We start from the raw sequence: 72089 nt of genomic DNA, 5'->3' as shown, positions 1-72089 counted from the left end.
TGTAATAGTCAGTTCTTACATTGCCATAAGAAAATACCGGAGACTGGGTAATTTATAAAGAAAAAAGGTTGGGGCAGAGCAAGATGGCCGAATAGGAACAGCTCCAGTCTCCAACTCCCAGCGCGAGCGACACAGAAGACCGGTGATTTCTGCATTTTCAACTGAGGTACTGGGTTCATCTCACTAGGGAGTGCCGGACAGTCGGTGCTGGTCAGCTGCTGCAGCCCGACCAGCGAGAGCTGAAGCAGGGCGAGGCATCGCCTCACCTGGGAAGCGCAAGGGGGAAGGGAATCCCTTTTCCTAGCCAGGGGAACTGAGACACACAACACCTGGAAAATCGGGTAACTCCCACCCCAATACTGCGCTTTAAGGAAACAGGCACACCAGGAGATTATATCCCACACCTGGCCGGGAGGGTCCCACACCCACGGAGCCTCCCTCATTGCTAGCACAGCAGTCTGTGATCTACCGGCAAGGCAGCAGCGAGGCTGGGGGAGGGGCGCCCGCCATTGCTGAGGCTTAAGTAGGTAAACAAAGTCGCTAGGAAGCTTGAACTGGGTGGAGCTCACAGCAGCTCAAGGAAACCTGCCAGTCTCTGTAGACTCCACCTCTGGGGAGAGGGCACAGTAAACAATAACAAACTCAGCAGAAACCTCTGCAGATGCAAACGACTCTGTCTGACAGCTTTGAAGAGAGCAGTGGATCTCCCAACACGGAGGTTGAGATCTGAAAAGGGACAGACTGACTGCTCAAGTGTGTCCCTGACCCCTGAGTAGCCTAACTGGGAGACATCTCCCACTAGGGGCAGTCTGACACCCCACACCTCACAGGGTGGAGTACCCCCCTGAGAGGAAGCTTCCAAAGCAAGAATCAGACAGATACACTCGCTGTTCAGCAATATTCTATCTACTGCAGCCTCTGCTGCTGATACCCAGGCAAACAGGGTCAAGCAATCTCCAACAGACCTACAGCTGAGGGTCCTGACTGTTAGAAGGAAAGCTATCAAACAGGAAGGACACCTACACCAAATCCCCATCAGTACGTTACCATCATCAAAGACCAGAGACAGATAAAACCACAAAGATGGGGAAAAAGCAGGGCAGAAAAGCGGGAAATTCAAAAAATAAGGGCACATCTCCCCCAGCAAAGGAGCGCAGCTCATCGCCAGCAACAGATCAAAGCTGGACGGAGAATAACTTTGACGAGATGAGAGAAGAAGGCTTTAGTCCATCAAACTTCTCAGAGCTAAAGGAGGAATTACGTACCCAGCGCAAAGAAACTAAAAATCTTGAAAAAAAAGTGGAAGAATTGATGGCTAGAGTAATTAATGCAGAGAAGGTCATAAAGGAAATGAAAGAGATGAAAACCATGACACGAGAAATACGCGACAAATGCACAAGTTTCAGTAACCGACTTGATCAACTGGAAGAAAGAGTATCAGCGATTGAGGATCAAATGAATGAAATGAAGCGAGAAGAGAAACCAAAAGAAAAAAGAAGAAAAAGAAATGAACAAAGCCTGCAAGAAGTATGGGATTATGTAAAAAGACCAAATCTACGTCTGATTGGAGTGCCTGAAAGTGAGGGGGAAAATGGAACCAAGTTCAAAAACACTCTTCAGGATGTCATCCAGGAGAACTTCCCCAACCTAGTAGGGCAGGCCAACATTCAAATCCAGGAAATACGAAGAATGCCACAAAGATACTCCTCGAGAAGAGCAACTCCAAGACACATAATTGCCAGATTCACCAAAGTTGAAATGAAGGAAAAAATCTTAAGGGCAGCCAGAGAGAAAGGTCGGGTTACCCACAAAGGGAAGCCCATCAGACTAACAGCAGATCTCTCGGCAGAAACTCTACAAGCCAGAAGAGAGTGGGGGCCAATATTCAACATTCTTAAAGAAAATAATTTTAAACCCAGAATTTCATATCCAGCCAAACTAAGTTTCATAAGTGAAGGAGAAATAAAATCCTTTACAGATAAGCAAATGCTTAGAGATTTTGTCACCACTAGGCCTGCCTTACAAGAGACCCTGAAGGAAGCACTAAACATGGAAAGGAACAACCGGTACCAGCCATTGCAAAACCATGCCAAAATGTAAAGACCATCAAGGCTTGGAAGAAACTGCATCAACTAACGAGCAAAATAACCAGTTAATATCATCATGGCAGGATCAAGTTCACACATAACACTATTAACCTTAAATGTAAATGGACTAAATGCTCCAATTAAAAGACACAGACTGGCAAACTGGATAAAGAGTCAAGACCCATCAGTCTGCTGTATTCAGGAGACCCATCTCACATGCAGAGACATACATAGGCTCAAAATAAAGGGATGGAGGAAGATTTACCAAGCAAATGGAGAACAAAAAAAAGCAGGGGTTGCAATACTAGTCTCTGATAAAACAGACTTTAAACCATCAAAGATCAAAAGAGACAAAGAAGGCCATTACATAATGGTGAAGGGATCAATTCAACAGGAAGAGCTAACTATCCTAAATATATATGCACCCAATACAGGAGCACCCAGATTCATAAAGCAAGTCCTTAGAGACTTACAAAGAGACTTAGACTCCCATACAATAATAATGGGAGACTTCAACACTCCATTGTCAACATTAGACAGATCAACGAGACAGAAAGTAAACAAGGATATCCAGGAATTAAACTAATCTCTGCAGCAAGCAGACCTAATAGACATCTATAGAACTCTCCACCCCAAATCAACAGAATATACATTCTTCTCAGCACCACATCACACTTACTCCAAAATTGACCACATAATTGGAAGTAAAGCACTCCTCAGCGAATGTACAAGAACAGAAATTATAACAAACTGTCTCTCAGACCACAGTGCAATCAAACTAGAGCTCAGGACTAAGAAACTCAATCAAAACTGCTCAACTACATGGAAACTGAACAACCTGCTCCTGAATGACTACTGGGTATATAACGAAATGAAGGCAGAAATAAAGATGTTCTTTGAAACCAATGAGAACAAAGATACAACATACCAGAATCTCTGGGACACATTTAAAGCAGTGTGTAGAGGGAAATGTATACCACTAAATGCTCACAAGAGAAAGCTGGAAAGATCTAAAATTGACACTCTAACATCACAATTAAAAGAACTAGAGAAGCAAGAGCAAACACATTCGAAAGCTAGCAGAAGGCAAGAAATAACTAAGATCAGAGCAGAACTGAAGGAGATAGAAACACAAAAAACCCTCCAAAAAATCAATGAATCCAGGAGTTGGTTTTTTGAAAAGATCAACAAAATTGACAGACCACTAGCAAGACTAATAAAGAAGAAAAGAGAGAAGAATCAAATTGACGCAATAAAAAATGATAAAGGGGATATCACCACCGACCCCACAGAAATAGAAACTACCATCAGAGAATACTATAAACACCTCTATGCAAATAAACTGGAAAATCTAGAAGAAATGGATAATTTCCTGGACACTTACACTCTTCCAAGACTAAACCAGGAATAAGTTGAATCCCTGAATAGACCAATAGCAGGCTCTGAAATTGAGGCAATAATTAATAGCCTACCAACCAAAAAAAGTCCAGGACCAGATGGATTCACAGCCGAATTCTACCAGAGGTACAAGGAGGAGCTGGTACCATTCCTTCTGAAACTATTTCAATCAATAGAAAAAGAGGGAATCCTCCCTAACTCATTTTATGAGGCCAACATCATCCTGATACCAAAGCCTGGCAGAGACACAACAAAAAAAGAGAATTTTAGACCAATATCCCTGATGAACATCGATGCAAAAATCCTCAATAAAATACTGGCAAACCGGATTCAGCAACACATCAAAAAGCTTATCCACCATGATCAAGTGGGCTTCATCCCTGGGATGCAAGGCTGGTTCAACATTCGCAAATCAATTAACATAATCCAGCATATAAACAGAACCAAAGACAAGAACCACATCATTATCTCAATAGATGCAGAAAAGGCTTTTGACAAAATTCAACAGCCCTTCATACTAAAAACGCTCAGTAAATTCGGTATTGATGGAACGTACCTCAAAATAATAAGAGCTATTTATGACAAACCCACAGCCAATATCATACTGAATGGGCAAAAACTGGAAAAATTCCCTTTGAAAACTGGCACAAGACAGGGATGCCCTCTCTCACCACTCCTATTCAACATAGTGTTGGAAGTTCTGGCTAGGGCAATCAGGCAAGAGAAAGAAATCAAGGGGATTCAGTTAGGAAAAGAAGAAGTCAAATTGTCCCTGTTTGCAGATGACATGATTGTATATTTAGAAAACCCCATTGTCTCAGCCCAAAATCTCCTTAAGCTGATAAGCAACTTCAGCAAAGTCTCAGGATACAAAATTAATGTGCAAAAATCACAAGCATTCTTATACACCAGTAACAGACAAACAGAGAGCCAAATCAGGAATGAACTTCCATTCACAATTGCTTCAAAGAGAATAAAATACCTAGGAATCCAACTTACAAGGGATGTAAAGGACCTCTTCAAGGAGAACTACAAACCACTGCTCAGTGAAATAAAAGAGGACACAAACAAATGGAAGAACATACTATGCTCATGGATAGGAAGAATTGATATCGTGAAAATGGCCATATTGCCCAAGGTAATTTATAGATTCAATGCCATCCCCATCAAGCTACCAATGACTTTCTCCACAGAATTGGAAAAAACTGCTTTAAAGTTCATATGGAACCAAAAAAGAGCCCGCATCTCCAAGACAATCCTAAGTCAAAAGAACAAAGCTGGAGGCATCACGCTACCTGACTTCAAACTATACTACAAGGCTACAGTAACCAAAACAGCATGGTACTGGTACCAAAACAGAGATATAGACCAATGGAACAAAACAGAGTCCTCAGAAATAATACCACACATCTACAGCCATCTGATCTTTGACAAGCCTGAGAGAAACAAGAAATGGGGAAAGGATTCCCTATTTAATAAATGGTGCTGGGAAAATTGACTAGCCATAAGTAGAAAGCTGAAACTGGATCCTTTCCTTACTCCTTATACGAAAATTAATTCAAGATGGATTAGAGACTTAAATGTTAGACCTAATACCATAAAAATCCTAGAGGAAAACCTAGGTAGTACCATTCAGGACATAGGCATGGGCAAAGACTTCATGTCTAAAACACCAAAAGCAACGGCAGCAAAGCCAAAATTGACAAATGGGATCTCATTAAACTAAAGAGCTTCTGCACAGCAAAAGAAACTACCATCAGAGTGAACAGGCAACCTACAGAATGGGAGAAAATTTTTGCAATCTACTCATCTGACAAAGGGCTAATATCCAGAACCTACAAAGAACTCAAACAAATTTACAAGAAAAAAACAATCAACCCCATCAAAAAGTGGGCAAAGGATATGAACAGACATTTCTCAAAAGAAGACATTCATACAGCCAACAGACACATGAAAAAATGCTCATCATCACTGGCCATCAGAGAAATGCAAATCAAAACCACAATGAGATACCATCTCACACCAGTTAGAATGGCGATCATTAAAAAGTCAGGAAACAACAGGTGCTGGAGAGGATGTGGAGAAATAGGAACACTTTTACACTGTTGGTGGGATTGTAAACTAGTTCAACCATTATGGAAAACAGTATGGCGATTCCTCAAGGATCTAGAACTAGATGTACCATATGACCCAGCCATCCCATTACTGGGTATATATCCAAAGGATTATAAATCATGCTGCTATAAAGACACATGCACACGTATGTTTATTGCGGCACTATTCACAATAGCAAAGACTTGGAATCAACCCAAATGTCCATCAGTGACAGACTGGATTAAGAAAATGTGGCACATATACACCATGGAATACTATGCAGCCATAAAAAAGGATGAGTTTGTGTCCTTTGTAGGGACATGGATGCAGCTGGAAACCATCATTCTTAGCAAACTATCGCAAGAACAGAAAACCAAACACCGCATGTTCTCACTCATAGGTGGGAACTGAACAATGAGATCACCTGGACTCGGGAAGGGGAACATCACACACCGGGGCCTACCGTGGGAAGGAGGGAGGGAGGAGGGATTGCATTGGGAGATATACCTGATGTAAATGACGAGTTGATGGGTGCTGATGAGTTGATGGTTGCAGCACACCAACATGGCACAAGTATACATATGTAACAAACCTGCACGTTATGCACATGTACCCTAGAACTCAAAGTATAATAATAAAAAAAAAAAAGAAAAAAGAAAAAAGGTTTAATTGACTCACAGTCGTGTATGGATGGGATGGCAACTTACAATCATGGCAGAAGGGGAAGAGGCCCATGTTATACAGCAGCAGGCGAGAGAGAATGCACCCGTAGGAGGAACTGTCACTTATAAAACCATCAGATCTCGTGAGAACTCACTCACTATCACAAGAACAGCATGGGGGAAACGGCCCCCAGATCAAATAACCTCCAACCACGTGCCACCCTGGAAACGTGGAGATTATGGGGATTGTAATTCAAGATGAGATTTGGGTGGGGAAACAGAGCCAGCCTAACCATGTCACTGTTACAGGATCATTTGAGGTGTTGGTTTTCTTGCCAGAATCCTGTGGCTGGTAATGCCTTTGCCTGAGTTTTACTTGGGCCAGCTGAGCTCATTCCACCCACTTCGTCTGGCAGGCTGTACTCGGCTCACTCTACTGGCCTGGATCCCACACCTGCCAAGGGTGAGTCAGGGGCGAGGGATGTGTGAACAAGTGAGCGTGGGATCCGGACACTGTGCACAGCCAGGAATGTTGGCGGTGCAGAGTGGGCAGCTCTAGGCGCCAGCATGGATGCCAGCTGCCTGTGAGGCTGCAGCTGGACCAGGCGCACCACAAGCAGCTTCCACAGCTGGCACTGGGGAGCATGGTGGCACCCGGAAGATTGGGGACTCCAGGATCAACAGGCCCCAAAAAGGGAGTCACATCCATGGCTTGGTGAGCTCCCAGGTTTGGGCTCCCTGAAGAGCCACAGCTCTTCTCTCCTTTTTGCTCATGACATGGCGAGCAAGGGGCATGTTTCAGCCGTGTTTGTGTTACAGCTTTTTTAGCCTCACCATTCAGTAGATGCCGGGTTCTTGCCCTGAGTCCAGGAAGAATGAGGTATGCAGACAAGTGGAGGGTGGGCAGGACCAAGAGGAGCTTTATTAAGCAATGTGAAGAGCTCAGAGATCCTCAGTTGGCAGCTGCTCTCCACAGCGAGGTTGTCCTGACACCTGTTTAGCTCTCAGCAAAGAGAGTAGCTCCACTCTGCAGCTGATTGTCCTGTCCTCTCCTCAGTTTTCAGCAGAGAGGAGACCCTGGGAGGGCAGCTCCACTCTGCCACTGAGAGGATACCCTGGGGAGAGCAACTCCTGTCTGCAGCAGGTCATCCCTCATCTCCCCGTCCTCTGTCTCCTCCATCCTCTGCTCATGTCTGCCTGAGCTCAGGACTTTAACATGCCTCAGAGGGGAGGAAGTGTGCACCACGGACCGCCATGGCACAGGTCCAGAAAAGGCACAAGTTCCCAACCCTGTCAGCAGGACTGGCAACCCAGCCAGCAGCTTTCAAGCCCTCCCTGGGCTGCAGGAAAGGCCTGATGAGGGACCTGCCACCTTCTGCCCAGGAGGCTGTCTGCCTCCCACCGCCATCCATGGCACTCAGGCTGCTCATGCCAAGGAGCACCTGCAGGCCAGCAGCAGTTGCCTTCCGCCCATTTTTCCTCGGCTTCCCTGTGGCTGAGGTAGCAAGAGGCTGGTCTGTCAATGCTGCCCTGAGCATGCACACACTGGGCCAGGATGTGACAGCACCGGGGCTTGGCACCAACTGCACTCTGAGATCACAGTGGGCGCCTGAGAGCTGGGAGAGGCCAGGCAGTGGAAGCGGACACCCCCGAACAGGGACAGGAGGCCCTTCTTGGCATTGAAAGCCTGGAGTGCAGAGGCCTGGATCCTCCTGGGAGAAAGGCGGTGCTCACACCCAGTCCGTGGAGCTGGCAGGTGGCCCGTTACACACCTTCTGGCAGCCTAGAGTAGGCAGCTCCCCTCGCTTGGCCCAGGCTGGCATCTGGTGCAAAAGTGATGTCTGCAAGTTCTTCGCCTAGCGCTCAGAGGTGCCCATGTGTCCGAAATTCGTTCCTTCTGGTGGGTTTTTGGTCTCACTGACTTCAAGAATGAAGCCACAGACCCTCGCGGTGAGTGTTACAGTTCTTAAAGATGGTATGTTCAGAGCTTATTCCTTCCGGTGGGTTCGTGGTCTCACTGACTTCAGGAGTGAAGCCACAGACCTTCACAGTGATTGCTACAGCTCTTAAAGGTGGCACATCCGGGGTTGTTTGTTCCTCCTAGTGGGTTCGTGGTCTTGCTGACTTCAGGAATGAAGTCACAGACCCTTGCGGTGAGTGTTACAACTCGTAAAAGTAGTGCAGACCCAAAGAGTGAACAGCTTCAAGATTTATGGTGAAGAATGAAAGAACAAAGATGACACAGTGTGGAAGGAAACCCCAGCAGGTTGCTGCTGCTAGCTCAGGTGGCCAGCTTTTATTTCCTTACTTGGCACCACCCACGTCCTGCTGATTGGTCTGTTTTTACAGAGTGGGTCTTGGTGCGTTTGCAAACCTTTAGCTAGCCACAGAGTGCTGATTCGTGCATTTACAAACCTTTAGCTCGACACAGAAAAGTTCTGCAAGTCCCCACCCTACCCAGAAGCCCAGCCGGCTTCACCTCTCACCCAGGGCTCCCCCTTGCCTGGATGGGGTGGGGGAGGCAAGTTGGGGAGCAGATTGCGACCTGGGCCTGGCCATAGAGAGTATCAGGTTCACTGACCACCCTTGGGGAAACAATCCTGGGCAGACTCAGGCAGAGCCTCCTCCTGAGGTGTAGGAACTGGGCACCCTCACAGGATGGGACAGTGGACTTGCCGCTGGCCGGGTCCCCAAAGCGGGGCCACTCCCACTTCCCATTCTGGGCCCCTGAAGCTTGGTCCCAGCTCCATGCGCTGCCCACAGCTGCAGGGTGAAGTAGCAAGCCAGGAGTGGTGGAGGCTCCGGGCCTGGGGGCGAGTCCCGTCGGCTGCTCAAGGGTTGGGACATGGGACACAGGGGTCCCACTTCTGCCGCCACTGCTTGCAACTTCCCGCTGCAGTGGGACACTCTGGACAGCTTGTCACTGCCGCCATCACCACCCTTTTATCCTAAAATACTAAGGTGAACCTTAGCCGGCTTTCCTAGATTACCATTATCACGATTAGTTACTTTTATTCACAATTTATTTCTTCTTTTATTTTTCTTTTCTGTTTTTTGTTTAGTTTAGTTTTGTTTTTTGAGAGAGTCTCACTCTTGTCACGCAGGCTGGAGTGCAGTGGCGCAATCTCCTCTCACTGCAACCTCCACCTCCCGGGTTCAAGTGATTCTCCTGCCTCAGACTCCAGAGTAGCTGGGATTACAGGCGCCTGCCACCATGCCTGGCTAATTTTTGTACTTTACTGGGTTTTGCTATGTTGGCCAGGCTGGTCTTGAACACCTGACCTCAGGTGATCCACCTTCCTTGGCCTCCCAAAATGCTGGGATACAGGCGAGAGCCACTACGTCCGGCCTTTTTTTTTTTTTTTTTTTTTTTTTTTTTTTGTCAGGATCTCCCTCTGTCACCCAGGCTGGAATGCAGTGGCATGATCTGGGTCACTGCAGCGTGGACCTTCCAGGTTCAAGCAATCCTCCCACCTCCTGAGTACTGGGACTAAATTGTTTCTAAGTAAATTATTATTTTCTGTTGACCAAATTAAATGTGATCTGCTGGTTGCAATTGACAACTTCCAATAGTATTGAATTATTATTGGGGTATAGAGACATAGTTATTCTCAAATCCAGGGACAAGAGTCATTTTTACCCAAGAAATTTGGAACTTTCTGTAGGAATAGAGCTGTGTTTCTCCAAAGTAAATAAACACTTTTTTCTTTTATTTTGAGATGGTCAAATTTACTACTTTCTGATGAGAAATATGAAATGACAATTCTGAGCAATAGTTTCTATTTAGGAATTTTGAGGCCACTGTTACCTTTAATAAAAAGGAGACTTCTCAGGAGCTATGGGTCTCATCACATAGGACAAATGCAAATCTTGTCATTTCCAGAGGAGGGTAATGATGATGAGGGGAATCTTTTGAAGGAACTAGAATTGCTACACAATACCTTCCTCAAATTGTATAATGCTGCCGTTCATTAAAAGAAGTAGTCTTACTGCTGTGCACATCCATAAATTATAGGGATATAAATAGTTTTAATACAAAGGACATTATTCTCAGAAATGGAATGTGAAGGAATATGATATAGTGACTGAGCCTGAGGGGTATGTAATTTGGTTTAACTATAGTGTACCATTTACTAGCTTTGTATCTCTGCACAAGTTGTTTTATCTCCATCGTTTTATTCTCTCCACCTGTAAGCATGACAAGGGTGTTTATTTTACTGAGCTGACATGAGAATTAAATAAAAACATGAAGTATAGAAAGCCCTTAGTACAATTCTGAGTACAAACTAAAATGCTCATATTTATTTATTTCTGAGACGGAGTCACTGTGTCTCCCAGGCTGGAGTGCAGTGGTGTGATCTCGGCTCACTGCAAGCTCTGCCTCCCGGGTTCACGCCATTCTCCTGCCTCAGCCTCCCGAGTAACTGGGACTACAGGCGCCCACGACCACGCCTGGCTAATTTTTTGTATTTTTAGTAGAGACGCGGTTTCACCATGTTAGCCAGGATGGTCTTGATCTCCTGACCTTGTGTTCCTCCCACCTCAGCCTCCCAAAGTGCTGGGATTACAGGTGTGAGCCACCGTGCCTGGCCCTACTCTGCCCCTTTATCTATCCACATTGCTTTAAATCATATTTTTCTCTCAAGGTGTACAAGGATGATAAGTAGGTGCCAAGTGGAGCATGCAAGTGTGATGAGCCCTCTCACAGTGCAATGGAGTGAGAAGCTTTCTGAACTCATAAAAAGAATACTATCTTAAGTCATTGTTTTATATATTGTACGTGCATTAATCCTCACGTAATCTCAAGAGGTAAATTAGTATAATTATCCTCCATTATAGGTGAGAAAGTTGAGACACAGAAGAATTGAAAAACTCTTCCAGGATCAACGAGTAACAAGGCAGACCTTGGATGTGAACCCGGCAACCTGGCTCAGAAATCAGTTTCAATTAAGACACTGTGTACTTTCAAAGATTTGTAAACACCATGACAATGCATGCCATTTCAAGCTATGAAGAAACAAACATAATTTATCACAACATCTCTCAAATCTAATGGGTCCCCACTGTAAAGATTAAATTCCAGGCTGATGACACTGTGAGGCCATGTGGCCAGCTGTGCTGGAGGCCTGGTCAAGGCCAGAGCCTGGGTTTACAGAGAAGCAGACAAACAAAACAGTCAAACAAGGAGATTTACTCTGTCTTCCTGACTCATTCCCTCTACATTTTTTCTCCTAGTCCATCCTAAGGTGACTGTGTATCCTGCAAAAACCCAGCCCCTGCAGCACCACACCCTCCTGGTCTGCTCTGTGAACGGTTTCTATCCAGGCAGCATTGAAGTCAGGTGGTTCCGGAACGGCCAGGAAGAGAAGGCTGGGGTGGTGTCCACAGGCCTGATCCAGAATGGAGACTGGACCTTCCAGACCCTGGTGATGCTGGAAACAGTTCCTCGGAATGGAGAGGTTTACACCTGCCAAGTGGAGCACCCAAGTGTGACGAGCCCTCTCACAGTGGAATGGAGTGAGCAGCTTTCTGACTTCATACATTTCTCACCCAGTAAGTAGAGGACTTTGCTAATCCCTGAGTGTCAGGTTTCTCCTCTCCCACATCGTCTCCGTATTCTCATCTCCATCAGCACATATCACTGGGGATAGCCCTGTAATCGTTTCTAAAAACACCTGTACCCCCGGGAAAGCAGTCATGCCTGCCAGGCAGGAGAGGTTGTCCCTCTTTTAAACCCCCATAATGGCACAGGTCAGGGTCACCCACTCTCCCTGGGCTCCAGGCCCTGCCTCTGGGTCTGAGACTATATTTCTGTGCTGTTGCTGGAGTTGTTTGTTGTGATCTCAGAAGAGGAGACGTGTAGTGACCTTCCTGGCATGAGGGGAGTCCAATCCCAGCTCTGCCTTTTACTAGCTCTGTCACTCTAGACAAACTACTTAACCTCTTTGAGTCTCAGGATTTCTGTTGATCAGATGTTGAAGTCATGCCTTACCTCAAGTTGTAATATTTGAATGAGTTTGATGCCTGGACCTTGTAACTGTTCAGTGTGATTAGAAAACCATTTTTTCCCCAGGAATAGCTAGTTATTTCAGTTCTTGCAGCACAGCCTTCTTCCCCTTTTCAAAGCTCTGAATCTCAGGATCTCAATTAAAGAGTTTCAATTTGGGATAAGAATCACTAATCCTGGCTTCCTCTCTCAGGAGCACGGTCTGAATCTGCACAGAGCAAGATGCTGAGTGGAGTCGGGGGCTTTGTGCTGGGCCTGCTCTTCCTTGGGGCCGGGCTGTTCATTTACTTCAGGAATCAGAAAGGTGAGGAGCCTTTGGTAGCTGGCTCTCTCCACAGACTTTTCTGGAGGAGGAAATATGGCTTTGCTGAGGTTAGTTCTCAGTATATGAGTGGCCCTGGATAAAGCCTTTTTTTCCCCAAATGACCTCCAGTGTCTCATTAATCCGGAAATCATCAGTGCATGGTTACTATGTCAAAGTTTAATAGCTTGTGGCCTGCAGAGATTTAAAAAAAAAAAAAAGAGCGGTGGGCTAACAAGCAGGGATCCCTTCGTTGGAGATTCTGGAGCAAATTAAGGCAGAGTCACTAAGGCTCATGCGATTACACTGGATCCTGTGGCAGACACTTCACACTTCATGGGTCATGTGGTGAGTTTCTTCTCCTCTCTGCCCTGGTTCATGTAGGTTGTGGTGTTAGAGAAATCTCAGGTGAGAGATCTGGGGCTGGGATATTATGTTGCAGGACAGATTTGCTTCCATACCTTTTTTTTTTTTTTTTTTTTTTTTTTTGAGATGGAGTCTCATTCTGTCACCAGGCTGGAGTGAAGTGGCACAATCTCGGCTCACTGCAACCTCCTCCTCCCGTGTTCAAGTGATTCTCCTGCCTCAGCCTCCGGGGTAGCTGGGACTACAGGCACCTGCCACCACGCCTAGCTAGTTTTTGTATTTTTAATAGAGATGGGGTTTCACCATGTTGGCCAGGATGGTCTCAATCTCTTGACTTCGTGATCCACCTGACTCGGCCTCTCAAAGTGCTGGGATTACAGGCGTGAGCCACCGCACCTGGCCTGCTTCCATATCTTTTAAGCGTATGTCTTTTCCCCTTTATCCCAGGACACTCTGGACTTCAGCCAACAGGTAATACCTTTTCATTCTCTTTTAGAAACAGATTCGCTTTCCTAGAATGATGGTAGAGGTGATAAGGCATGAGACAGAAATAACAGGAAAGACTTTGGCTCCAAATTTCTGATTGGGCAATTTACACCAAAACTCCTCCTCTCCACTTAGAAAAGGCCTGTGGTTGGCCAGGCACAGTGACTTACGCCTATAATCCCACCACTTTGGGAGGTCGAGTTGGGTTGATCACCTGAGTCAGGAGTTTGAGACCAGCCTGACCAATAAGGAGAAACCTCGTCTCTACTAAAAACACAAAAAAATTAGCTGTGCTTGGTGGTGCATGCTTGTAATTCCAGCTAGTCTGGAGGCTGAGATAGGAGAATGGTTTGAAGCTGGGAGGCAGAGGTTGTGGTAAGCACGACACTGCACTCCAGCCTGGGCAACAAGAGTGAAAGTCCCTCTAATAAAATGAATAAATAAAAAATAAAAAGCCAGTGCTCTGCAGTAGTATTGGCTCAGGGAGACTTAGCAACTTGTTTTTCTTCTCCCTGTAGAAGCTACAGAGCTTCTGAATAGCAAAAGAAAGTATCATCAGAGTGAACAGGCAACCTACAGAATGGGAGAAAATTTTTGCAATCTGTCCATTTGACACAGGGCTAATACCAGAATCTACAAATAAACACATTTACAAGAAAAAAACAACCTCATCAAAAAGTGGGTAAATGATATGAACAGACACTTCTCAAAAAAAGACATTTATGCAGCCAACAAACATATGAAAAAAAGCTCATCATCACTGGTCATTAAAGAAACGCAAACCAAAACCACAATGAGATACCATCTCACACCAGTTAGAATGGTGATCATTAAAAAGTCAGGAAACAACACATTCTAGAGAGGATGTGGAGAAATAGGAAAGTTTTTATACTGTTAGTGGGAATGTAAATTAGTTTAACCATTGTGGAAGACAGTGTGGCAATTCCTCAAGGATCTAGAGCTAGAAATACCATTTGACCCAGTGGTCCCATTATTGGGTATATACCCAAAGGATTACAAATCATTCTACTATAAATACACATGCACACGTATGTTTATTGTGGCACTAGTCACAATAGCAAAGGCTTGGAACCAACCCAAATCCCCATCAATAATAGACTGGATAAGGAAAATGTGGCACATATACACCATGGAATACTATGCAGCATAAAAAAGGATGAGTTCATGTCCTTTTTAGGGACATGGAAGAAGCTGGAAACCATCTTCTCAGCAAACTAACACAAGGTCAGAAAATCACACACTGCATGTTCTCACTCATAACTGGGAGTTGAACAAGGAGAACACATGGACACAGGGAGGGGAACATCACACACTGGGGCTTGTCTGTGGGTGGGGGGCAAGGGGAAGGATTGCATTAGTAGAAATACCTAATGTAGATTATTGGGTGATGGGTGCAGCAAATCACCGTGGCACATGTATACCTATGTAACAAACCTGCACATTCTGCACATGTAGCCCAGAACTTAAGGTATAATAATAATAATAATAAAGAAGGTGGAAAAAAATCATCTGGTCCATTTGACTCCAAGGACAAAAAAGAAAAAGAAAAGAAAAAGGGAAGATTATTTCCCAATACAATAATGGTTTTCATGTATATGTCATGAGTATGTGACGTAATGCATATGTTTAATAGCTTGATTTAGACTTTCCACGCTATAGGCATATATCAAAACTTTGACTCTACAACATAAATACACTATAAAATTTGTACTTGTCAGTTAAAAAAGTAAACCTAACGTTTACAAAGGCAATGCATAAAAACTGAGAAGAGACTGTAACAACTGAAAGAAACTTGGCCAACATGAGATAAGAAACCAGTTAGCAAGTACATCGGAACTCTTTCTTTCTCTCTTTTTTTTTTTTTCTGAGACTGAGTCGCACTCTGTCGCCCACACTGGAGTGCAGTGGTGCCATCTCGGCTCACTGCAAGCTCCGCCTCCCAGGTTCACACCATTCTGCCTCAGCGTCTCCAGTAGCTGGGACTGCAGGCGCCCACCACCATACCCGGCTAATTTTTTTTGATTTTTAGTAAAGACGGAGTTTCACCGTGTTAGCCAGGATGGTCTTGGTCTCCTGACCTCATAATCCACCCGCCTTGGCCTCCCAAAGTGCTGGGATTACAGGCATGAGCCACTGCGCCCGGCCCAGAGCTCTTTCTTAATCCCGTCTACCATATTGTGTATCTATTACTGTAAATTAGTATATAGTTTTTCATTCCAGAGACTTCAGTAATATAGTATTACCAAAGGACTTGTACAGATTTCAGAGAATGACAAATTTAGAAGATAGAGGGTTCTCCATTGTGTTCTGAGAGTATCAAATATGTCAAATCTAAAAAGTACACACTCAATGCAAAAGTCTATTTCAAAGTAATAATCATTTGAGCATAATTTCTCTACTGTCAGAGGCAACTTGTTTTCAATCAAATTCAATGTTTATTTTATGCCTATTTTATTTTTAGTTATATGTTACTTGTACATACACATCAGTACAAGTACATATAAATCCTATAAGAACATAAATCCTATAGGATTATATTAAGTTGATAATTATGTCTGTTCTGTTTGATCCCAGCGTTGCAACAAACAGGCCTTGTTCCCTAAGTGGAGGAAATGATTTGTCTCATTTTATATGAGACTTGTGGTGTGGAACTAAAATATGTGGGATGAATATTTGAATGAAGATGCTTCTGCTGTGAATAGCAGAAAATCCCACCTAGTGGGCTGTATTTTTCCTTGACCCATGATCTCACATAGGTGATAGATACGAGGCTGGGCATCTCCAGGGTTGCTCAACTCAGCAGGCCAGTGGCATCAGCGACCTGGCACTTCATAGCTCATCTGTCACACACAGCACGTCAGCTTTCCTGCGATGGTAGGAGGACCCCTGCAGCAGCTTTAGGTTTCTTACTCTTTCACAACAGCTCCCAGAGAAAGGAAAAGAATAGTACTTTTTCCTGTGTGCCCTTATAAGGAGCAACTACACTGTTTCCAGAGTATTCCCAGTACCCACTTTCTCATTGGAATGATCATGGGTTCACACTGGCTCAGACAGGCCAGGATTCAACCTTTGCAGAGTGGGCCTGATGCACATGGGGAGAAAAGGAGCAAAATCATACATTTTTAAAAGTAAAGAAATGGTGGCTAGAGTAGGAGAGGTTGATTTCAGGGTACGGAAATGATAGGTTGTGGTACTCTTAGGTTGTTAGTATTTGTAGTTAAATTAAACATGAAGGCCTAGAGATTCCTGATAGGTATCCTCCATTCAGCGTTTTGGATCTTTTTTAATACATATGTATTGAGCATTAAATGTCTGCCATGAACTCAATTAGAATAAAACAGAAAAGCAAGGAAAAAGGATTGATATGAGAACTCAATTCAGTATGCTGACATGTTGTTTTTATGGGGAAATTTTTGAGAAAAAGTAGAATAGGAATGACTAGCTCTATAAGGTGCTAAAACATACTATACATTTATTTCAAAAAATACATTTGTTGGCTGGGTGTGGTGGCTCATGCCTGTGATCCCAGCACTTTGGGAGGCTGAGGCGGGCGGACCATGAGGTCAGGAGATCAAGACCATCCTGGCTAACATGGTGAAACCACGTCTCTACTAAAAATACAAAAAACAAAATTAGCCAGGCGTGGTGGCAGGCACCTGTAGTCCCAGCTACTCCAGAGGCTGAGGTGGGAGAATGGCATGAACTCAGGAGTTGGAGCTTGTGGTGAGCCAAGATCACGCCACTGCACCCCAGCCTGGGTGACAGAGAGAGACTCCGTCTCAAAAAATAAAACAAAAACAAACAAAAAAAATTTGTTACTGATTCTTTATTTTTTGTTAAATATACCAGTAAAACAGAGTCTAGAATTAGAACCAGAAAGAGTTGAGATTTAGTTTCAGTTGGTGGTAAGTTGTATTTCAAAGTCATTTCTTTCACCAAATGGATCCTGGATGAATAAAAATTGAAATATAAAGAGAAAATATAAAATTCACAAGACAGAGGTTATTTCTAATACTATCATTATTATAATTATGTTTGAAGACAAACAGACTTTCTAAACCCTTATGTGTTGCTGGTGGGAGTGTATGATTTTACAAATACCTGGAAATTTGGCAATTTCTTAAAAAGTTTAACATATGTTTGCCATATGACCCAGCAATTTCACTCCTTGGAATCTACCTAAGAGACATAAAAACGTATGTCCTCATGAAGATACATGTTTAAGAGTTCAGAACAGCATTAGCCATAGTAGGCCCAAACTGAAAACAATCCAGATATCCTTCAACTAGTAAATGGATTAACAAAATGGATAAACTACATCCATGCAAGGTAATATCATTCAACAATAAAAGGGAACAAAATCAGACTTATCTGGCAGGGGAGATACCATGAACATGAGGGTAGTTTTCCCAAGGCAAGTTTCAACCTTTGCCCTCCGGGTGATGAGAGATGACTTAATCGGTACAATGCATGTGATTGGGGTGATGGATACTGTGGAACACTGACTTCACCACTATGCAATCTACACAGGTAACAAAACTACACCTGGACCTTATAAATTTACACAAATGAAAAAAGAGAAAATAAATAAAAATAAATGAAAAGGGACAAAATGATGATACATACTACAAAACTGATGAACTTCAATAATGTTAACTAAGTGAAGGAAACTGGACACAAAAGGTTACATAATGTATGATTTCATTTACTTGAAATATGTAGAAGAGGTAAATTGATTGACACAAAAAGCAGATCATTGGGTGCCTAGGGCTTGGAGTATTGGTGGGAATTAACTGTAAATAGAGAAATTTTGGACATGACAGAAATGTTAAAAAAAACTGGATTGTTGTGATAATTGCACAAATGTACTGATTTACTAAAATTATTACATTTTACATATAGAATGAAAGAATAATCGTGTTAAAATAATTCTTTTTTAAAAAATAAGGCTTTGTAAACAAGACAAAATCCAGAAGACACAAATGAAAAAATATTTGAAGAAAATTATTGACTTCTTTGCATGAAGAAAATAACAAAATTAAAAGAAGTATACGACGCTCAGAAAAAAATTTGATCACATAAGACAGATAATGGGTTAATTTCCTTACAAAAATTGCTAACTAATCAATAAATTAATTAATGGAAATGCCATGGAACACTGGGCAAAAGATATAGACTGACTATAGAAGAGAATATTCCAATAGTCAAATATTTGCTCAAACTCACCAACAAATGGAAAAATCCAAATTCAAACAGCAATTTCTCCCCCAAAAAACTGGAAAATACAATAGCTTGTTTTAAAATCAAGGATTTAGAAGATTCTATGGGACTAGATTCTCCTATATTATTAGGATTGTGAGTGGATGGCAGTGTGCTATTAAAACTCAAAATGCAATTGTTACATGCTTGATGAAAACAACAAAAATCCCATTCTAAACATCTGTCTTCAGGAAACAATCCTACATGAGCCCAAAGAAATCTAAAATTGGTCGTTTTGAGCCATGGTTTGCAATAACAAAAACACTTTGAAATTCTCAAAGAAAAACTGATTAATTTGTCTTGATTATAAAAATTTCGTACATCCTAAAAACTATGCAGCATGTGGAGTGACAGCACACTGCAGGATGATGTTTGGTGTCCTGTGGGGCACTGTGAGCATAGATTGGTGTAACCCTGAGTTGTGTGGATAATACAGTATTTCCACTCTAAGTTTTTACAGTCTCAGTACATTTTTCCCTGTACGTCCATGATGACATGTAAAAAATATAACAGGAGAGAAAAGAAACATTCTCAATATTTAGAAGAAAGGTAAATTGTGGTATAGATATAGAAAGGAATAATATACAGGGCTTTAAGTAAATTATGTAGGACTATCAACATGAATTGGAAAAAAATCATAAAACATAATGCCAATTAGGAAGTAGAAAATTACAAGAATTGTCACTGTTACTATAAGAACAAAAAAAATATTGACTAGACTAAATGGATAAACTGGAAAATAATCTTATTTTTAAAATTTTAATGAACCATAGATCAAAAAGTATAAAAATTCCAAATTCCGGAGATGAACAAATTCCACTTAGGTGAGCAGGGACAAGTGTCCACTCTTATTCTTTGGTCCCTCCACGGAATCTTAACGGGTGGGAAGATTGAGCCTGGCTGAGAAAGGGAGATTGTGAGGGACTGAGGACAAAGCAGTTGAGTTGTAAATAGCCCCGTGGGCTTGTGTGCTGCATTACAATCTATAGAGGCCCCCTGAATAATATATATCTACTTTACTCTGCCAGCTGAGTCTCCTCCAGAATTTTTTCTGACTTCATGCTGGTGGTGTGGGAACTAGGGAGGTAGATAGAAGACAACAAACATCTCTGTAGCTTCGTGCAAACAAAGATCAGGAAGGAAATCAAGATAGGAACGATGCTTTCAACCACCTTGACTTAGCTGGCATTTATAATTGACATATATACGGACATCTGAGAACTACAGAATGTTTATTTATTTGCATTGCACAAAGATTATCCATGAAATAGAACAAATACTATGACGATAAAAGTAGTCTCAATTACTTTCACAAGAATAAAATCATACAGAGTATATTACCTGAACACAGTCTTATCAAATTACAAATAAGTAAGATGAAGAACATCGCCCAAATTTTTGGAAGTAAAATAATATATTTCTAAATAATCTATGGCTTGTCAAATAAAATCAGAAGGAAAATTAGAAGATAATTTTAAATAAAATAATCTAAAATGAATATTTAAAATTTTTGTTATGCAATCAAGGCGGTCCTTAGAAAAAAATTGTTTTAAATTCTTGTATTATAAAATAATGCAACATTGGAGGTTACATTTCAACATGAGATTTGGAGGGGACAAACATCCAAACTATATCAATAACATAATTGGTTTAATGTATAGCGACTTTGTATCCAGCAACCTTATTTACGTTTACTTATTAAATCTATAAGTTTGTCTATTATTTTTATTTTCTAAGTACCTGATTAGGTCAAGAGTAAATAATGACAATTTTACCTGGATGAAATTATTATCTCTTTCATATATTTTTCTTGCCATTTTCATTGTCTGACTCCTCTACTACTGCAGATATGAAAGAGACAGTTTTACATATATTTCACTGCTGAGACTAATGTGTGCAATAGGTTAGCAACCATTTCTTAGACTGAAGAAACACCTTTTAAATACAAGTTTGCAAACAGATTTTTGTTTTTGTTTATTTATTTTTTGAGATGGAGCTTTGCTTTTGTTGCCCAGGCTGGAGTGCAGTGGTGCGATCTCAGCTCATTGCAGCCTCTGCCTCCCAGGTTCAAGCAATTCTCTTGCCTCAGCCTCCCAAGTACCTGGGACTACAGGCATGCGCCACCACGCCCGGCTAATTTTGTAGAGACAGGGTTTACTAGAGACAGGCTTTCTCCTTTTGGTCAGGCTGGTCTCAAACTCCCCATCTGAAGTGATCCACCCAACTCAGCCACCAAAGTGCTGGGATTACAGGCATGAGACACCACACCTGGCCAGATTTGTAAAAAATTAAGGCCAAATGCTGAATTCTGTCAAATATTTCAAGACTCTATCAAGGTGGTTTCATGTTTTTTCTCCTTCCTTCAGTTAATGTAGTGAATCACACTAATTGATTCTTAAATGTTCCAACAACCTTGAATTTCTGGAATAATCTCCACTTGGTCATGAGGTAGTAGCCATCTTTTATATCACTGAATTCAGCTGGCTAATATTTTCTTAAGAACTTGGCTCATAAGAGTTATTGGTCCACAAATTCCTACTTGTTGTAGAGTTCTTTTCAGGTCTTAAAGTTTACACAGATCTCATTAAACACAACTGCAAGTATTTTTCCTTTTTTCAAATATGTTTGAAGTTTGCATAAAGTTAGTGTTGTTTGTTCCTTAAATAGTTGAAAATAGTTACTGAAACTGGATGAACCTGCAGTTTTGTCTTGGGAAAGCTTTATGGAATGGGCTTACTTTCTCTGTAAGATGTGGAACTCTTCATATTTTATGGTATTTGTCATCTTCATATTTTATGGTATTTGTCAGCTTCAGTACGTAGTACATTTTGAGTAATTTATTTATTACATGCAAATTTATTTTGTAAAGTTCATATTATTTCATGCTGATAAATCTGTAAGACTATAACAAGAGATATGAAATTTGTGTCACTGGAGTCTTAAAGGAAGATGACAAATGGGTGAAGCCCAAAGAGTCTTTGAAGGAAGACTATTTTCCAAATTTGGACAAAGACTTAAATGTAAAAATTCAAGAATCTGAACAAACCCAAACGAAGAAATTTAGAAATTAAATTAAATTAAATTAAATTAAATCCAAAGAAATTAAGACCAAAAAAGAACTTTTTTTTTTTTTTTTTTTTTTTTTTTTGAGACAGAGTCTTGCTCTGTAGCCCAGGATGGAGTGCAGTGGCGCGATCTCAGCTCACTGCAAGCTCCGCCTCCCGGGCTTACGCCATTCTCCCGCTTCAGCCTCCCCCAAAAACCTCTTGAAAGCAACAAAAGAGAAATGACATCTCCTGCATAGGAGAAAATAAATTAAATAACAGTGGATTGCTCATTAGAAATCATGAAGCCCAGTCAGAAGTGGCACAAGTTATTTTAACGGCTGAACGTTATGTTAACCTAGAATGTATAACCAGAAAAATATTATTATAAAATGAAAGTTCTATCATGATATTCTTTGTTTTTGTATTGTTTTGTTGTTTAGATGGAGTCTTGCTCTTTTATCAGGCTGGAGGGCAGTGGCGCGACCATGGCTCACTGCAGCCTCTGCCTCCCAGGCTTATGCGATCCTCACACCTCAGCCTGCTGAGTAGCTGAGATTACAGACACGCACCACCACGCCTGGCTAATTTTTGTATTTTCTGCCGAGACAGGGTTTGCTCATGTAGCCCAGGCTGGCCTCGAACTCCTGAGGCAGGGGATCCACCTGCCTTGGCCTCTCAAAGTGCTGGGATTACAGGCATGAGCCGCCACGCCCCACCATGACATTCTTAGAGAAAGGAAAATCAAGAGAATTTGATGCTAGCTGACTTATCCTAAAACAAGAGCTAAAGGAGTGCTTGAACTGGAATAGAAATGATAATGGAAGAAATCTTGGATGATCAGGAAAAAAATAAACAATAGAATGATTAAAAATATGGGTTGAGACGACAGACTTTTCTTCAGTTTTGTAAATTAATTTGATGGTTGAGGCAAAAATTACAACATTGTCAGATGTGGTTTTTGATGCAAGTAGAGAAAATAAAAAATGTATATTATAAATGTAGGAATAGAAAGGGATATAAAGGAGGTAAAGTTTCTACACTTTAGTCAAATTGACAAAATGTCAGCACCAGTAGACTATGATAAGTTATGTTAATAGATAAATCACAAAAACTATACAATGAGATACACCAAAAAATGATTGATTACAAAATAGAATTCTAAAAATTGCTTAAGGAACACATCAAAAACCAGGAAAAGTAAACAGAGAAGTTAAAACCAAAGGAAACAAAAAAGAAAACAAAAAGCAAAAGGCAGTCATAAGAACTCACATATTAATAATTGCATTACATGTAAATTGTCTGAAAAGACAAACATCACAGTGAAAAATAATGAACCATAGATATACTACCTATTGTGTCCGGAGTTTCTTACTTCTGGTGGGTTCTTGGTCTCACTGACTTCAACAATGGGGTTTGTGGTCTCACTGACTTCAAGAATGAAGCTATGGACCTTCCCAGTGAGTATTACAACTCTTAAAGTTGGCACAGACCCAAAGAACAAGCAGCAGCAAGATTTACTGTGAAGAGCAAAAGAACAAAGCTTCCACAGTGCGACAAGGGAACCGACCAGGTTTCTGCTGCTGGCTGGGGTGGCCAGCTTTTATTTCCTTGCTTGTCCCCACCCATGTCCTACTGATTGGTCCATCTTACAGAGCACTGATTGGTCCATTTTACAGAGTGCTGACTGGTCCATTTTACAGAGTGCTTATTGGTCCATTTTATAAACCTCTAGCTAGCTACAGAGCGCTGATTGGTGCGTTTTTACAGAGCACTGATTGGTGCATTTTACAAACCTCTAGCTTGCCACAGAAAAGTTCTTCAAGTCCCCACCCAATCCAGAAGTCCAGGTGGCTTCACTTCTCACTATTAGCAACTTACTACAAATATTACAAGAGTGGAAGGTTGAAATAGAAGAATGGAAAAAAATAAACCATACAAACATCTGTCAAAGAAAGCAGAAATGGCTATAATCTCAGATAACATAAAATACACAGAGCAATGCATATTCTAAGGACAAACAGAAACACTAAATAAAGATAATAGTGTTCATTCAGAACGAAGACATAACAACTCGAAATGTGTGTGCAGCAAAAACTGAGTTACAAATAAGTAGAGCAAAAATGATCAGAACTGGAAGGAGAAATAGACAAATACACAGTTAAACTTTGAGAATTCACAAACCATCTCTGAAATATTAATAAAACTACAAAAATTCAGCCAGATAATGAAACCCAACAAAACTATCCACTAATAAGATCTAATAGACATTTACAGACCACCACACCAAACAGAAGAATACACATTTTTAACTGTCCATGGAATATTTACCAATGTAGATCATACCCTGGAACATAAAAGAACCACAACAAATGTGAAAGAATTAAAATCATACAGACTGTGTTCTCTGGAAGCAATGGAGTTGAACCAGAAATCAATAACCTGAAGAAAATCGGTACAACTCTAAACACGTGGAAACTAAATAACATACTTTTAAATTACCTGTGGATCAAAAAAGATGTCTTAAGGAAAATAAAAAATGTATTCAACTGAGTGACAATGAAAATGTATCAAAATCTTTGGTACATAGCTAAAGCAGTGCTTTCAAAAACTATTTGTAGTACAAAATGTACACACTGAAAAAGAGAAAAGGTCAGAAACCAATAATCTTAGTTCCCACCTCAAGAATCTAAAAAAGTAGTCCAAAATAACCTAAAGCAAGATGGAAAAAAAAAAAAAAAAAAAAGAATGTGAGGGCAGAACTCGGGGTTTCACACCTGTAATCCCAGCATTTTGGGAGGCCAAGGCAGGCAGATCACCTGAGGTCGGGATTTCCAGACCAACCTGACCAACATAGGGAAACACCTATGCCAACTCATTTTGACACAGAATCATAAGAATTCAATGGAGGTAATATAGTCTATATCTTTTCAAAATACGGTCCAGGAGAAAGTGGAAATCCATAGACAAAAACAAAACCAAATAAAATTAAAAAAGGAAGCAAAAGGAAAAAGATGCAAGAAAGAAACTTAACAAATTCTCACATCTTATGAAAACATTTGCCCCCAATTAAATCATGTCTACATGTTAAAGGTTTAGAAAAAACATATGAGAAAATCGTCAGGAGCTAGGGCCTGGTGTCTAGTTCTGAGTTCATAGACATGACACCAAAAGTGCTATGGGTAAAAAACAAAAACACAGAACAGGCAAAAAATTAGCCAGGCTTAGTAGCAGACGCCTGTAGTCCCAGTTACTTGGGAGGCTTAGGCAGAATGGCCTAAACCCGGGAGGCGGAGCTTGCAATGAGCCAAGACCGCACAACTGCATTCCAGCCTGGACGACAGAGCAAGACTCTGTCTCTGGGGAAAAAAAAACCAAACCCACAAACACAAAAAACAAACAAAATCAAATCAATAGATGTGGTTTTATAAAAAAAAAAAAAAAAAAAAAAAAAAAAAAAAAACGGTTTTTCTCTAAGGTATCCTGCTAAGAAATGAAAAGTAAGCTAGAGATATGGAGAAAATATTTAAAACTGCATATATTACCAAGAATACATTATCTAGAATATATACTCAACTATAAAAACTCTGCTATAAAATCTATAGCGTGCAGACTATGAAATTTAATGACAAAATGGGCAAAAGATATGAAGACACATTTTATCACAGAAGATATATATGTACATGGCAAATAAGCACAATGAATGACATGCCAATCACTAGCCATCAGGGAAATGCAAATTAAGACCTTGATGTAATAGTGCCACACATCTTTTTTTTTTCTTTGACAGTCTCCCTCTCTCGCCCAGGCTGGAGTGCAGTGGTGCTATCTCGGCTCCGCCTCCTGGGTTCACGCCATTCTCCTGCCTCAGTCTCCCGAATAGCTCAGACTACAGGCGCCCATCACCACGCCTAGCTAATTTTTTGTATTTTTAATAGAGACGGGGTTTCACCGTGTTAGCCAGGATGGTCTCCATCTCCTGACCTCGTGATCTACCTGCCTCGGCCTCCCAAAGTGCTGGGATTAAGGCATGAGCCATGGCCCCCAGCTCCCAAACCTCTTAATACAGCTAAATTTTTTATAAAAACGACAATGTAAATGCTGGTGAGAATGCAGAAAAACTGGATTTCACATACATTGATTGTGAGAATGTAAAATGGCACAGTCTTTCTAGAGAATAGTTTGGCTGTGCCTTGAAGAACTAGACATATATTTGCCATACGAGCCAGGAATTACATTCTGGCACATTTATATCAGAAAAATAAAAACACATATTCACACAAAAATCTTACACAAATGTTCACAACAGCTTTATTTGTAATCGCCCCAAAACTAGAAACAGCCAAAATGTCCCACAAAAGGCAAATAGTTAAACTGCAGTGGCTCCATCTAATGAAGTATTCCTTAGCAATAAAAAACAGCAAACTGTTGATACATGCAACAACTCGAATGGATCTCAAGGACATTATGCTGAAGGGAAAATGCCAGTCACAAAAATCATGTACTGTGATTTTTATGTAACATTTTCAAAATTACACTATTCTAGAGATTGGTGGAGATTAGGGGTTGTCAGTTGTCAGGGTGATAGTGTGTAAGGAGTATAGCATGACTCTAAAGGGCAGCATGGCGGGAGAGCTCTGTGGGATGGAATAGCTCTCTATTGGATTGTGTGGTGGTTACATAAACCTGCAAGTATGATAAGACACAGGCATGGAAGTATGGACACATATTATACCAAAGTCAGTTTCCTGGTTTTGCTAGTGTGCTAGTGTGTCTGGAATTGGTTCCTTCCGGTGGGTTCTTGGTCTCGTTGACTTCAAGAATGAAGCCAAAGACCCTTGTGGTGAGTGTTACAGTTCTTAAAGATGGTGTGTCTGGAGTTTGTTCCTTCCCGATGTTCAGATGTGTCCAGAGTTTCTTCCTTCTGGTGGGTTCATGGTCTTGCTGACTTCAGGAGTGAAGCCACAGACCTTTGCAGTGAGTGTTACAGCTCTTAAAGGTGGTGCCTCCGGAGCTGTTTGTTCCTCCCGGTGGGTTCGTGGTCTCACTGACTTCAGTAATGAAGTCGCAGACCGTTCTGGAGAGTGTTACTGCTCATAAAGGTAGTGCAGACCCAAAGAGTGAGCAGCAGCAAAATTTACTGTGAAGAATGAAAGAACAAAGCTTCACAGCGTGGAAAGGGACCCAAGCGGGCATGTCATTATGTCATCATGTCATTACTGTCACTGAGCCCCAGGTATGTCTAACCATTGAGGGCCAGGAAATTGACTTCCTCCTGGACACCGGCACGGCTTTCTCAGTGTTAATCTCCTGTCCTGGACAGCTGTCCTCAAGGTCCGTTACTATAAGAGGAATCCCGGGACAGCCTGTAACCAGGTATTTCTCCCACTTCCTCAGTTGTAATTGGGAGACTTTGCTCTTTTCACATGCCTTTCTTGTTGTGCCTGAAAGTCCCATGCCCTTATTAGGGAGGGACATATTAACCAAAGCTGGAGCTATTATCTACATGAATATGGGGAAAATGTTAACCATTTGTTGTCCGCTGATTGAGGAGGGAATCAACCCTGAAGTCTGGGCATTGGAAGGAACAAACTCAAGCTCCAGCCTTAAGCTTTCCCACAGGAAAAAATTTCTTTTTTTTTTTGAGACAGAATCTCGCTCTGTCTCCAGGCTGGAGTGCAGTGGTGCGATCTCGGCTCACTGCAACTTCCGCCTCCTGGGTTCAAGCAAGTCTCCTGCCTCAGCCTCCTGAGTAACTGGGAAGACAGGCACATGTCACAATGCCTGGCTAATTTTTTTTTTTTTTTTTTTTTTTTTTTTTTGAGACTAAGTTTCACTCTTGTTGCCCAGCCTGGAGTGCAATGGTGCAATCTCGGCTTACTGCAACATCCACCTTCCTGGTTCAAGCAATTCTCCCACCTCAACCTCCCAAGTAGCTGGGATTATAGGCATGCGCCACCATGCCCGGCTGATTTTTGTATTTTTTTAGTAGAGACGGGATTTCTCCATGATGATCAGGCTGGTCTCAAACTCCCAACCTCATGTGATCTGCCTGCCTTGACCTCCCAAAGTGCTGGGATTACAGGTGTGAGCCACCGCGCCCGGCCCCAACTAATTTTTGTATTTTTAGTAGAGACAGGGTTTCACTGTGTTAGCCAGGAGGATCTTGATCTCCTGACCTCGTAATCCACCCGCTTAAGGTCTCCCAAAGTGCTGGGATTACAGGCGTGAACCACTGTGCCCGGCAGGAGAAAGGTTTAATTGAGTCACAGTTCTGTATGGATGGGAAGGCCTCAGGAAACTTACAATCATGGCAGAAGAGGAAGAGGACCATCTTATATGGCAGCAGGCGAGGGAGACTGTACCCATAGGAGGAACTGTCAAACACTTATAAAAACCATCAGATCTCGTGAGAACTCACTCACTATCACAAGAACAGCATGGGGGAAACGGTCCCCGTGATCTAATCACCTCCCAGCAGGTCCCGCACTGGACATGTGAAGATTATGGGAATTACAATTCAAGATGAGATTTGGGTGGGGAAACAGAGCCAGGCTAAGCATGTAACTGTTACGGGATCATTGGGGTGTTGCTTTTCCTGTCACTGGTAATGCCTTTGCCTGAGTTTTACTCGGGCCAACTGGGCTCATTCCACCCACTTTGCCTGGCATGCAGTGCTCAGCTGACACTGCCGCCCTGGATCCCACACCTGCCAAGGGTGAGTCAGGTGGCGAGGGATGTGTGAGCAACTGAGTGTGGGGTCTGGCCACTGTGCAAACCCAGGCATGTTGACTGTGCAGGGCAGGCAGCTCTAGGTGCTGCCATGGGTGTCAGCTCCCGGTGAGCCTGTAGCTGGACCAGGCACACCACAAGCAGCTTCCACAGCTGGCACTGGAAACAACGTGGCACCTGGAAGCTTGGAGACCCCAGGAACCACAGGGCCCAGAAAGTGAGTCACAGCCCTGGCTCGGTGAGCTCCCAGGTTTGGGCTCCCTGAAGAGCCACAGCTCTTCTCTCCTTCTCTTTGCCCACGACATGGCGAGCAAGGGGCATGTTTCAGTCACATTTGTGTTACAGCTTTTTTAGCCTCACCATTTGGTGGCAGATCCCCAGTTCTTGTCCTGAGTCCAGGAAGAATGAGGTATGCAGACAAGTGGAGAGTGAGCAGGAAAAAGAGAAGCTTTATTAAGCCATAGAACAACTCAGAGACCTGCAGTGGGCAGCTCCTCTCCATAGCCAGGTTGTCCTGACACCTGTTCAGCTCTCCGCACAGAGGGTAGCTCCTCTCAGGAGGGCAACTCCTCTCTGCAGCAGGGCATCCCTCATCAACTTGTCCTCTCTCTCGGCTCTCTCCATCCTCTGCTCAAGTCTGCCTGAGCCCAGGGCTTTTATGGGCCTCAGAGGGAAGTGCACATCATGGGCAGCCATGGGGCAGGCCCAGAGAAGGCACAAGTTCCCTCTGCTGTCAGCAGGACTGGCAGCCCAGCCTGGTGAGCAGGGCCTCACCAGGGACCTGCCTCTTTCTGCCCAGGAGGCTGTTTGCCTCTCACCGCTATCCATGGCGACCAGGCTGCTCATGCCAAGGGGCACTTGTAGGCCACGCCAGTTTCCTCAGCCCATCTTCTCTCAGCTTCCCCATGGCTGAGGTGGCAGGAGACTGGTATGTCAGTGCTGCCCTGAGTGTGCACACACCCGACCAGGCTGTGACAGCACCGGGGCTGGGCCCACCTCCACTCTGAGATCAGAGCAGGAGCTGGGAGAGACCGGGGAGAGGCCAGGCAGTGGGAGCAGACACTCCGGAGACCAGGGACACGGAGGCCTTCTCAGCCTTGAGGGCGTGGAGTGCAGAGAGGCCTGGACCCTGCTGCCGGGGGGGTGGGTCTCCCACCCAATCTGTGGAGCCTGCAGGTAGCCCCTGTGACAGCTTCTCGCAGCCTGAGGTGGGCAGCTCCACTCACTGGGCCCAGGCCAGCATCTGGGGCAAAGGTGATGTCTCCGCAAGATCTTCTCCTAGAACTCAGGGGTGCCCAGGGATCTCCCTCGACTAGATGGGGCTGGGGAGGCACCTTGAGGACCAGATCGTGGCAGGGCTTGGCCATGGGGAGCATCAGGCTCGGTGGCCACCCCTGAGGCCACAACCCTGGGGGCCTCAGGCAGAGCCTTCTCCTGAGACCCAGGAACAGTGCTCCCTCTGCAGGGTGGGACAGTGGCCTTGCGGCTGGATAGGTCCCCAAAGTGGAGCAACTCCCACTTCTCACCCCAGGCCCCTGAGGCATGGCCCCAGCTCCATGCCCTCCCCACAGCTGCAGAATGAGAGCAGCAGTGCAGGACCGGTAGAGGCTCTGGGCCTGGGGGTGGTTCCTGCTGGCTGCTCAGGGGTTGGGGCAGAGCAGTCAGGGACACAAGGCACAGGGGACATGGGGCACAGGGGTCCCACCATGGCCACTGCTCCCACAGTCACTCCTGTCACCACCGTTTGCAACTTCCTGCTGCAACCAGCCACTCTGGACTGCTCGCCACTGCATCATCACCACCCTTTAATCCTAAAATGCTAAGGTGAACCTTAGGTAGCTTTCCTAGATTACCGTCATCACCATTAGTTTCTTTTGTCACAATTTCTTTCTTCTTTTCTTTTTCTTCTTTTCTTTTTTCTTTCTTTGTGTTTTTTGTTTGTTTGTTTTTGTTTTTGACAGGATCTTCCTCTTGTCAGTGATGATGAGGGAAATCTTTTGAAGGAACTAGAATTGCTACACAGTATCTTTCTCAAATTATGTAATACTACCGTTCATTAAAAGAAGTAGTCTTATTGCTACGCACACCCATAAATTATAGGGATATAAATAATTTTAATACAAGGAACATTATTCCCAGAAATGGAATATGAAGGAGTATGAAATAGTGGCTGAGCTTGAGGGGTATATAATTTGGTTCACTCTGTGGTGTACATTTTACTAGGTTTGTATCTTTGCAAAAGTTGTTTTATCTCCATCTTTTTATTCTCTCCACCTGTAAGCATGAAAAGGATTTATTTTACTGAACTGATGTGAGAATTAAATAAAAATATGAAGTCTAGAAAGGCCTTAGTACAATTCTGAGTACAAAGTAAAATGTTCATTTCTATTGCAGCATGTTGAGAATCCTGTCCCTGGAAACACTAAGGCACATAATGAATGAGTGCCTATCAGAACTGTGGTAGGGTGTGAATTAATGCAGAACTTTACATGTATAGTTGTACTTTGAGGTTCATTCTGAATCTTAGATGTTATATTTATAATAATATAAAGCATAGGCCGGGCGCAGTGGCTCTAGCCTGTAATCCCAGCACTTTGGGAGGCCGAGGCAGGCGGATCATGAGGTCAGGAGATCGAGACCATCCTGGCTAACACGGTGAAACCCTGTCTCTACTAAAAGTAAAAAAAAAAATTAGCCAGGCATGGTGGCAGACGCCTATAGTCCCAGCTACTCGGGAGGCTGAGACAGGAGAATGGCGTGAACCCGGGAGTTGGAGCTTGCAGTGAGCCGAGATCACCCCACTGCACTCCAGCCTGGGCGACAGAGGGAGATTCTGTCTCAAAGAAAAAAATAATAATAATAGTATAAAGCATAATAATTATCTAAATGTAGAATTATATGTTTAAAATTATATGATTACATCAACTGATGTAATTCATAGTTTTTCCCTAGGGTTCTCTTTCCTGAACATTCTGTAACGTATTAGTTAGCAAAGTCTTCTTATATCTTCCCTTACGATAAAACAAGAGAAGCCTAATAGTAAAGGGCCATAGCCTCAGTCAAATGAGGAAATCATAATGGGAACCAGGAATGAGGGATTGAACACTCTTCACGTAAAATATTAATTATTTTAAAACAGAGTTTTTCTGTCAACAGCTGACGTTGAGTCTTTGATCGATCTCTCAGACCCCTGAATAGTTTGATTGCACAGTTGACCTTATCACATTATTAGGGTAAGTGCTATAAAAAGGCACCTTCAGACCCTCCATTGCACATAGGTGGCCCTGCAAACCCCTTGCCTTTGTGTGTTTGGGAGGTGCCACTAAACTTGAGGGCAGCATCAGGAGACACATTTGAAAAAAACCTTTTAGTCAGATTAAATTATGAAAATCTTTCAATTTCCTTTAACTTATTAGAGACATCCCTACCTGTAAAGAGGTGCAGATTGCACTCTCCAGTCAACAGCTATCATTCTGTCATATCATCAGATACCCAGGGCTGCTGCTCCTTGAGGTGTCCAGAGAATCACAGCATTTTCCAGTATTGAAAGACCTGAAAGATCGCAGTGCCTTCATTTCAACTGTCAGACGTGAAGTAATTTTCCTAAATCTACAACATTAAGATATGATGCAATAAGGACCAGATTAAAGGTCTGCACATTGGCAACCATGTTCCCTACATCTCCTTACTCTAAAACACACTCACACACTCACTTCTGCAAACGGTTGTCTTGTCAAGTGGGAAATCAATGCTCTTACAAGACTCAAACTTGTGAACACATCAGTGACCAGCACAGAGCTGGCTCACAATAGCGACCCAATTAAAGTGTTTTACATGCAACTGGATCAAACCTCTCAAGTACTAAATTAAAACAATCCTTTAAAGAAGGAAATTGTTTCAGAAGAGTACCTTCATACTGAATCTCTGACCAGCGACTGATGATGCTATTGAACTCAGATGGTGATTGGTTCTCCAACACGAAATTACCCAATCCATGAGCAAGGAAATCAGTAACTTCCTCCCTATAATTTGGAATGTGGGTGGAGGGGGGTCATAGTTCTCCCTGAGTGAGACTTGCCTGCTCCTCTGGCACCTGGTCCTGTCGTGTTCTCCAGCATGGTGTGTCTGAGGCTCCCTGGAGGCTCCTGCATGGCAGCTCTAACAGCGACACTGATGGTGCTGAGCTCCCCACTGGCTTTGGCTGGGGACACCCGACGTAAGTGCACATTGTGGGTGCTGAGCTACTATGGGGTGGGAAAAATAGGGAGTTTTGTTAACGTTGTGCCCAGGCCGTGTCCCTTAAGAATTTGTGACGTTTTTCAGAGATTGCCCATCTTTATCATTGGATCCCAAATTATTTCCACCACAAAAGGAGCTTAGCTACTTGCCCTCTCCATGAGACTGTGTAAGGGGCCTCTGTACAGGCCATTTCTTCTCACATCTCCACCAATAAAACCTTCGCATCACATGTCCTCAGGGTCTTTAGAGGATTTAGAAATAAGGATGCTAAAATAAATTCCCCATACAGCACTTCCCTTTATTATGTTGACTTACGTCAGACAAAATGAAGTTCTTACTGAAAATTTTGTGGGAGTCAAGGGAATTCAAAGTCTCTCCTAAACGATCCTGGGTTATGTCCTCCACAGGACCTGTGGTGTTGGCCCCTCTTCCTCATATGTGAGGATGGACCCAGTGGCCTCCCCATTATCTCCTTTCTTTTCTTTCTGAACTCCAATGTTTATAAAGCCTGTATTCCTGTAGTGTATGTAGGTTCTCTGAGAGAAGTTATACTTAGTGCTCTTTCTTTCTGATGGGGAAAAATCCCTGGAACTGAAGCTGATATCTTTAGTACTTGGAGTCACCTTACAGATACAGAGCATTTATGAGGTATTCTTTGGTGCCTAAAGAACTTAAGGTATCCTCTGAAAACTGGCCCAGGTTAGTGTTTATTATGAATCTTTTTAACCTTTCTATACTTGCTTCTCCTACATCTCCTACATGCTCTAATTAGACATGACAGAAGAGATTTAACTAACATAGTATAAATTATATGAAATTCTATTTTTGTAAGTCAAAAATAATCAAATATCAGAAATTTAATAATGTTCAAACTGTATACTCTGTGTGGGGTTACCGAGACAATGTGGACATTGTTCACACCTCATAGGACTGAAAGTCAATGAGCAAGTCTTGGAAACTCATTGTCTTTACTCAGGTCTTGTCCTAAATTTCATAGGTTCACTCATGATGACCTCAGCTTTCCTTAATTAGCCATATCTGCTTACCTATTCCTCCAGTTTCTCTCTATTTTTCCCCAACTATGTTGTCATCGTTTCCAGAAATCTCTAAAGCTTGCACAGATCCTTAGCACTATGAGATCCATTGAAAGAGATAATTTTTTTTCTTTTTAAGATAGGGCCTGGCTCTGTTACCCAGGCTGAAGCTCAGTGGTGCGATTGAGGCTCACTGCAACCTCTGCCTCCCATGCTCAAGCAATACTCCCTCTTCAGGCTCCAGAGTAGCTGGGAATACAGGCAGGCAACCAGGCCCAGCTCATTTTTGTAATTTTGGTAGAGATGAGATTTTGCCATGTTGCCCAGGCTGGTCTTAAACTGTTGGACTCAAGCAATCCTCCTGCCTTGGCCTCCCAGCATGTTAGGATTATAGATGTGAGTCACTGTGTCCAGGCAAAAAGAGATGACTCTTAATAAAAAGATTTCCTTTTTCTTAAATCACTGTTTCTTTATCTGTGAATTCTTCTTCCAACTAGAAGGAGAAAGAATAAATTTGCTTGTATTTCTCACCGGGAGGAGAAGGGGTCTAGTGTGACATCAAAATGAAAGGGTAGTGGAGCTTGAGCCCCTTCTTGCTTTCCAGGATCTCCGCAGTGATCAGTTCCCATACCCTGGTTTATTCATGTAAACCACACTTATTTTTCTCAGCAGCTACTGTGTACTGGGCTCCATTCTAGGTTCAAGTCATTCTATTTGATTAAGATAGAGAGGGTCCCTACTCTCACAGAAGTTACATAAGCGTAGAGGAGACAGACACTAACCCAATAAGCATTTAACAAAGAAGAAAATGTTAGAGAGTCATAGTGCACTGAAGAAAAGACATCAGGTTTGTGGAAAGAGAGAAATGGATTCACCTACTTTAGTTCTATGTTTAGGGAACTCTACCTGAGAAAGTGACATTCAGCTGAGACAACAAAATAAGTAGACAGTCGTGAAGATCTAAGCGACCAAAGTTCCAGGGAGACCGAATCGGGGGAAAGCCCTGGTGTAGGAAATTATGTGGAGGGAGAGAAAGAAGGCTAGAGGGGCCGACGTATAGAAAGCAAGGAAATGGAGAGGCAGAAGATGAGGTAGGACACAGAGAGGAAATCAGGAGCCTCATCATTATAGGCTCTGATATCCATGGTAAAAAATTTGAATTTTATTTTTATTTATTTTTAAATTTAATTTAATTACATTTTTTTGAGACGGAGTTTCATTCTTGTCGCCCAGGCTGGAGTGCAATGGGGCAATCTTGGCTCACTGCAACCTCTGCTTCCCGGGTTCAAGTGATTCTCCTGCCTCAGCTTCCCAAGTAGCTGGGATTACAGGCACCCACCACCATACTGGCTAATTTTTTTTGTATTTTTAGTAGAGATGGGGTATCACCATATTGACCAGGCTGGTCTTGAACTCCTGACCTCAGATAATCTGTCTGCCTTGGCCTCCCAAAGTGCTGGATTACAGGCGTGAGCCACTGTGCCCAGACTGAATTTTATTTAAATAGATATGAGAAGCTACTGTATGGTTACAAGGAGAGTCAATTTATATTCAACTTTTTTTTTTTTTTTTTTTTTGAGATGGAGTCTTGCTCTGTTGCCCAGGCTAGATTGCAGTGGTACAATCTCGGCTCACTGCAACCTCCACCTCCCGGGTTCAAGCAATTCTCCTGCCTCAGCCTACCAAGTAGCTGGGACCACAGGCGCATGCCACCACACATGGCTAACTTTTTGTATTTTTAGTAGGGATGGGGTTTCACCATGTTAGCCCGGATGGTCTCGATCTCCTGACCTCAGATGATCCACCAACCTCAACCTCCCAAAGTGCTGGGATTACAGGCATGAACAACTGCGCCCTGCCTATATTCAATTATTAAAATTAATTCTAGCTACTCTGTGGGAATTGGATTGTTGGGGTTCACAAGTGGTCAGGAAGACTATTTACCAGCACAGCAGGGAATTCTCCGGGGAAAACAAGCTTGTGGCTTCATGGAGTGCATTAGTGATAAAGACGGTGAAAAGGATGAAGCGGACAGAGTCGGCATGTATTTTTGCTTAGCTTGTTAATGAATTACTGTAAAGGGAGTAGAACACTCAGCTTATTCCTAAGGATTTTGTTTTGACAAATAAGTGGGTGGTAGTGTTTATTGACACAGGAAAAACTATGGGAGGAAATGATTTGAAGTGGGTGGTTGGAAATAAAAGTTTAATTTAAATTTGAGATGATGTATTGACATTTATGTAGAGCAATCAGAAGGTCAGTGGCATTTAAGAGACTCACGGTGAGGCTAGGGTTTCAGATATTTATGTTGGTGGCATCAATACGTGTAGTGTGTTAAACTCCAGGGAGTGGAGGATAATACATAGGGAGGTGGATTGTGTGGAGAAAAAAGAAGAGGGCACAGGCCAGCAAAGGGGGCTGAAAGAGCCCAGGGATGTTGGAGAAAAAACAAGAGAACATAATGTGTGTAAGTCAAGGAAAACAGATTTTTTTTAAGGAGAAGGGAGAGGCCAATTGTGGTGAGTACCACTGAGAGAAGGGGGAAGTGAGAACGTAACAGAGAAGCAAGTGCTGGGTTTGGTGGAGTTGATATTTTGCAGTCAATGGAGTATCCAGGTAGGAAACTGGATTGGACCATTTGAAGAGCGAGTAGAAGTGAGGACGAGGTTAAGGTTGACTGTTTTGAGTAGAGAGCTTCAGGGAAGGACTGCGCTCTGGGTTCAGGGAGCCAGCTGAATCTAAAGGAAAAGGCTAAAGATGCTGAAGAGACAGAGGAGGACCTGTGAACCTGAGATGCTCAATCATTATTAGCAAGGAAATACTAGAAAGTCCCTGTGTGCACTGATGACTACTCATGCAAAATGTCACACAGCTAATATTTCACACAGCCAGTATTTCACACAGTCAATATTTATTAGTGACATAGCATATACCAGTTATTACGCTAGGTCATGAGAATGGAGTGATAAATAAAATGAATCCGGTCGCCATCAGTATATGCCGTGTAACATTTTGCAGTGACCGTGTACCAGGCCTATGAATTTCAGTATTCAATTTCAATAATGATCCTGTTGTATCCGTGGTATTTAAAAGCATATACATCTCTAGAATCTAAAATTGAGAAGTTATAAGTAAAACCCAGTATTATAAATGTAGTGCTGGAAATCAGATTGCAGTTTAAATTTGAGCATATAGAAAATCCCTTTCTCCTGTGTCAGCAGATGGTTTTTGTGTGAAGTTTAGGTATATTGCTTTATTAGACATAAACCAGTGTTTCTGTCCTATGTTTTCAGAATGACAATTCTTTATGAAACTAATAGAAGAACAGTAGACAACTGCAAAATCATGATGAAGGTACTAATTGTTTTAGAATTAAGGAATACAAAAAATAATATGAGCTGCAGTTATAGGGATCATAAAAGTTAAAATGGGAATGTATTTGAGTGTTTATTATGTGATCAGTGCTAAGAAGAGTTATCATTTAATTTTACTCTTAACAGTAATCCTGTGAGGATTACACTATTATTAAGCGCATTTGATAGATTACAAAAAGGCTTATGGTTGGTAAAAATTGACCCAAGTAGAAGAGATCATGTTTTTTACTCAGGTTTTCTGATTCTAGAGTTTGAGGGTTTGTCCATGATTAGTGACTAGTGACTATATTGTGTCTGAATTATTGACAGAATTTCTGATATTCATATGTACCAGGTTGTTTCTTAGAGTGGGGACAGAGATGCAAGGGCTGCTTGTTCCAATATATAGGAGAAACTTTCATTCATTTTACATTTATCATTTTAAAAGTTCTGTCTGTCTATAATGGTCATGCATTGAAGAACACAAGGAAGTATTAAATCACTCCTTGTTCTGAGGTTTGACTAGAAAGGTGGGCTAGGGTTGCCAGATAAAATACAGGCTCCTAGTTAAATCTCAATTTCAGATACACAACCATAATTTATTGGAAATCCAAATTCAACTGGGCTTCCTCTGGTTTTACTTGCAAATGTGTCAACCCTAAGTGGGACACATGGACATGGATTACAGTGCTAACTATGCAAGCCGCAGTGAAAGCCACTTTACACATGTTCATTTTTTAACTTTCTCTCTGTAAAGAAAGTGCTTAGATAATTTAGGGATGAAAAGATAGGCATTGTTTGATACAGGGTGCCCACCTCTCTGCCATCGTTTCTAAAGGGCAAAGGAAGATTTCCGCAGCTCTTGCTCACACTCTGGGGACCTGCTCATTTTTTGAGACTGTCTGTATGAGAAGGTCATTTTCTTGGTTTCTCCCTTTCTGAGGGGACTTGACTACAAAACCAAGAGTTCTGCCTCTGGCCAAGGCTGGTCATTTGATACCTGCTAGTACTGTCGGGAGTGGGAGACTGAAAGATATGGGTTAGTTCCGGTATTTAAAGGGAATAAAATAGCTGTGGTTGTGATTCACTGCTACAGATAATTAGTGGACCAGTGGCAGAGAAATTAAGAAAAAAGATGATGTGAAAGATAGAAGGCAAGGAAATCATTAACTCTTGGTTCTCATCAAGTTCATTTTCTGGAAAGATAGCACTGTATTGGGACCAGAATTCTACAAAACGTTCCTTTTACATAGGACCAAGATTCTCAACAAATATTTTTCAATGCAATTCTCAGCTGTGAAGTTGAAGAAGTTCATCAGTTCAATCTTTTGTACATGGGATTTCCTAAACCTGAAATGTGCCTCCTGTTTTGTCCAAACAGACACACAGGCTCCACTCTGCCTCACACCTGCTTGACCTGTCAAGTCCCATCTGAACCGTCACTCTTCAGCTGGTCCTTCTCTGGCACCCTAATGTAATTGAGATCATCCTATTATTCTCTGCCCTAGAACTCCACACTTCTGACATTTCTCATTGTGTGTTTGGTTTTTGTCCATCAGTTTCACTGCTCTTTAAGCTCCCCCAGCAGAGTGAAGAGGTCTGTTTTCCCTTGTTTGGATTCCTAGAGGCAGCGCAGGCCTGGCACAAGGTCAGCACTAAGAAGTGTTCACAGGGTGAACGCGGTGGGTGCTGCTGAAGGAACCGGTAAAGATGTGGGATGAGAGAAGGAGCAGAGAGTGTCTGTGGGGTGGAGGCTCCCAGGAGTAGGCAGCGCGGGCTGCGGTGCTGGGCGGATCCTCCTACAGCTCCTGCACTGAGTTCTCCAGAACAGGCTGGAAGCAGGGAGGGGGAACCAAAAGACTGGGGATCAGAAGGGGTTTTCCCGCCTGGTCCCCCAGGCCCCCGTTCGCCTCAGGAAGACGGAGATTGAGCCCCTGGGCTGCTGGTGGTGGCTTTTGCGGGTGGGTCCGGTTAAGGTGCCCAGTGCCCGCGCCCGCCCAGGAGCCCCGGATGGCGGCGTCGCTGTCAGTGTCTTCTCAGGAGGCCGCCCGTGTGACCGGATCCTTCGTGTCCCCACAGCACGTTTCTTGGAGTACTCTACATCTGAGTGTCACTTCTTCAACGGGACGGAGCGGGTGCGGTTCCTGGACAGATACTTCTATAACCAGGAGGAGTACGTGCGCTTCGACAGCGACGTGGGGGAGTACCGGGCGGTGTCGGAGCTGGGGCGGCATATCGACGAGAACTTGAACAGCCAGAAGGACATCCTGGAAGACAGGCGGGCCTCGGTGGACACCTACTGCAGACACAACTACGGGGTTGGTGAGAGCTTCACAGTGCAGCGGCGAGGTGAGCGCGGCGGGGGCGGGGCCTGAGTCTCTGTGAGCTGGGAATCTGTGTGTGTGTGTGTGTGTGTGTGTGTGTGTGTGTGTGTGAGAGAGAGAGAGAGAGAGAGAGAGAGCCGTCTGTGAGCATTCAGAATCCTCTCTATCCTGACCAAGGAGTTCTGAGGGCACAGGTGTGTGTGTAAAATGTGGATTTGTCGTGTCTGTGTGGCTGTTGTGGCGGGGGAAGCAGGAGGGGACTGTCTCTTATCCTTGGAGGCCTCTGTGGGGAGATGACATGGGAGGTGGGTGCAGGGGACTAGAGAGAGAGGAGACCTTGATTGTCTTGGGTCCTTAGAGATGCAGGGAAGGGAAATGTAAGGAGTATATGCTTGGGGTGAAGGTTTAGGGGAGGAGAGTTAAGGGGTCTGGAAGGTTTGGGATAATGTGAGGAGGCCAGTTCCAGACTGTCCCTGGCACACACCCTTCATGTAATCTCTGCAATAAAAGTATGTGGTGTTTGTTTGTAAAAGCATTAGATTAATTTCTAGGGGAACCGAGGAGACCTCTGAGGCACCTCTGAAGCTTCTTTAGGTCTAAATTTCTTGCTAGTTTTTTGTTTTTTTTAGTGTGTATGTTTTTACATGGTAGAAATGACTGTGAAACTAACTTCTTGAATTAAAGTTTTAACACAGTTGCTATTTTCTTATAATGCTAATAGTTTTCTAGTGGTTACATATTACTCTTTCACATGTAATAGTTGTGGCACAACTCACCTCACTTTCCCCTTTGTTGACCTTTATTATGACATTCACCAAAAGCTGAAAATGTATGTTTCTGGTTAATTTTTAATTTATATTTTTTATTTGTAATTCTTTTGAATTTTTTTGACCTGTTTATTAGCCAGTTATAATTACTGGTCTAAGAATTCCCTATCGTATTTGGCAGGTAATGGACAATGATCTACTGTCTAGTATCTCCAGGGCTTAGTATTTTTCTCAGTGACTTTGTGGGTTCTTTGTACTGTAAGATTATTAACACTTTATTGATATTTGATTCAGCATTTGCTCCAGTTTGTGGTATATTGATTTTGAAAATTCTTTTCCATGTTAAGATTTGAACACTTTAATTTAATAAAATATATTGCAAAATTTTTATTAATGATTTACAATCCATCTTAAATCTACCATTTTGTGGTACTGTTGTCTCTAGGTTTCCCTTTACTTAAAAAAAGTTATTGTATTTATTGAGAGTGTGCTAGTGTCAGAGATTTTCCTGGGCATAAGCACCCCAAGTAACAAGTCCCAGACCCTGTCTTAATCCAAATGTCATTCTGGAAAGAAAAATCATTTCACAATGATAGGCCTAATAATAATTATGCTTGTGTGGCATGGGAGATGCATTGATCAGCTAAATGTAAATATAAGAACTTTCAAAACTAAAATGACATTCCTTAATCCTTCTCTCTGCTTCAGGACTCATGCTTTTCTAGGAATGTAAAAATTTGGAGAATCATTTCCGTCTGTCCCACATTCCCAGGGGCAGAACCACTTCTGTGGTGTTCTAAGGCGTGAGTCCATGGCAGTAGTATTCCTAAAAATTCATACGCAGTTTCCTCATGTATCCAACTCTGTCCCTTTATCTATCCACATTACTTTAAATCATATTTTTCTGTCACGGTGTTCAAGGATGATAAATAGGTGCCAAGTGGAGCACCCAAGTGTGATGAGCCCTCGCACAGTGGAATGGAGTGAGAAGCTTCTGACCTCATAAATTGAAGACTATCTTCAGTCATTGTTTTATACATTTTACATGCATTAATCTTCATATAACCCCAAGAGATAAATTAGTATAACTGTCCTTCATTGTACGTGACAAAGTTGAGACACAAAAAATCGAAAAACTCTTCCAGGATCAACCAGTAAAAGGCAGCCCTTGGATTTGGACCAGGCAACCTGGCTCAGATACCAGTTTTAATTACTACACTCTGTACTTTCAAAGATTTGTAAACACTTTGACTATGCATGCCAATTGCAAGCTATGAAGAAACAAATATAATTTTTCACAACATCTCTCAAATCTAATGGGTCCTCACTATCAAGATTAAATTCCAGACTGACACTGTAAGGCCACATGGCCAGCTGTGCTGGAGGCCTGGTCAAGGCCAGAGCCTGGGTTTACAGAGAAGTAGAAAAATAGCCAAACAAGGAGACACTCTGTCTTCCTGACTCATTCCCACTATGTTTTTTTCTCCTAGTCCAACCTAAGGTGACTGTGTATCCTTCAAAGACCCAGCCCCTGCAGCACCACACCCTCCTGGTCTGCTCTGTGAACGGTTTCTATCCAGGCAGCATTGAAGTCAGGTGGTTCCGGAACGGCCAGGAAGAGAAGGCTGGGGTGGTGTCCACAGGCCTGATCCAGAATGGAGACTGGACCTTCCAGACCCTGGTGATGCTGGAAACAGTTCCTCAGAGTGGAGAGGTTTACACCTGCCAAGTGGAGCACCCAAGCGTGACGAGCCCTCTCACAGTGGAATGGAGTGAGCAGCTTTCTGACTTCATACATTTCTCACCCACCGAGAAGGGGACTGTGCTAATCCCTGAGTGACAAGTTTCTCCTCTCCCACATCCTATTTTAATTTGCTCCATGTTCTCATCGCCATTAGCACAGGTCACTGGGGATAGCCATGTAGGTGTTTCTAGAAACACCTGTACCTCCTGGAGAAGCAGTCGTGCCTGCCAGGCAGGAAAGGCTGTCCCTCTTTTGAACCTTCCTGTGATGTCACAGGTCAGGGTCACCCGCTCTCCCCAGGCTCCAGGCCCTGTCTCTGGGTTTGAGACTGAGTTTCTGGTGCTGTTGCTCTGAGTTATTTGTGGTGATCTGGGAAGAGGAGAAGTGTAGGGCCCTACCTGACATAAGGGAAGTCTGATCTCAGCTCTGCCTTTTATTAACTCTGTCACTCTAGACAAACTACTTAGCCTCATGGAGTCTCAGGCTTTCTGTGGATCAGATATTGAACTCGTGCCTTACATCAAGGCTGTAATATTTGAATGAGTTTGATGTCTGAACCCTGTAACTGTTCAGTATGATTTGAAATCCTATTTTTCTCCAGAAATGGCTGGTTATTTTAGTTCTTGTGGGGCAGCCTTCTTCCCCATTTTCAAAGCTCTGAATCTTAGAGTCTCAATTAAAGAGGTTCAGTTTGGAATAAACATCACTAATCCTGGCTTCCTCTCTCAGGAGCACGGTCTGAATCTGCACAGAGCAAGATGCTGAGTGGAGTCGGGGGCTTTGTGCTGGGCCTGCTCTTCCTTGGGGCCGGGCTGTTCATCTACTTCAGGAATCAGAAAGGTGAGGAGCCTTTGGTAACTGGCTCTCTGTCCATAGGCTTTTCTGGAGGGGGAAATATGGCTTTGCTGAGGTTAGTTCTCAGCATATGAGTGGCGCTGGATAAAGCCTTTCTTTCCCCAAATGACCTCCAATGTCCTGCTAATCCAGAAATCATCAGTGCATGGTTACTATGTCAAAGCATAATAGCTTGTGGCCTGCAGAGACAAGAAGAAGGTTAACAAGTAGGGGTCCTTTGGTTTGAGATCCTGGAGCAAATTACAGAAGAACCACTAAGGCTAATGCAATTACACTGGATCCTGTGACAGACACGTCACGCTTCATGGGTCACATGGTCTGTTTCTGCTCCTCTCTGTCCTGGTTGGTGTGGGTTGTAGTGTTAGAGAAATCTCAAGTGGGAGACCTAGCGCTGGGACATTGTGTTGGAGGGCAGACTTGCTTCAATATGTTTAAGTGTATATCTTTTCCTACTTTTTCCCAGGACACTCTGGACTTCAACCAACAGGTAATACCTTTTAATCCTCTTTTAGAAACAGATATGGTTTCCCTAGTGAGAGGTGAAGCCAGCTGGACTTCTGGGTTGGGAGGGGACTTGGAGAACCTTTCTGTCTTACAAGAGGTTTGTAAAATGCACCAATCAGCGTTGTGTAAAAACACACCAATTAGTGCTCTGTGGGTAGCTAGCTATTTGTAATATGGACCAATCCACACTCTGTAAAATGGACCAATCCGCACTCTGTAAAATGGACCAAGCAGCATTCTTTAAAACGGACCAATCAGCAGGACATGGGCAGGGACAAATAAGGGAATAAATGCTGAGGGGACCCCAGCAACCCCCTCAGGTCCCCTTCCATGCTGTGGAAGCTTTGTTCTTTCGCTCTTCACAATAAATCTTGCTGCTTACGCTTTGGGTCTGTGCCACCTTTAAAGAGCTGTAACACTCACCACAAAGGTCCGTGGCTTCATTCTTGAAGTCAGTGAGACCACAAACCCACCAGAAGGAACAAACTCTGTACACACTAGAATGATGGTAGTGGTGATAAGGCATGAGACAGAAATAACAGGAAAGACTTTGGATCCAAATTTCTGATTAGGCAATTTACACCAAAACTTCTCCTATCCACTTAGAAAAGGCCTGTGATCGGGAGGAAGGTTGGCTGTGGGAGACTCAGGAACTTGTTTTTCTTCTTCCTGCAGTGCCCTCATCTGAGTCCTTGAAGGAGGGGAAAAGAAACTGTTAGTAGAGCCAGGTTGAAAACAACACTCTCCTCTGTCTTTTGCAGGACTCCTGAGCTGAAGTGCAGATGACCACATTCAAGGAAGAACCTTCTGCCCCAGCTTTGCAGGATGAAAATCTTTCCCACCTGGCTGTTATTCTGCCACAAGAAAGGGCTTTCTCAGGACCTGGTTGCTACTGGTTCAGCAACTGCAGAAAATGCCCTCCCTTGTGGCTTCCTCAGCTCCTGCCCTTGGCCTGAAGTCCCAGCATTGATGGCAGCGCCTCATCTTCAACTTTTGTGCTCCCCTTTACCTAAACCCTATGGCCTCCTGTGCATCTGTACTCACCCTGTACCACAAACACATTACATTATTAAATGTTTCTCAGAGATGGAGTTAAATATCATCTGGTCCATTTGGCTCCAAAGACAAAAAATGAAAAGAAAAAGGGAGGATGATTTCCCAATAGAATAATGATTTTCGTGTATATATCATGAGTATGTGAGGTAATGCATATGTTAAATAGCTTGATTTAGGTTTTCCACACCATAGGCATGTATCAAAACTTCATACTGTACAACATAAATATACTATAAAATTTTTATTTGTCAATTAAAAAAGTAATCCTAACATTTAAAAAAGCGATGCATAAAAACTGAGACCAGACTGTAACAAATGAAACAAACTGGCAAACATGAGGTGAGAAACCAGCCAGCAAGGCAATCAGAACTTTCTTCACTCTGTCTACAATATGTTGTATTTATAACTGTAAATTAGTGTATAGTGTTTCACTCCAGAGACTTCAATAATATGGTGTCATCAAAGGACTTGTACAGATTTCAGAGAAAGACAAATTTAGAAGATGGAGGATTCTCCATTATGTTGTATCTGAGAGTCGGTATGAAATGTCAAATCTGAAAGAACATATTTCAGAGGTCTATTTCAAAGTAATCATCATTTGAGCATAATTTCTCCACTGTCAGGGATGACTTATTTTATTTCTAATCAAATTAAAAGTTGTTTTTATGCATATCTTTTTAGTTATATGTTACTTGTACATGCATAGCAGTACAAGTACATATAAATCCTGTAAGAAATATATTAAGAATATATATATAGAAATTAATATATAGAAATATATTAAGCTGATAATTATGTCTGTTCTGTTTGATCACAGAGTGGCAACAAATAGGCGTCATTTCCTATGTTGAGGAATTGATTTTCTCATTTTATATGAGTCTTGTGGTGTGGAATTACAAGGTAGAACCAAAATGTGTGGAATGAATATTTCAGTGAAGATGCGTTCTGCTGCTAATAGCAGGAAATTACATCCAGCGGGTTTATTTTTCTTCAACCCATGATCTCACATAGCCGAGAGATCCAAGGCTGGGCGTCTCCAGGATTGCTCAACTCAGCAGGCCAATGGCATCACCTGCGATCCTGGAATTTCACAGCTCATCTCTCTATCACACACAGTACGTCAGCTTTCCTGAAATAGGAGGGTGACCTATGCAGCAGCTGTAGGTTTCTTATTCTTTCACGACAACTTCCAAAGGCAGAATGGTTACTCCTTTCTCCTGTGTGCCTTTATAAGGATCAACTACAATGTTTCCACGATGTTCCCAGTACCCACTTTCTCACACATTGGAAGGACCGTGGGATCACATGGGCTCAGACAAGCCAGGATTCAACCTTTGCAGAGTGGGTCTGATGCACATGGGAAGAAAAGGAGCAAAATCGTATATTTTTTAAAATAAAGAAATGGTGATGTAGTAGCAGAGGTTGATTGCAGTGTAGGGAAATGATAGATTGTGGTGCTATCAGGTTGTAAGTATTTGAGTTAACTTCCACACGAAGGCCTATAGATTCCTGATAGGCACCCTCAATTCAGGGGTTTGGGTCTATATATATACACATATATATACACACATACACACATATACATATATACACACAAACACACACAGAGAGTATTAAATGTCAGCCATTAATTACAATAAAACAAAAAAGCAAGAAAACAGGATTGTTTTTAGAACTCAATTAAGTATGCTGACATGTTATTTTATGAGATAAATATATATTCCAGGGAAATTATTGAAAAAAGGTAAATAAGAAATGACTAGCTCTATAAGGCACTAAAACATACTGTACATTTACTTTTAAAAATGCATTTGTTACTGATTATTTTTTATTAAATATGCTAGTAAAACAGAGTCTAGAATTAGAAACAGAAAGAGTTGAGATTTAGTTTCAGTTTTTGGTAAGTTGTATTCCAAACTCATTTCTTTCACTAAATAGATCTTGGATAAATAAAACTTGAAACATAAAGATAAAATATAAAATTACCAAGACAGATGTTATTTCTAATACTACCATCATCATTGTAATTATGTTTGAAGACAAACAGACTTTCTAAACCCTTATGTGTTGCTGGTGGGAGTGTATGATTCCACAAATACCTGGTAATTTGGCAATTTCTTAAAAAGTTTAACATATGTTTGCCCGGTGACCCAGCAATCTCATTCCCTGGAATCTACCTAAGAGACATAAAAACATATGTCCTCATAAAGATATGTGTTCCAGGGTTCAGAACAGCCTTAGCCGTAGTAGGCCAAAACTGAAAACAATCCAAATATCCTTCAGCTAGTAAATGGATGAACAAAATTCTACTACATCCAGGCAAGGTAATATCATTCAACAATAAAAGGGGACAAAAATAGACTTATCTGGTAGGGGAGATACCATGAACATGAGGGTAGTTTTCACAAGGCAAGTTTCAACCCCTGCACTCCGAATGATGAGAGGTTATTTAACAGGTACAATGCATGTGATTGGGGTGATGGATACTGTAGAACACTGACTTCACCAGTATACAATCTATGCAGGTCACAAAACTACACTTGGACCTTATAAATTCACACAAATGAAAAAAGACAAAAAGAAATGAAAAGAAAAACAAAATGATGACACCATACTACAAAACTGGTGAACTTCAATAATGTTAACTAAGTGAAGGAAATTGTACACAAAAGATTACATGTTCTATGATTTCATTTACTTGAAATATCTAGAAAAGGTAAACTGATAGACACAAAAAGCAGATCATTGGGTGCCTAGGGTTTGGGGTCTCAGTGGGACTTAGCTATAAATAGAGAAACTTGGCACATGACAGAAATGTTCTAAAATTGGATAGTTGTGATAATTGCACAAATCTATTAATTTACTCAAATCATTAAATTTTACATATACAATAAGTGAATTTTGTAGTATGTAAATTATGCTTTAGCAAACCTGTTAAAATAATTCTTTTTTAAAAAATAGGACTTTGTAAGCAAGACAAAATCCAGAAGACACAAATGAAAAAATATTTGAAGAAAATTACTGATTTCTTTGCATGAAGAAAATAACAAAATTAAAAGAAGTATATGATGCTCAGGAAAAATTTTGATCACATCAGGCAAGCAATGGGCTAACTTTCTTATGAAAAATTATTAACTAATCAATAAATAAATTCATGGAAATGCCGTAGATACTTGGGCAAAGGATATAGACTCACTATAGAAGAGAACGTTCTAATAGTTGATAAACATAAATATTTGCTCAAACTCACCAATGAACAGAAAAATCCAAATTCCAACAGCAATGTAATAAACTATTTCTCCCACTCCAAAATTGGCAAGTACAAGAGTTTGTTTTAAAATCAAGGATTAGAAGATTCTAAGGGAATAGGCTCTCTCATATTATTAGGATTTTGAGTTATAGCAGTGTAGTAGTATCTATTAAAACTCAAAATACAATTGTTACATGCTGATGAAAACAACAAAAATCCCATTCTAACCATCCATCTTAAAGAACAATCCTACATGAGCCCAGGGAGACATAAAATTGGTCGTTTGTTGAGCCATGGTTTGGAATAACAAAAACATTTCCAAATTCAAAAACAAAAACCGATTAATTTGCTTTGATTATAAAAATTTTGTACATCCTAAAATCTATGCAGTATGTGAAGTGACAGCACACTGCAGGATGACATTTAGTGCTGTGTGGGGCACTGTGAGCATAGACTGGTGTAACCCTGTGAGTAGTTTGGATAATACAATATTTCCGCTCTAGGTTGTTACAGTCTCCATAAATTCTTCCTCATATGTCCATGATGACACATACAAAATGTAATGGGGAGAAAAGAAACATTATCTACATTTAGACAGAAGAAAGGTAAACTGTGGTATAGCTGTAGAAAGGAATAATATTCAGGGTTTTAAGTAAATTATGTAGAACTATCAACATGGATTGGAAAAAAATCATAAACCATAATGCCAGTAGGAGCTGGAAAATTACAACAATTGTCACTCTTACTATAAGAGCAAAAAGGTGTATAGACTAAACTAAATGGATAAACTGGAAAATAATCTTATTTTTATAATTTTAATGAACCATAGATCAAAAAGTATAAAAATTCCAAAATTCCAGAGATGAACGAATTCCACTTAGGTGAGCAGGGACAAGTGTCCACTCATTCTTTGGTCCATCTACTGAATCTTAACATGGGTGGAAGATTGAGCCTGGCTGAGAAAGAGAGATTGTGAGGGAGTAAGGACAAATCAGCTGAGTTGCAAACAGCCCTGTGGGCTTGTGTGATGCATTACAACCTATGGAGACCCCCTGAATATATATATCTACTTTACCCTGCCAACTGTTTCTTCTTCTGGAACTTCTTCTGACTTCATGCTGGTGGTGTGGGAACTAGGGAGGTAGATAGAAGACAACAAACATCTCTGTAGCTTCGTGCAAACAAAGATCAGGAAGGAAATCAAGATAGGAACAATCTTTCAACCATCTTGACTTAGCTGTCATTTATAATTGACATAAATTGACCACATCTGATAACTACAGAATATTTATTTATTTACATTGCACAAAGATAATCCATGAAATAGAACAAATACTATGACTATAAAACTAGTCTCAATTACTTTTACAAGAATAAAATCATACAGAGTATATTCTCTGAACACAATCTTATCAAATTACAAATTAGCAAGATTGAGAAAACTGCCCAAATTTTTGGAAGTAAAATAATACATTTGTAAGTAATGTATGGCTTGTCAAAGAGGTAATCGGAAGGAAATAGAAAATAATTTTAAATAAAACAATACAAAAATGGATTTTAAAAATTTTCGAGATGCAACCAAGGCAGTCCTTAGAAAAAAATATTTAGTTTTAAATGCCTGTATTATAAAAGGATAAATATGTAAAAATCAAAAGTGTAAACTTTTAGCTTAATAATAAGAAAAGCAAATTTAAGTTGAAAAAAGTAGAAGAAAAAAGCAAAGAGATGAGGAAATCGATAACATTCTTTTGTTGGTTTTGTTTTCTATTTTTTTATGATAGAGCATAATTATGTTAGTCTATTCTTAAATTGCCAGAAAGAAATACCTGAGGCTGGGAATTCATAAAGAAAAGAGGCGTAACGGGTTCATGGTTCTGCAGGCTGCATAGGAGGTGTGGTGCTGGCAACTGCTTCTGGTGAGGGCCTCAGGAAGCTAACAATCATGCGGAAAGGGAGAGGGGCCCGGGTATACCATGGTGAGAGCAGGAGCACAGAGAAAGTGGGGAAGAGTCACACTCCTTTAAACAACCAGATCTCGTGTGAACTGAGTCGGAACTCACGCATTACAGCTAGGATGGCACCAAGCCATTGATGAAGGATCTGCCCCCGACCAAAATACCTCTCAGCAGGCCTCGCCTCCAACAATAGAGGTTACATTTTAACATGATCTGGAGGGGACAAACATCCAAACTATATCAATAACATAATTGGTTTAATGTATAGTGACTTTGTAATCAGCAACATGATTTAAATGTACTTATTAAATCTATGAGCTTGTCTATTGTTTTTATTTTCTAAGTACCTGATTATGTCAAGAGTAAATAATGACCATTTTACCTGGATGCAATTATTATCTCTTTGATATATTTTTCTTGCCATTATCATTGCCTAACTCCTCTAGTACTCCAGATATGGAGGAGACAGTTTTAAATATTTCACTACTGAAACTAATGTGTGCTGTTGGGTAGCTGTCATTTCTCAGATTGAAGAAATATCTTTTTAATACAAGTTTGAAAACAGGATTTTTTAAAATTAAGGTCATGTTCTGAATACTGTCAAATAATCCTTCCATGACTCTTTCAAGGTGGTTGCATGTGTGTTCTCCTTCCTTCAGTTCATGTAGTGAATCACACTAATTTAGTCTCGAATGCTCACACAACCTTGCATTTCAGGAATAAACTCCACTTGGTCATGAGGTAGTAGCCGTCTTTTATATCACTGAATTCACTTGGCTAATATTTTCTTAAGAACTTGGCTCATAAGATTTATTGGTCTCATAATTCCTATTTGTTGGAGAGTCCCTTCAGGTATTGAAATAAAGTTTACACAGATCTCATCAAATGTAACTGCAAGTGCTTTTCCTTTTTTCAAATATGTTTGAAGTTTGTATAAAGTTATTGTTGCTTGTTCCTTAAATATTTCTAGTTACCGAAGCTGGATGAACATGGGGTTTTGTCTTGGGAAAGCTTCATAGAATGGACTTACTTTTTCTATGAGATGTGGAACTCTTCCTCTTTTATGCTATTTGTCAGCTTCAGTACATTGTACATTTTGAATAATTTATTCATTACATGCACATTTGTTTTTCTAAAATTGTTCATAATATTTAGTATTGTTTCATGCTGATAAATCTGTAAAACTATAACAAAAGGTATGAAATTTGTGTCACTGGAATCTTATAGAGAGATGACAAATGGGTGATGCCCAAACAGTGTTTGAAGGAAGATTGACTATTTTCCAAATCTGTACAAAGACTTAAATGTAAAAATTCAAGAATCTGTGCAAACCCAAATGAAGATAAATCCAAAGAAATTTATGCCAAAAAAAGTCTCGAAAGCAACAAAAGAGAAATGACATCTCATGCACAGGAGAAAATAAATTAAATGACAGTGAATTGCTCATTAGAAATCATGCAGACCAGACAGAAGTGCCACAAGATATTTTAATGACTGAAAGGAATGTTTATCTAGAATGTATATCCAGTAAAAATAATATTATAAAATGTTCTATCATGACATTCTTTTTTTTCTTCTTCTTCTTTTTTTTTTGTTTTGTTTTTGTTTTTGTGTTTTAGATAGAGTCTTCCTCTGTCACCCGGGCTGGAGGGCAGTGGCGTGGCGACCAGGGCTCACTGCAGCCTCTGCCTCCCAGGCTCATGTGATCCTCACAGCTCAGCCTCCTGAGTAGCTGGGATTACAGACACACACCACCATGCCTGGTGAATTTTTTGTATTTTTGGCAGAGACAGGGTTTTGTCATGTTGCCCAGGCTGGTCTCAAATCCCTGAGGTCATGGAATCCGCCTGCCTTGGCCTTCCAAAGTGCTGGGATTACAGGCACCGTGCCTGGCCATGACATACTTAGAGGAAGGAAAATCAAGAGAATTTCATGCTAGCATTTCATAGAAACGATAATGGAAGAAATCTTGGACAATCGGAAAAAAAGTAAACAATAAATGAGTAGAAATATGGTTAGATACAACAGACTTCAGTTTTGTAAATTAATTTGATGATTGAGGCAAAAATTACAACATTGACAGATGTGGTTTTTGATGCAAGTAGAGAAAATAAAAAATATACATTACACATGCAGAAGTGGAAAGGGATATAAAGGAGGGAAAGTTTCTGCACTTTAGGTAAATTGGTAAAATGTCAGCACCAGTAGACTATGAGAAGTTATGTTAATAGATAAATCACAGAAACTCTACAATGAGATACACCAAAAAAAGGTTGATATAAAATTGGAATTCTAAAAATTGCTTAAGGAACACATTGGAAAATAGGAAAAGAAACCAGAGAAGAAAAAACCAAAGGAAACAAAAAAGAAAACCAAAAGCAGATGGCAGTCATGAGAGCTCACATATTAACAATTGCATTACATGTAAAGGGTGTAAAAAGACAAATGTCAGAGTGAAATACAATGACTCTTCGACATGTTCCCTATAAGAAACTCACTGCGAATATTACATGCCCATCTCCCTTTGGCTTCCCTGTGACTGAGGTGGCAAAAGGCTGGTGTGTCAACACTGCCCTGAGCGTGCACACACCCAGCCAGTCTGTGACAGCGTTGGGGTTTTGCCCCAACTCCACTCTGAGATCCGAGTGGGCACCCGGGACCCCGGTGAGGCCAAGGGAGAGATCAGAAAGTGGGAGCAGACACCCCCAAGCCTGCATGGACAGGGGGGCCTTCTCAGCCTTGAGGGCGTGGAGTGTAGAGAGGCCTGGATCCTGCTGCCTGAGGGGAGGGTCGGGAGGGCGGGGCTTCCAACCCATTCCGTGGAGCCTGCAGGTAGCGCCTGTCACACCTTCTGGCAGCCTGGGGTGGGCAGCTTCCCTCGCTGGGCCCAGGCCGCCATGTGGGGCAAGGGTGATGTTTCTGCAAGTTTTCCTCCTGGTACTCAGGGTGCCCAGGGTTCCCTCTCGCCTGGATGGGGCGGGGGAGGCACCTTGGGGAACAGATCACAGCCGGGCCTGGCTGTCAGGAGCATCAGGCTCGGTGGCCACCTGCGGGGACAAAACCCTGGACAGCCTCAGGCAGAGCCTCTTCCTGAGGCGCAGGAACTGGGTGCCCTCGGCAGGGTGGGACAGTGGCCTTGCCGCTGGCCGGGTCCTCAAAGTGAGGCCACTCCCACTTCCCACCCCGGGCCACTGAAGGGTGGCCCCAGCTCCATGCCCTCCCCACAACTCTGGGGTGAGAGCAGCAACGCACGAGTGGGGAAGGCTCTGGGCCTGGGGGCGGCCTCCGGCTGCTCAGGGGTCGGGGCAGTGCAGTCCGCTGCCTCAGTGACGTGAGGCACAGGGGACATGGGGCACAAGGGTCCCACCACAGTCACTGCTCCCGCAGTGGCTCCTGCCGCCAAGGCTTGCAACTTCCCGCTGCAGCCCGCCACTCTGGAAAGCTCGCCACTGCCAGCATCACCACCCTTTTATCCTAAAATACTAAGGTGAACCTTAGCTGGCTTTCCTAGATTACCACCATCACAACTAGTTTCTTTTTTTTTTTTTTTTCACAATTTGTTTCTTTTTTTCTTTTTCTTTTTCGTTTCTCCTTCTTTCTGAAGGAGTGTGATCTAGTGGCTGGGTCTGAGGGGTATATAATTTGGTTCACTCTATAGTGTATCATTTACTAGTGTATCTTTGCAAAAGTTGTGTTATCTCCATCGTTTTAGTCTCTCCACTTGTAAGCATGAAAAGGGTGTTTATTTTACTGAGTTGATGTGAGAATTAAATAAAAATATGAAGTATAGAAAGCTTTTAGTACAATTCTGAGTACCAAGTAAAATGCTCATTTTTATTGCAGCACGGTGAGAATCCTGCTTCTGGAAACACTAAGGCACATAAGGAATGAGTGCCTATCCGAACTGTGGCACAGTGTGGATTAATGCAGAGCTTCATACTTATAGTTGTACTTTGAAGTCCACTCTGAATCTTAGATGTCACATTTATATAAATAAAAAGCATAACAATTATCTAAATGCAGAATTATGTGTTTAAAATTATATAGTTACGTCAACTGATGTAATTCATAGTTTTTCCCTAGGGTTTTCTTTCCTGAACATTCTGTAACGTATTAGTTAGCACAGTCTTCTTATATCTTCCCTCATGATAAAACAAAAGAAGCATAATAGTAAAGGGCTATAGCCTCAATCAAATGAGGAAATCCTAATGGGAACCAGGAATGTGGGATTGAACACTCTTCATATCAAATATTTTAATTATTTTAAAACACAGTTGCTTTGTCAACAGCTGACTTTGAGAGTCTTCATTCGATCTCTCAGACCCCTGAATACTTTGATTGCACAGTTGATCTTATCATATTGTTAGGGTAAGTGCTATACAAAGGCACCTTCAGACCCTCCATTGCACATAGGTGGCCCCTGCAAACCCCTTGTCTGTGTGTGTTCTGGAGGTGCCACTAAACTTGGGGGCAGCATCAGGAGACACACTTGAAAAAAAAAACCTTTTTACTCAGATTAAATTATTAACAAACTTTCCATTTCCTTTAACTTATTAAAGACATCCCTATCTGGGAATAAGAAACAGATTACATTCTCCAGTCAACAGCTGTCATTCTGTCATATCATCAGGTACCCAGGGGCTGTTGCTGCTTGAGGCGTCCACAGAAACACAGCATTTTCCAGTATTGAAAGACCTGAAAGATCGCAGTGCCTTCATATCAACAATGAGACATGAAGTAATTTTCCCAAATCGACAGCATTAAGATATGGTGCAATAAAGAGCAGTTTAAAGGTGTCCTGATTTTCAGCCATGTTCCCTCCATCTCATTTACTCCTAAACACAGTCACTGCTGCAAATACTTCTGTTGTCAAGTGGGAAATGAATGCTCTTACAAGGCTGAAACCTGTGAACACATCACTGACCAGCACAGAGCTGGGTCACAATAAGGACACATTTAAAGTGTTTTACATGCAACTGGGTCAAACTTTCCAAGTAGTAAATTAAAGCAATCATTTAAAGAAGGAAATTGTTTCAGAAGAGGACCTTCATACTGCATCTCTGAGCAGCAACTGATGATGATATTGAACTCAGATGCTGACTGGTTCTCCAACATGAGATTACCCAAACCAGGAGCAAAGAAATTAGTAACTTCCTCCCTATGTTTGGGATGTGAGTAGAGGGAGGTCATAGTTCTCCGTGAATGTGAGACTTGCCATCCACCCTGGCACCTGGTCCTGTCCTGTTCTCCAGCACGGTGTGTCTGAGGCTCCCTGCAGGCTCCTGCATGGCACCTCTGACAGTGACACTGATGGTGCTGAGCCCTCGCCTGGCTTTGGCTGGGGACACCTGACCTAAGTGCACATTGTGGGTGCTGAGCTACTATAAGGTGGGTAAAGTAGGGTGCTAAATTTGTCACTGTTCCCAGGCCATGTCCCTTAAGAATTTGTGACGTTTTCAACAGGGATTGCCCATCTTTATCATGTGGATCACAAATTATTTCCTCCACAAAAGGAGCTTGGCTACTTGCCCTCTCCATGAGACTGTGTAAGGGGCCTTTGTACAGGCCATTTCTCCTCAAATCTCCACCAGGAAAACCTTTGCATCACATGTCGTCAGGGTCTTTAGAGGATTTAGAAATAAGGATGTTAAAATAATTTCCCCATACAACACTTCCCTTTATTGTGATGACTTATGTCAGACAAAAGGAGTTTTTTTCTGAAAATGTTGTGGGAGTCAAGGGAATTCAAAGGGTCTCTTCTAGACGATCCTGGGTTATGTCCTCCACAGGACCTGTGGTGTTGGCCCCTCTTCCTCATATGTGAGGATGTACCAGTGGCCTCCCCATTATCTCCTTTCTTTTTTTTTCTTAACTCCAATGTTTATAAAGCCTGTATCCCTGTAATGTATGTAGTTTCTCTGACAGAAGTTATACTCAGTGCTCTTTCTTTCTTATGGAGAAAAATCCCTGGAACTGAAACTGAGCTCTTTAGTACGTGGAGTCACCCTACAGATAAAGAGCATCTCTGGGGTGTTCTTTGGTGCCTAAAGAACTTAAGGCATCCTCTGAAAACCTGGCCCAGGATAGTGTTTCTTATGAATCTCTTTTAACCTTTCTATAGAAATTTCTCCTACATCTCCTACATGCTCTAACTAGACGTAACAAGAAGAGATTCAACTAACATAGGATAAATTATATGAAATTCTATTTTTGTAAGTCAAAAACAGTAAAATATCAGAAATTTAATAATGTTCAAACTATAAACCCTGTGTGAGGTTACCGAGACAATGTGGACATTGTCCATATCTCATGGAACTGAAAAGTCAATGAGCAAGTCGTGGAAACTCATTGTCTTACTGGGGTCTTGTCCTAAATTTCGTAGGTTCACCCATCATGTCTTCAGCTTTTCTTAATTAGCCATGTCTGCTTACCTCTTCCCCCAGTTTCTCTCTATTTTTCCCCAGTTATGTTGTCATCATTTCCTGAAATCCTTAAAGCTTGCACAGACCCAGAGCACTATGAGATCCATTGAAAGACATTTTTTTCTTTTCTTTTCTTTTCTTTTTTTTTTTTTTTTTTTTTTTGAGACAAGGCCTGGCTCTGTCACCAATGCTGTAGTTCAGTGTTATCGTCTAGGCTTACTGCAACCTCTGCCTCCCAGGCTCAAGCAAGCCTCCCTCCTTAGCCTCCAGAGTAGTGGAGACTACAGGCAGGAAACCACGCCCAGTTAATTTTTGTAATTTTGCTAGAGATGAGACTTTGCTATGTTGCCCAGGCTGGTCTTAAACTGCTGGACTCAAGCAATCCTCCTGCCGTGACCTCCCAACATGCTAAGGTTATATGTGTGAGCCACTGCACCCAGGCAAAAAAAAAGATAATCTTAATTTTAAAATGTCCAATTTCTTAAATCACTGTTAATATTTATCTGTGAATTCTTCCAACTAGAAGGAGGAGAAAGAAGAAGTTTGCCTGTATTTCACACCGGGAGGAGAAGGGGTCTAGTGTGACATCAAAATGAAAGAGTGCTGGAGCTTGAGCCCCTCTTTGCTTTCCAGGATTCCCACAGTGATCAGTCCCCAGAATGCTGGCTTATTCATGGAAACCACACTTATTTTTCTCAGCAGCTATTGTATACTGAGCTCCATCCTAAGTTCAAATCATTCTATTTGATTAAGATGGAGAGGGTCCCTACTCTCATGGAAGTTACACAACAATAGAGGAGACAGACACTAACCTAATAAGCGTTTAACAAAGAAGAAAATGTCAGAGAATCATAGTGCACTGAAGAAAAGACATCAGGTTTGTGGAAAGAGAGAAATGGATTCACCCAACTTTAGTTTTGTGTTTAGAAAGCTCTGCCTGAGAAAGTGACATTCAGCTGAGACAATAAAATAAGTAGAGAGCCATGTGAAGATCTAAGGGACAAAAGTTCCAGGGAGAGAGAATGCGGCGATTGTGGGGGTGGGGGGGATGGTGGGAAGCCTGGTGTGGGAAACTATGTGCAGGGAGAGAAAGAAGGCTAGAGGGACTGATGTATAGCATTCAAGGAAATGGAGAGGCAGAAGATGAGGTAGGAAGCAGAGAGGAAGTCAGGAGCTTCATTATATAAGGCTCTGATGTCCATGGTAAGAAATTTGAATTTTATTTTATTTATTTTCATTTTTAAATTTTATTATTTATTTTTTGAGATGGAGTTTCGTTCCTGTTGCCCAGGCTGGAGTGCAATGGCACGGCCTTGGCTCGCTGCAATTTCTGCCTCCTGGGCTCACATGATTTTCCTGTCTCAGCCTCCCAAGTAGCTGGGATTACAGGCACCCACCACCATGCCAGGCTAATTTTTTAGTATTTTTAGTAGAGACAGGGTTTTACCATGTTGACCAGGCTGGTCTGGAACTCCTGACCTCAGGTAATCTACCTGCCTTGGCTTCCCAAAGTGCTGGGATTACAATCATTAGCCTCCACACCCGGCTTGACTTTTATTTAAATAGATGTGGGACGCTACTGGATGGTTACAAGGAGAGTCAATTCATGTTCAATTTTATAAACTAATTCTAACTTTAAAGTAGAGGGAAATTTATAGCACTAAATGCCAAGAGAAAGCAGGAAAGATCTAAAATCAACACCCTAACATCACAACTAAAAGAACTAGAGAAGCAAGAGCAAACACATTAAAAAGCTAGCAGAAGACAAGGAATAACTAAGATCAGAGCAGAACTGAAGGAGATAGAGACACGAATACCCTTGAAAAAAAATCAGTGAATCCAGGAGCTGGTTTTTGGAAAAGACCAACAAAATAGATAGACTACTAGTCAGGATAATAAAGAAGAAAAGAGAGAAGAAGCAAATAGACGTAATAAAAAATGCTAAAGGGGATATCACCACTGATCCCACAGAAATACAAGCTACCATCAGAGAATACTATAAACACCTCTATGCAAATCAACTAGAAAATCTAGAAGAAATGGATAAATTTCTGGACATATACACTCTCCCAAGACTAAACCAGGAGGAAGTTGAATCCCTGAATAGACCAATAACAACTTCTGAAATTGAGGCAGTAATTAATAGCCTACCAACCAAAAGAAGTGCAGGACCAGATGCATTCACAGCTGAATTCTACCACAGGTACAAAGAATGAGGCCAGCATCATCCTGATACCAAAACCTGGCAGAGACACAACAAAAAAAGAAAATTTCAGGCCAATATCTCTGAGGAACGACAATGCGAAAATCCTCAATAAAATACTGGCAAACTGAATCGAGCAGCACATCAAAAAGCTTATCCACTGTGATCAAGTTGGCTTCATCCCTGGCATGCAATGCTGGTTCAACATACGCGAATCAATAAATGTAATCCATCACATAAACAGAAGCAATGACAAAAACCACAAGACTATCTCAACTGATGCAGAAAAGGCATTCGATAAAATTCAACAACTCTTTATGCTAAAAACTCTCAATCAACTAGGTATTGATGGAACACATCTCAAAATAATAAGAGCTATTTATGAAGGGCCCACAGACAATATCATACTGAATGGGCAAAAACTGAAAGCCTTCCCTTTGAAAACCAGCACAAGACAAGGATGCCCTCTCTCACCACTCCTATCCAACCTAGTATTGGAAGTTCTGGCCAGGGCAATCAGGCAAGAGAAAGAACTAAAGAGTGTTCAGTTGTCTCTGTTTGCAGATGACATGACTGTGTATTTAGAAAACCCCATTCTCTCATCCCAAAATCTCCTCAAGCTGATAAAACAACTTCAGCAAAGTCTCAGGATACAAAATCAATGTGCAAAAATCACAAGCATTCCTATACACCAATAGCAGACAAACAGACAACCAAATCATGAGTGAACTCCCATTCACAGTTGCTACAAAGAGAATAAAATACCTAGGAATAAAACTTACAAGGAATGTGAAGGACCTCTTCAAGGAGAACTACAAACCACTGCTCAAGGAAATAAGAGAGGACACAAACAAATGGAAGAACATTCCATGCTCGTGGATAGGAAGAATCAATATTGTGAAAATGGCCATACTGCCCAAAGTAATTTACAGATTCAATGCCATCCTCATCAAGCTACTGTTGACTTTCTTCACAAAATTGGAAAAAACTACTTTAAATTTCTTTTTTTTTTTTCTTTTTTTTTTTTTTTTTGACGAAGTCTTGTCTGTCATTCAGGCTAGAGTGCAGTGGCATGATCTCAGCTCACTGCAACCTCTGCCTCCTGGGTTCAAGCGATTCTCCAGCCTCAGCCTCCTGAGTAGCTGGGATTATAGGCACCCGCCACCATGGCTGGCTAATATTTATATTGCTTAGAGACGGGATTTAACCATGTTGTTCAGGCTGATCTTGAACTCCTGATCTCAGGTAATCTACTCACGTCATCCTCCCAAAGTGCTGAGATTACAGGCGTGAGCCACTGCACCTGGCCCAAAACTACTTTAACTTTCATGTGAAGCCAAAAAAGAGCCCACATAGCCCAGACAATCCTAAACAAAAAGAACAAAACTGGAGGCATCATGCTACCTGACTTCACACTATATTACAAGGCTACAGTAACAAAAACAGTATGTTACTGGTACCAAAACAGATATACAAACCAATGGAACCAGAACAGAGGCCTCAGAAATGACACCACACATCTACAACAATCTGATCTTTGATGAACCTGAAAAAAACAAGCAATGGGGAAAGGGTTCCTTGTTTAATAAATGGCGTTGGGAAAACGGGCTAGCCATATACAGATAGCTGAAACTGGATCCCCTCTTTACACCTTATAGAATATTTAACTCAAGATGGATTAAAGACTTAGCCATAAGACCTAAAACCATAAAAACCCTAGAAGAAAACCTAGGCAATAATATTCAGGAGCAAAGACTTCATGCTAAACTACCGAAAGCAATAGCATCAAAAGCCAAAATAGACAAATGGGATCTAATTAAATTAAAGAACTTCTGCACAGCAAAAGAAACTATCATCAGAGTGAACAGGCAGCGTACAGAATGGGAGAAAATTTTTCCAATCTATCCATCTGACAAAGGGCTAATATCCAGGATCTACAAAGAACTTAAACAAAGTTACGGGGAAAAAACATACAACCCCATCAAAAAGGGGGAAAAGGATATAAACAGACACTTCTCAAAAGAAGACATTTATGCAGCCAGTAAACATATGAAAAAATGCTCATCATCACTGGTCATTAGAAATGCAAATCAAAACCATAATGAGATACCATTTCACACCAGTTAGAATGGGAATCACTAAAAAGTCAGGAAACAGGCCAGGCACAGTGGTTCATGCCTGTAATCCCAGCACTTTGGCTGGCCGAGGTGGGTGCATCATGAGGTCAGGAGATTGAGACCATCCTGGCTAACATGGTGAAACCCTGTCTACCAAAAATACAAAAAAAAAAAAAAAAAAAGCCGGGCATGGTGGCAGGTACCTCTAGTCCCAGCTACTCGGGAGGCTGAGGCAGGAGAATGGCGTGAACCTGGGAGGTGAAGCCTGCAGTGAGCCAGGGTTGCGCCACTGCACTCCAGCCTAGGTGACAGAGAGAGACTCTGTCTCAAAAAAACAATAATAAAATTTTTAAAAAGACAGGAAACAATAGATACTGGAGAGAATGTGGAGAAATAGGAACGCTTTTACACTGTTGATGTGGTGTAAATTAGTTCAACCATTGTGGAAGACAGTGTGGTGATTCCTCAAGGATCTAGAACTAGAAATACCATTTGACCCAGCAATCTCATTACTGGGTATATACACAAAGGATTATAAATCATTCTATTATAAAGACACATGCACATGTATGTTTATTGCGGCACTGCTCACAATAGCAAAGACTTGGAACCAACCCAAATGCCCATCAATGATAGACTGGATCAAGAAAATGCAGCACATATACACCATGGAATACTATGCAGCCATGAAAAAGGATGAGTTCATGTCCTTTGGAGGCATATGCACGAAGCTGGAAACCATCCTTCTCAACAAACTAACACAAGAACAGAAAACCAAACACCTCATGTTCTCACTCATCAATGGGAGTTGAACAGTGAGAACACATGGATACAGGGAAGAGAACATCACACACTGGGGCCTGTCGAGGAGTGGGGGCCTAGGGGAGAGATAGCATTAGGAGTAATACCTAATGTAGATAATGGATTGATGGGTGCAGCAAACCACCACGGCACATGTATACCTATGTAACAAACCTGCACGTTCTGCACATGTACCCTAGACCTTAAAGTATAATAATAATAAAAATGAAATAACCAAAATCAGAGCTGAAGTGAAGGACCTAAAGAGAGGAAAAAGCATTTAAAAGGTCAACAAATCTAGGAGCTGGTTTTATGAAAAAAATCAATAAAATAGACCACTAGCTAGACTAATAAGAAAAGAGAAAAAATTCAAATAAAGACAATCAAAAATTATAAAGGGGATATTATCACTGATCCCCCCAGAAATACAAATAACCATCAGAAAAATATTATAAGCACCTGTATGCACATAAACTAGCAAATGTAAAAGAAATGGGCAAATTCCTGGACATACACACTCTCTCAAGACTGAACCATTAAGAAATTGAATCCCTGAACAGACCAATAACAATTTCTGAAATTCAGGTAGTAATAAATAGCCTACCAACCAAAAAAATCCCATGATGAATTCACAGTTGAATTCTTTGTACCAGATATACAAAGAAGACCTAATATCATTCCTGCTGAAATTGTTTGAAAAAATTGAAAAGGAGGGGCCGGGCATGGTGGCTCATGCCTGTAATCCCAGCACTTTGGGAGGCCGAGGCGGGCGGATCACAAGGGCTAGAGATCGAGGCCACGGTGAAACCCTGTCTCTACTAAAAATACAAAACATTAGCCAGGCACGGTGGTGGGTGCCTGTAGTCCCAGCTACTCAGGAGGCTGAGGCAGGAGAATGGCATGAACCCGGGAGGCGGAGCTTGCAGTGAGCTAAGACTGCGCCAGTGCACTCCAGCCTGGGCGGCAGACTCCATCTCAAAAAAAAAAAAAAAATTGAAAAAGAGGAACTCCTCCCTAACTCATTCTATGAGGCCAGCATCATTCTGATACCAAAACCTGTTAGAGACACACACAAAATAGAACTTCTGTATCTATTGAGATAATCTAATGGTTTTTGTCATTGCTTCTGTTTATGTGATGGATTACATTTATTGATTTGCATATGTTGAACCAGCCTTGCATGCCAGGGATGAAGCCAGCTTGATCATGGTGGATAAGCTTTTGGATGTGCTGCTGGATTCAGTTTGCTAGTATCTTATTGAGGATTTTTGCATCGATGTTCACCAGGGATATTGGCCTGAAATTTTCTTTTCTTGTTGTGTCTCTGCCAGGTTTTGGTATCAGGATGATACTGGCCTTATAAAATGAGTTAGAGAGGATTCCCTGTTTTTCTATTGTTTGGAATAGTTTCACAAGGAATAATACCAACTCCTCTTTGTACCTGTGGTAGAATTCAGCTGTGAATCCATCTGGTCCTGGACTTCTTTTGGTTGGTAGGCTATTAATTACTGCCTCAATTTCAGAAGTTGTTATTGGTCTATTCAGGAATTCAACTCCTCCTGGTTTAGTCTTGGGAGAGGGTACATGTCCAGGAATTTAGTCATTTCTTCTAGATTTTCTAGTTTATTTGCATAGAGGTGTTTATAGTATTCTCTGATAGTAGTTTGTATTTCTGTGGGATCAGGGGTGATATCCCATTTATCATTTATTATTACATGTATTTGATTCTTCTCTCTTTTCTTCTTTATTAGTCTGGCTAGCAGTCTATTTATTCTGTTGACCTTTTCAAAAAACCACCTTCTGGAATCATTAATTTTTTGAAGGGTTTTTCATGTCTCTATCTCCTTCAGTTCTGCTCTGACCTTAGTTATTTCTTGTCTTCAGCTAGTTTTTATTTGTTTGCTCTTGCTTCTCTAGTCCTTTTAATTGTGATGTTAGGGTGTTGATTTTAGATCTTTCCTGCTTTCTCTTGTGGGCATTTAGTGCTATATATTTCCCTCTACACACTGCTTTAAATGTGTCCCAGATATTCTGGTACGTTGGTGTCTTTGTTTTCATTGGTTTCAAAGAGCATCTTAATTTTTTCCTTCATTTTGTTATTTACCCAGTAGTCATTCAGGAACAGGTTGTTCAGTTTCCATGTACTTGTGAGATTTTGAGTGAGTTTCTTAATCCTGAGTTCTAATTTGATAGCACTGTGGTCTGAGAGACTGTTTGTTATGATTTCCATTCTTTTGCATTTGCTGAGGAGTGTTTTACTTCCAACTATGTGGTCAACTTTAGAACAGATGCGATGTGGTGCTGAGAAGAATGTATGTTCTGTTGATTTGGGGTGGAGAGTTCTGCAAATGTCTATTAGGTTTGCTTGGACGAGAGCTGAGTTCAAGTCCTGGCTATCCTTTTTAATTTTCTGTCTTATTGATCTGCCTAATATTGACAGTGGGGTGTTAAAGTTTCTCACTATTATTGTGTGGGAGTCTAAGTCTCTTTGTAGGTCTCTAAGAACTTGCTTTATGAAACTGGGTGCTCCTGTATTGGGTGCATATATATTTAGGATAGTTAGCTCTTCTTGTTGCATTGATCCCTTTACCATTATGTAATGCCCTTCTTTGTCTCTTTTGATCTTTGTTGGTTTAAAACCTCTTTTATCAGAGACTAGGATTGCAACCCCTGCTCTTTTTTGGTTTCCATTGACTTGGTAAATATTCCTCCATCCCTTTATTTTGAGCCTATGTGTGTCTTTGCACATGAGATGGGTCTCCTGAATACAGTACACCGATGCGTCTTGATTCTTTATCCAATTTGCTGATCTGTGTCTTTTAATTGGGGCATTTAGCCTGTTTACATTTAAGGTTAATATTGTTATGTCTGAATTTGATCCTGTATTTATGATGCTAGCTAATTATTTTGTCCCTTAGTTGATGCAATTTCTTCATAGCATCAATGTTCTTTACAATTTGGAATGTTTTTATAGTGGCTGGTACTAGTTACTCCTTTCCATGTTCAGTGCTTCCTTCAGGACCTCTTGGAAGGGAGGCCCGGTAGTGACAAAATCTCTCATTTGCTTGTTTGTAAAGGATTTTATTTCTCCTTCGCTTATGAAGCTTAGTTTGGTTGAATATGAAATTCTGGATTGAAAATTCTTTTATGTAAGAATGTTGAATATTGGCCCCCACTCTCTTCTGGCTTGTAGGGTTTCTGCAGAGAGATGTGCTGTTAGGCTGATGGGTTTCCCTTTGTGGGTAACCCAACCTTTCTCTCTGGCTGCATTTAATATTTTTTCCTTCATTTCAACCTTGGTGAATCTGATGATTATGTGTCTTAGGGTTGCTCTTCTCGAGGAATATCTTTGTAGTGTTCTATGTATTTCCTGAATTTGAATATTGGCCTGTCTTTCTAGGTTGGGGAAGTTCTCCTGGATAATATCCTGAAGAGTTTTTTCCAACTTGTTCCATTCTCCCTGTCCCTTTCAGGTACACCAGTCAAATGTATATTTGGTCTTTTCACATAGTCCCATATTTCTTGGAGGCTTTGTTTGTTTCTTTTCACTCTTTTTTCTCTAATCTTGTCTTCTCGCTTTATTTCATTAAGTTGATCTTCAATCTCTGATATCCTTTCTTCCGCTTGATCAATTCAGCTATTGATACTTGTGTATATTACACCACGTTCTTGTGCTGTGTTTTTCAGCTCCATCAGGTCATTTATGTTCTTCTCTAAACTGGTTATTCTAGTTAACAATTCTCCAACGTTTTTTCAAGGTTCTTAGCTTTCCTGCATTGGGTTAGAATATGCTCCTTTAGCTCAGAGGAGTTTGTTACTACACACCTTCTGAAGCCTGCTTCTGTCAATTTGTCAAACTCATTCTCTATCCAGTTTTGTTCCCTTGCTGGCCAGGAGTTATATCCCTTTGGAGGAGGAAAAACATTCTGGTTTTTGAAATTTGCAGCTTTTTGAACTGGTTTCTCCTCATCTGCATGGATTTATCTACCTTTGACAAAATTCAACAGCACTTCATGCTAAAAACTCTCAATAAACTGGGAACTGATGGAATGTATCTCAAAATAATAAGAGCTATTTATGACAAACCCACCGCCAATGTCATACTGAGTGGGCAAAAACTGGAAACATTGCCTTTGAAAACCAGCACAAGATAAGACTACCGTCTCTCACTACTCCTTCAACATAGTATAGGAAGTTGTGGCCAGAGCAATCAAGCAAGAGAAAGAAATAAAGGGTATTCAATTAGGAAAAGAGGAAGTCAAATTGTCTCTGTTTGCAGGTGATGTGATTGTATATTTAGAAAACTCCATCATCTCCACCCAAAATCTTCTTAAGCTGATAAAACAACTTCAGCAAAGTCTCAGGATACAAAATCAATGTGCAAGGCTGGGCGCGGTGGCTCAAGCCTATAATCCCAGCACTTTGCGAGGCTGAGGCAGGTGGATCACGAGGTAAGGAGATTGAGGCCATCCTGGCTAACACAGTGAAACCCTGTCTCTACTAAAAATACAAAAAATAAATTAGCTGGGCGTGGTGGTGGGCGCCTGTAGTCCCAGCTACTTGGGAGGCTGAGGCAGGAGAATGGCGTGAACCTGGGAGGCAGAGCTTGCAGTGAGCCAAGATTGCACCACTGCACTCCAGCCTGGGCAACAGAGCAAGACTCCATCTCAAAAAAAAAAAAAAAATCAATGTGCAAAAATCAAAAGCATTCCTATACACCAATAACAGACAAACAGAGAGCTAAATCATGAGTAAACTCTCATTTACAACTGATACTAAGAGAATAAGATACCTGGGAATACAACTTACAAAGGGTATGAAGGACCTCTTCAAGGAGAACTACAAACCTCTTCTCAACGAAATAAAAGAGGACAAAAACAAATAGAAAAACATTCTATACTCATGGATAGGAAGAATCAATATCATGAAAACGGCCAAACTGCCCAAAGTAATTTATAGACTCAATGCTATCCCCATCAAGCTACCATTGACTTTCTTCACAGAACTGGCAAAAACTACTTGAAACTTCATATGGAAGCAATAAAGAACCCACATAGCCAAGACAATCCTAAGCAAAAAGGACAAAGCTGGAGGCATCACACTCCCTGACTTCAAACTATACTACAAGGCTGCAGTAACAAAAGCAACATGGTACTGGTACCAAAACAGATACATACACCAATGGGACAGAAGTGAGGCCTCAGAAATAACACCACACATGTACAACAATCTGATCTTTAACAAAGCTGAAAAAACAAGCAATGGGGAAAGCATTCCTTATTTAATAAACGGTGTTTGGAAAATGGGCTAGCAATATGCAGAATGCTGAAACTGGATCCCTTCTTTATACCTTATAGAAAAGTTAACTCAAGATGGATTACAGACTTAAACATAAGACCTAAAACCATAAAAACCCTAGAAGAAAACCTAGGCAATAATATTCAGGACATAGATATGGGCAAAGACTTCATGACTAAACCAACAAAAGCAATGGCATCAAAAGCCAAAATAGATAAGTGGGATCTAATTAAACTAAAGAGCTTCTACACGGCAAGAGAAACTATCGTCAGAGTGAACAGGCAACCTACAGAATGGAAGAAAAATTTTGCAATCTATCCATCTGACAAAGGGCTAATATCCAGGATCTACAAAGAACTTAAACAAATGTACACGAAAAAACAACCCTGTCAAAAACTGGGAGAAGGATATGAACAGACACTTCTCATAAGAAGACATTTATGCAGTCAACAAACATATGAAAAAATGCTCATCTTCACTGCTCATTAGAGAAATGCAAATCAAAACCACAATAAGATACCATCTCATGCCAGTTGGAATGATGATCACTAAAAAGTCAGGAAAAAATAGCTGCTGGAGAGGATGTGGAGAAATAGGAATGCTTTTACACTGTTGGTGGGTGTAAATTAGTTCAACCATTGTGGAAGATAGTGTGGTAATTCCTCAAAGATCTAGAACTGGAAATACTGTTTGACCCAGCAACCCATTACTGGGTATATACCAAAAGGATTGTTTTTTTTCTTTTTTTTTTTTGAGATGGAGTCTCACTCTGTTGCCCAGGCTGCAGTGCAGTGGCATGCTCTCGGCTCACTGCAAGTTCTGCCTCCCTGGTTCACGCCATTCTCCTGCCTCAGCCTCCCAAGTAGCTGGTACTACAGGCGCCTGCCACCAAGGCCAGCTAATTTTTTGTATTTTTAGTAGAGACAGGGTTTCACCATGTTAGCCAGGATGATCTCAATCTCCTGACCTCGTGACCTGCCTCCGTTGGCTTCCCAAGGTGCTGGGATTACAGGCATAGCCACCATGCCCAGCCCTATCCAAAGGATTATAAATCATTCTGCTATAAAGACACATGCACATGTATGTTTATTGTGGCACCGTTCACAATAGGAAAGACTGGGAATCAACCCAAATGCTCATCAATGACATACTGGATAAAGAAAATGTGGCACATTTACACCATGGAATACTATGCAGTCATTAAAAAAAAGGATGAGTTCATGTCCTTTGGAAGGACGTGGATGAAGCTGGAAACCATCATTCTCAGCAAACTAACACAAGAACAGAAAACCAAATACCACATGTTCTCACTCATAAGTGGGAGTTGCACAATGAGAACACATGGACACAGGAAGGAGACTATCACACACCAGGGCCTGTCAGGGGGTAGGAGTTAGGGGAGGGATAGCATTAGGAGAAATATCTAATGTAGATGATGGGTTGATGGGTGCAGCATACCACCATGGCACATATATACCTATGTAACAAACCTGCACCTTCTGCACATGTACACCAGAACTTAAAGTTAAAAAGAAAGAAAGAGAGAGGGGGAGAGAGAGAGAGAGAGAGAGAGAGAGAGAGAGAGAGAAAGAAAGAAAGAAAGAAAGAAAGAAAGAAAGAAAGAAAGAAAGAAAGAAAGAAAGAAAGAAAGAAAGAAAAACAAACAAAGAAAGAAACAAAGAAACAAAGAAAACTTCAGGCCGATATCATTGATGAACACTGATGCAGAATCCTCAACAAAATACTGGCAAACTGAATACAGAAGCACATCAAAAAGCTTATCCACCACAAAGAACAAGGCTTTATCCCTGGGGATGCAAGGTTGGTTTAACATGCATAAATCCATAAATGTGATTCATCACATAAATAGAATGAAAGGCAAAAACCACATAATTATCTCAATAAATGGAGAAAAGGGTTAATAAAGTTCAACATCCATTCATGTAAAAAACTCAAAAACGTATTGAAGGGGCATACCTCAAAATGTTAAGAGCCATATATGACGAACCCACAATCACTTCATACTAAATGGGCAAAAGCTGGAAGAATTCCCCTTGAAAACTGCCACAAGACAAGAATGGCCTCTCTCACCACTCCTGTTTAACGTAGTATTGGAAGTTCTGGCCAGGGCAGTTGGGCAAGAGAAAGAAATAAAGTGCATTCAAGTGGAAAGAAAGGAAATCAAACTATCCTTGTTTGCAGAGAACATCATCCAATATCTAGAAAACCTCATAGTCACAGCCCAAAAACTTTTTAAGCTGATAAGCAACTTCAGCAAAGTCTCAGGATACAAAATCAATGTGCAAAACTCGCTAGCATTCCTATACACCAATAGCAGTCAAACCAACAGCCAAATCACAAATGACTTCCCATTCACAACTGCCACAAAAAGAATAAAATACCTAGGAATACAGCTAACTAGAGAGGTGAAAGATCTCTACAAGGAGAACTACAAAACTGATACAAAGAAACTAGAGATGACACAAACAAATGGAAAAAGGTTCCAAGCTCATGGATAGGAAGAATCAATATCATTAAAATGGCCATACTGTCCAAAGCAATTTACAGATTCAATGCTATTCCCATTAAACTACCACTGACATTCTTCACAGAACTAGAAAAAAACTATTTTAAAATGCATATGGAACCAGAAAAGAGCCTGAATAGCCAAGGCAATCCTATGTAAAAAGAACAAAGCTGGAGGCATCACATTATCTGACTTCAAACTATACTACAGGACTACAGTAACCAGAACAGCATGGTACTGGTACAAGAACAGATACACAGACAAATGGAACAGAATAGATAACTCAGAAATAAGACTGCACACCTGCAACTATCTGATCTTCAACAAACGTGATCAAAACAAGCAAAGGGGAAAGGATTCCCTATTCAATAATGGTACTAGGATAACTGGCTACCCATATGCAAAATAATTGAAACTGGATCCCTTCCTTACACCATATGCAAAAATAAACTCAAGATGGCTTAAAGACTTAAACGTAAAATCCAAAACTATAAAACTCTGGAAGACAACCAAGGCAATACCATTTAGGACGTAGGCACAGGCCAAGATTTCATGACAAAGATGCCAAAAGCAATTGCAAGAAATGCAAGCATTGACAAATGGTATCTAATTGAACTAAAGAGCTTCTGCACAGCAAAAGAAACTACCAACAGAGTAAACAGACAATCTAAAGAATGGGAGAAAATTTTTGCAAACTATGTATCTGACAAAGGTTTTATATTCAGTATCTATAAGGAGCTTAAACAAATTTACAAGAAAGAAAACATTTAAAAGTGGGCAAAAGACATGAACAGACACTTTTCAAAATAAGACAAACTGTAGTCGATAATCATATGAAAAAAAGCTCAGCATCACTAATCATTAGAGAAATGCAAATCAAAACTACAATGAGATATAAAGCACTTAGTAGAATTGTTGAGTACAAAGTAAAATGCTCAAAGGTCACTCTGCAAATTTTCGTCTTTTGTTTTTTTGGAGGCAGAACCTCGCTCTTGTTGCCCAGGCTGTGTCAAAGGTTGACTTCAAGTCCTCTATTGATCTCTCATGCCCTCTGCATACTTCGATTGGACAGCTGACCTCATCGCATTGTTAGGATAAGTGCTACACAAAGGCATCTTCAAGACCCTCCATTGCTCATAGGCGGCCCCTGCAAACTTCTTGCCTGTGTGTGTTCTGGAGGTGCCACTAAACTTGGTAACAGCCTCAGGAGGCACAATTTGAACATCTTTTTACTCGGATTTAATTATTGGCTAACTTTCAATTTTTTTTTAGGTTATCAGAAATATCCTTACCTGTAAAGAGGTACAGATTTTACTCTCCAATCAACAGCTATAACTGTCATATTATGAGATTCCAGGGACTTCTACTCCTTGAGGCATCCACAGAATCATAGCATTTTCCAGGAATCAAAGACCTGAAAGATCACAGTGCTTTTTTTTTTTTTTTTTTTTTTTTGAGACGGAGTCTTGCTGTGTCGCCCAGGCTAGAGTGCAGTGGCGCAATCTCGGCTCACTGCAAGCTCCGCCTCCCAGGTTCACGCCATTCTCCTGCCTCAGCCCCTGGAGTAGCTGGGACTACAGGCGCCCGCCACCTCGCCCAGCTAATTTTTTTTGTATTTTTTTTTAGTGGAGACGGGGTTTCACCATGTTGGCCAGGATGGTCTCGATCTCCTGACCTCGTGATCCGCCCATCTCGGCCTCCCAAAGTGCTGGGATTACAGGCTTGAGCCACTGTGCCCGGCCATCACAGTGCTTTCATTTCAACTGTGAGAAGTTAAATAATTTTCCCAAACCTACAACACTAAGTGATGGTGTAATAAAGGTCAGATTAAAAATGCAATCATGTTCCCTCCATCCACTTTAGTCCCAAACACACTCACACACACTTGTCCAAACAGCTCCATCTTCAAGGGAGAGATAAATGCTTCTACAAGCCTCAAACTTGTGAACACAGACTGACCAGCACAAAGCTGGCTCACAATAAGAGCCAAATTAAAGTGTTTCACATGCAACTGGACCAAACTTTAAAGTCTAAATTAAAGCAATCCTTTCATGAAGGAAATTTTGTTTCAGAAGAGGATCTTCAATTAGCAGGGTGTTGTTGCACACGCTTATTGTCCCACGTACTGGAGAGGCTGAAGTGTATGGATCACTTAAGCCTGGGAGGTAAAAGCTGCAAGGAGCCCTGATCACGTCACTGCACTCCAGTCTGAGTGATAGAGCGAAACCCTGTCTCAATTTTAAAAAAAAAAAAAAAAGACCTCATACTGCATCTCATCTCAGACCGGCTATTCACCTCTGAGGTTGATTAGTTCTTCAACACTAAGATTACCCAATCCAGGAGCAAAGAAAAGAATAACTTGATTCCTATGATTTGGAATGTGGCTGGAGGAACGTAAGTCATAGTTCTCTCTGAGTGAGACTTGCCTGCTCCTCTGGCACCTGGTCCTGTCCTGTTCTCCAGCACGGTGTGTCTGAGGCTCCCTGGAGGCTCCTGCATGGCAGCGCTGACAGTGACACTGATGGTGCTGAGCCCTCACCTGGCTTTGGCTGGGGACGTGCAAGGTAAGTGCACACTGTGGGTGCTGAGCTGCAATAGGGTGGGGGAGAAAGGGAGTTAACTTTGTCACTGTGCCCAGGCTATGCATCTTAAAAAATTGTGACATTTTCTTCAAGGACCACCCATCTTTATCATATGAATTCCCAATTATTTCCATAACAAAAGAAGCCTGACTACTTGCCCTCTGCATAAGATCTGCATAAGGGGCCTCCATATAGACCATTTCTTAGATCTCCTACAACAAAACCCCTCCAGCTTTGCACCACATTTTCTTGGGATCTTCAGAGGATTTATAAATAAAAACACTGAAATGAATTCCCCCATACAGCACTTCCCTTTATTATGTTGAGTTTTGCCAAAAAAATCTTGGTTGGGTGCGGTGGCTCACGCATGTAATCCCAGCATTTTGGGAGGCTGAGGCCTTTTCTGTGCAGATCACAAGGTCAAGAGATTGAGACCAGCCTGGCCAACATGGTGAAACCCCATCTCTACTAAAAATACAAAAATTAGCTGGGCATGGTGGCACGTGCCTATAGTCCCAGCTACTCAGGAGGCTGAGGCACAAGAATCCCTCGAACCCGGGAGGCAGAGGTTTCAGTGAGCCAAGATCGTGCCACTGCACTG

At 41.6% G+C, this 72089-nt stretch overlaps 1 protein-coding gene across 1 annotated transcript; it reads left to right on the top strand.

Moving 5' to 3' along the window:
* The first annotated feature begins 32465 nt into the window (after nucleotides 1-32465).
* On the top strand, nucleotides 32466-44374 carry LOC119618083 (HLA class II histocompatibility antigen, DRB1 beta chain-like). Its single transcript, XM_073005899.1, has 6 exons — nucleotides 32466-32673; nucleotides 39163-39432; nucleotides 41665-41946; nucleotides 42648-42758; nucleotides 43237-43260; nucleotides 44039-44374. The coding sequence occupies exons 1-6, from the start codon at nucleotides 32574-32576 to the stop codon at nucleotides 44050-44052; spliced, it is 801 nt and encodes a 266-aa protein (XP_072862000.1). The 5' UTR covers nucleotides 32466-32573; the 3' UTR covers nucleotides 44053-44374.
* Nucleotides 44375-72089: the final 27715 nt, after the last annotated feature.

This window comes from Chlorocebus sabaeus, chromosome 17 (assembly GCF_047675955.1).
Source record: "Chlorocebus sabaeus isolate Y175 chromosome 17, mChlSab1.0.hap1, whole genome shotgun sequence".
NCBI classification, from domain to species: Eukaryota; Metazoa; Chordata; class Mammalia; order Primates; family Cercopithecidae; genus Chlorocebus; species Chlorocebus sabaeus.
The sequence above is the reverse complement of the archived record's forward strand: the minus strand, read 5'-3'. Positions and strand labels throughout refer to the sequence as shown.

What these genes read in the sequence shown, in the direction of transcription:
- LOC119618083 (XM_073005899.1), top strand. Translation starts at nt 32,574, where the DNA reads ATGGTGTGTCTGAGGCTCCCTGGAGGCTCCTGCATGGCAGCTCTAACA. An exon ending in CTTCACAGTGCAGCGGCGAG is followed by an intron (nt 39,433 to 41,664) that starts GTGAGCGCGGCG and finishes TTTTTCTCCTAG; the next exon opens with TCCAACCTAAGGTGACTGTG. An exon ending in CCCTCTCACAGTGGAATGGA is followed by an intron (nt 41,947 to 42,647) that starts GTGAGCAGCTTT and finishes TTCCTCTCTCAG; the next exon opens with GAGCACGGTCTGAATCTGCA.